This window comes from Thermobia domestica, chromosome 2 (assembly GCF_964235325.1).
Source record: "Thermobia domestica chromosome 2, izTheDome1.hap1.1, whole genome shotgun sequence".
Lineage (NCBI taxonomy): Eukaryota > Metazoa > Arthropoda > Insecta > Zygentoma > Lepismatidae > Thermobia > Thermobia domestica.
In genome coordinates, this window is record NC_137455.1 from 98,273,521 (window position 1) to 98,334,468 (window position 60,948).

At 35.7% G+C, this 60,948-nt stretch overlaps 1 protein-coding gene across 2 annotated transcripts; it reads left to right on the top strand.

Moving 5' to 3' along the window:
- The first annotated feature begins 19,099 nt into the window (after positions 1 to 19,099).
- Positions 19,100 to 58,567, top strand: LOC145674302 (uncharacterized). 2 transcript variants are annotated; one of them, XM_081744164.1, is made up of 4 exons: positions 19,100 to 19,254; positions 27,388 to 27,509; positions 34,951 to 35,404; positions 51,649 to 58,567. In XM_081744164.1, exons 1-4 carry the CDS (start codon positions 19,101 to 19,103, stop codon positions 51,819 to 51,821), a joined length of 903 nt encoding a protein of 300 aa, XP_081600290.1. In that variant the 5' UTR covers position 19,100; the 3' UTR covers positions 51,822 to 58,567. The 2 variants fall into 2 exon arrangements, with proteins under 2 accessions (XP_081600290.1, XP_081600298.1); XM_081744172.1 differs by lacking the exon at positions 19,100 to 19,254 and adding an exon at positions 19,340 to 19,457.
- Positions 58,568 to 60,948: the final 2,381 nt, after the last annotated feature.

Sequence of the window (60,948 nt, forward strand, 5' to 3'; positions counted from 1 at the left end):
ACAAAGTATCCGTTTGATCCGTTACTGAACAATGTAACCGAATGGTTACGTAGTATATTTTTATCGTAAATAGTAATCAATTTTTGACATTATGCCGTTTTCATACCTGCACATTGTTGGGCAATGACTTACAAACAAGAACATATCGAGAAAAATAAAAACATAAACTGCTTACCTTCAGTATTTAATATTTTCTGTCTGCTTCCATCACTGCTTGCAAAACAACAACATATCCACACACTACTTCCCGCATAAAATTCACCAGAGTTGTCACAAAGGGGCAATAGCTGCTCTCCCATCGCAGAAAGTATGTACACAAATAACTACAACGAACAATACCGAAATATAACACTCTTCAACCCAATAGGCAAAATAAAAAAATGTGTAACCAAATGGTTACGAAAACTCGTTAAGGGTTAAGCTCCCCTACTATTTCATGGTTTTTAAATTCTAATGGAACTGTATGACATCAGTGTGCCGCGACTCACCGGTTGGGAATCACTGATATAGCATATACCACTCTCGTATATGCTCGTTCTTTCGTAAATTTAAAATAAGTGTACGCTGGAGGATATAAAATATTAGATAGGTATATGGATATACTCCCACATATGCCTCGTTACAACCCTAGGTTTGATACTAGTTCATTTACATTTTTCAGAAAGAAAGAAAAAAAACCTTGCTTACGAAAGAACGCAACTCCAGTTAGTCGGACAAACGTGCAAAGTCGCGCCATCTCTTGAAGAACTTGAGAACTATTGCCGCTTCTGCATTCATCGTACGCTGTGAAGCCGAAGCAAGTGGTTTGTCTTCCTTGTTGAGGCGTAGGATGATGAATTATCTGCAAGTTTCGTAACCTAAAGACAAAATCAAGTACATATTGAATATATACCGGGACTACGTTGCAACATGGAACCCAGGATTACGTTTACAATAAGCACAGAAATTAGCCATTTAGCCATGAAAAAACCGTAGCTTTTATACGTTATTATCAGTGGCGGTGATAGCCCCAGAGATCCCATGGTGCGGGAGGGTCCCCTCAAGTTATGAAACTCGATTCGGAAGGGCGCTTTTTTAAGTACTGAGGGGTAAAGCGCCTTAGACGGCTTCGCTTCCACTAGTAAATTATTATAGCTAATGGTATGGCATACACACAACGCGTTCTCAGAAACTACGAGAAATGCGGATATATTTTCCCATACATTTTCTCCCTGCAAACCCGACTTCCCGAGCTGAAAATAGAAAATAGGGTTTAGCACAGAATTAGATTTGGTGAAGATCTATCTGTGTACTAAATTTGGTGGTTCTAGGTCACTCCTTTCTATGTGAAAACCTGATGACATACATCCATATACACTCTGTAAAGAAAAAATAGCGACACTTTCTCGGATATGGTTTTCGCAACATACTTTAATCAATATGATTTTTTACATGAATTCTTGATAATATTACAATGCATATTCTTAATGAGCAGTTCATTCTTAATACTTGCGCCAGAGGTTCAGGCTTTTGACACGAATTTAATGAATTTACATACATATATAAATAGCTATGTGTGTTTTGAGCAAAATCGTTTATAGGAAGAGTTATACATAAAACTGAAAAAGATCAGCAACAATAGCAGAAAACAAGAAATTGAATTTCTTTAGGGTAAGACATATTATCTGCAAACATCGGGAAGTACCATACACCAAACTAGTATTTTGTATGTGCGCCATGGGCTTTCTGCAGTGCAGCGAATCATCGGAGCCCTTTGGTAACAAGGTTATTGCAAAATGCAACCTTGATTTCACGGAATAACACCCGGATTATCTGTTCCTTGAATTCCATTCTGTTTGAGATAGTTGTCTATTGAATCTTCTACTCATATTGATCCACAAATTTTCAACTGGATTCATGTCAGGTGAGTTTGTAGGCCACATGAGTCTCTAAATAGTCATATTCTTGAACCACGTATTAACGATTTTCGCTCGGTAACATGAAGTATTATCGTCCTGGAAAAGAAGTAGTCCAAATTTTCTTCAGAAAAGTCGTCTTTAGCTGTTGTAAGAACTTTACGTACCAGAATTAGAAGATATTTTAGTGCATCAAACGATCCTTTACATATATCCGTTGGTCTGATGTCTTTAACGGTGAACCAAGCCCATACCATCACTCAGTAACTGAATATTTGTATCTCTTAAACAAAATCCGAGTCAAGTTCCTTGCTTGTTCGTATCCACAACTTCACACCACCATCGTTTCCTCTATTCTAAACTTCTTTTCAAAAAAGAAAACGACGTGCTTCCAGTTGTCATAAGTCCAAGTTGCATATCAACTCACAAAACTACAATTTGAAGTCCTCCGTGTTTTGTCAGTTTCGACTTTCTACGCGGTTTCTTCTTTGTAATATCCTCTTCATACAGTCAAGACAATACAGTTGTACGAGCAACTGCTGTTCCAAGATCATATCAAACTACAGAATCGATTTTTGGGGGAAATCACTCCTGAAATCGGCAGTGCTATTGATTTCATTTAGCAATCTGCTCTGGGTGATGCTTTCTTTCTTCTTGCACACTGTTGACGAAGGGACTATTTGTTATGCTGTTTCCACTTGTGGATTACTCTTCCTGCCGTAGAATAATGGATTTTCAGTATTCCATCTATTCCCTTAGAAATTTGCCTTAGCTGCGCAAAGCAATAATTATGTCTTGTTCCCATGGCAACAAGTCACATTTCTCACTCATCTTATTTGTTTACAGTCCACATGTAGCAACAATATCACACACAAACGACGCTGCACAACAAATTTGCCACTTGACACTGTTCAAACAATGAGAAAGCAAAGAACAATCATAAAATGCTATTTACCTCAGCCTATACATCACAAATGCAATGCAAAATTCTCACTATAATAATTTACGAGACTCACTCAGTGCCATCTAGCGAAAATATTACTGATACGCAAACAATTGGCAAGCGATGTCGTACACCACAGGTGTCACAGATAACGCAAATGAACTATCCCACTCTTCATTTCCTTCTATTCCTCTTCTAACGGGCTGCAACTATGGTTTTCTGTGTAAGTTAGCTTGAGAATTGAGGTGTCGCTATTTTTTCTTTACAGATTGTATTAGTTTATCTAAGGATGGCCAATTCTGGATTTCGGAAAAATTCCGATGTCGGAAAAATTACGGAAGTCGGAAAAATTCGGAATTTAAAAAAAAATTCGATTTCGGAAAAAATCCGGAATTCGAAAGAACCCGGAATTTAAAAATTCCAATAAATTCCTGAATTTTCCGAAATCCGGAAAGTGAAGTTTCCGATTCCGGAAAATTTTGACTATTCCTAGTTTAAACATAAGTATAGATATTCTTTGGTTTTTTAATTGAAAACAGATCGAAAACATGATCTATTACAGAAATGGGTCTCTTATCAACTTGAATAGTGATAAGACCAAGACCAAGGATTACCTCCCAGATGCGTACATGTCAAAATCCTTCCCAGATGCATAAAAGTGCCATGGGCGATGGCATGACATATTTTGATATTGATAAGAGTTTCCCCACTTCCGTACATGTTAGACATCCTGCAACGGCATGGTGTAACATATAAACTGGAAAGAGGGCAGTATGTATGTAGAATATGGATAACGTATGCTCCATACTGATTTCTGTAGTAAACATAAGGATCCCATACATTTGTACAATATACCGCTGCCCGGATAATGTTTTTTTCTCAGTGTACCTAAGGAGGCTGAAAGTTATATTGATAAACAATTATTCAACGTATTAGCACCCGACCATAAAATCAAACTTGGCGTCACATGCACTAAGTTTTTGTCAATGTCATGATAATGTTATTTCTATATTTTATGAGCACACATTAAAAATTACCAACGGATGCTTGTGCCTCGGAGCCAAGGCCATTCTCATGTAGTCAGCACCTATGGTGTACGGAACTACCGATGTTCAATAGCACACTTCTCTTTAGTTTTGGAAGAAGAACACCACTAATATGTTTTGAAATGAAATGAAATATCTAGTTTAACGTCCCATGATTATGCACCGAGGCTAAGGGAAATGGTGATGATGAGAAATGAATGAAATGGTGGAATGAAGAAAGTGAGGAAACGGGAAATCCCCGAGAAAACCCACGCACACGGTGTTTGTCCACACTGAGAAAAATCTTATATTGTACAAATATACGGAATCCTCTTGCTTAACTACAGAAATCAGTATGGAGCATACGTTATCCATATGCTACATACGCACTGCCCTTAGATGTTAAATCACGCCGTTGCAGTATGTCTGACATCTAACAGTTTTCCGCGTATCACATGCATATACTTACGTTACATTCCTCAGATGTATGTTATATACGTCCATTTGTATGAGAGATCCTGGCCGCCTATATCGTTTCATACGGAAAGTAAGTATAGATGGAATACTTATACGGAAAGTATTATAAAACATGCGTTTTCAGTTATACTTCTGCTGTATGTTGTCCAAAAACTACAGGAATTACAGGTAACCTACCATTTTAAGTACGCCACCTACATTTTTTTCTCAGTGCACCAAAAAAGCTTACACGCATGGGCGGCGATTAGGGGGGGCAAAGGGGGGAAGTTGCCCCCCCACTTTTTTAAAATGACCCATTACTGTACGTATATAATATCATTTGGAAATATAAAGTTTTTGCATGTATTAATGGTTAATAAAATAAAAATGGTGCCATAAAATATTTGCCATTCCGTGAGTACGTATTGGTTGTCTTCCCGTACAGTGAAGAAAGCTACATGAATTGCGTTTTAATTGCCACGAAAAATGGCCCAAAAATTAACCTATTGGAGTGCCACAATTCAAGTGTACTTTCATTTCTTCTTGCAATTGATCGATATGTTAGTCAGTCGCTTTAGAACTTATTGAGATAACATTTCGCAAAAAAAAAATCTTCACAAGCAGTGTTTCTTTCAGAAACAATGTTCCGGGACGCACACTTAGTATTCCTGGGGGAGCACTGCAGGTACTATTCTATTTATTTTTATATTATAGACGTATTATTTTGGTCTCCTTCGGGGGGTGGGATACTCTCAGAGCTTTGGGGGTCAGTGCCTCCCAAAAGCATGTCTGGAAGAAACACTGTTCACAAATTATTTTTTAATTCCACAAAAATCGACAGTTCCTAAAATATCTTTTCTCCTTTCTAATGGTAAGGAATATTTTGATTTGATTTTTTTTAGTTTAACATCCCGTTCAGCAGTGAGGATATATGAGACATGGACCTACTGATTAATGTGGAATACAAACCACATGAGTTTCCGCCAGGAATCGAACACGGGTCTCCCACGTCAAAGGCACGGCATTGTTTTGCAGTGTAATATATGAATTTAGGGGTATACATACTGTATACAATTTTGTATATACAATTAAATTTAGCGAATTCAACATAATTCTAGGTTTTAGGATTATTTTGCATAACTGGAGTGTGGAGTGATTCTAAGTATTGTTGAGTTTTGATGTATTCCAAGAAAGTGAAAACTGTACCTAATAGCAACGGGTAGGGATGCGTTCGAGTCGAGTCGAGACAGAATTTTCCTGACAAAAGTCGAGTCGAGATACAGCTCTTCCAATAGAAAAATATATATTTTTCGAGTCGAGACATCACTTTTACAGCACATTTTCGAGTCGAGACAGTCTCAAATCTTGTCTCGTGCGCATCTCTAGCAACGGGCATTTTTCGGGAAGCTGCAAAAGTATTTCTTTAAATGTCGCAGCATATGCTTGTAGTATTTACTGTTTTTCTAAGAATAATATGTAATAACATGCATGGAGTTAAAAATATAAGTTGTTCATTAATTCCCAGTTTCAATATAACTTTTGCGAAACAAGCCTCATTTCTCATTACTATTCGATTAATATTATCCTTTCTGTTTGTTTTGCGAATTTGTTATCAAATAAGCCCCTAATCTGACCACACAATTTTCCAGACAGAATTTTAAGATGTTCATGAACAATGAATCAGATCTCTTCTTACACCTTCGTTGTTTAAGAGTACAAAGGGCTAGTATCTACTTGCGTTGCTCTTGTCAATTTACTTATTGTTAGTAATATATGCAACACGATATACGGTATTTTAACTGGAAAATACAGTATCCTAATAGTTATACAACCTTTCGTCAAACAAAATATTAGAAGCAACCAAAAAACTAACAATGATATACAAATATTGAGATCATGTCTTGCCCCCCCACTTTTGACGTCCAACCGCCGCCACTGCTTACACGGCACAAGCTGGGATCGAATCAGGGACACACGCACCAGAAGTGAACGCTCTACCACTGAACCGGTACTGGTGCAAGACTCTTGAGCTCATCACTAACTTGAACGACACTAAATCCTATAATTAATGGCTTCTGCCCCGAATAGGTCTATTATTTATTGTGTGATGAATAGACTCGTATTGAAACAACCAAAATATTCTGTCTTTCGCCTGTATCAGCGATTTTGAGGGATTGTTAATGGGAAATTGTAAATATTCCTTTAGACCTAATATACATTAAACTTTATTGGCTAATACCAACTATTACAAAAAAAAAAAAAAAAAAAAAAGACAATCGACTGTGTATGTAATCCAGTAGCTACATTCTGTTGGAGATTTTTATTTTCTCTATGAAAAGTAAAACAAAACAATACAGAAATCGGACGTTTTCTTATGTATTGAGGAAAGAGAAATAATGTAGTAGGTAGAGATTATTATTTTCTTTTTTTGAGCTATGGAGAAATCATGGAGGGTGGGTTTGACGTTGCACGCCGTTGCGCACGTGGTCATGGAACGGAAAATCAGTTCATTGGCCCGCAATAACTACATTCTTATCACGTCAATTTTGTGGTGGTATAATGGTTGAGCCTATAATACGTGCTGCTTCAAGAAATACTTTTTTTTTACATATCATTTTTTTTAAATAGTTACAAATAGTAAAAAAAGTATGATATTTTTCGAATATTTTGTCAACGGCACGGAACGTAGAATTATATATATATATATAACCTTTTTCTTAAGCTTATTCCTGAGTTATTATTATTCTAATTGCGGCACAATTCTTATACGTATTTGTAGTAAATATTTTCTTATTCGATCCAGGCTGCTTGTATTTAGGTCCAGGGATAAAAATGAGGGGGAACACTAGGGGACGCCGTCTCCCTACCTCCAGAAAATATGTACGGCGTCCCCTTACGTTCCTAAAAATTACAATGTCTAAAGGTAGGCAGAGGAACGGCATGACGTCATGCCACTACCTACCGTCCCCCTACCTGCTCAGATCCACTTTTACCCCTGGGTGAGACCATCCCCCCAAATTTACCATTCTCTTTCCCCAAAGAACTAACGATTATGCCATTTCTAAGTAAAAAAAAGTGCCCACGTCTGTAGAGATTTCTAAGTGTGCTCTTTATACCAATTTGAGGATTCTGAATCCAATGGAACTAGTTTTAAACTCATCTGTTCATGGGTTCACGACTAAAATGACCTTAAAATTGGGATCTTTGATGTATCGCTTATGCCATAGTAAAAGTACCCAACTCTTCAATACATTTCTAATTGTAAATGAAAATGAAATGAAATCTTCAAGTTTTACGTCCCACGCTATGCCGGTTAGGCTGAAGGAGATTATGATGATGAGAAATGAATGAAATGGTGGAATAAAGAAAGTGGGAGGAAACGGGAGAACCCCGAGAAAACTCACGAGCACGATGTTTGTCCATTTTTATACCAATTTGAGATGCTGAACAAAATTATTTTTTTTTAAAAAAAATTCCGTCCGTGAGTACACGAGAAAAATGACCTCAAAGTTGGGGCACTTAAAGTAACGCTTTTGCCAATTGTAAAGTTTCCCACGCTTCGATACATTCCTAATTGCAGTTTTTTAAAATAAAAAATATGTTTAATAGAATAAGTTTGAAAATGTTGAATAACTTTTTACTAGTTGGATGAGCTAGGGGCACTTTTGCCAGATTTGTTCTAACTTAAATTTATATTACTATTCTGCGCACCAAATTTACCTTTTCGCACTCCAAATTATTCTTCTCCAGTTTGATTGTGACATTTTCAATTAAAACTTATACCCCGACCCCAATAATCTCATGGGCACACTTGCTCCCTAAGACCCGACTATGGGCATCCCTGCTTGTATTAGACAATGTCGTATTCCTGGAATCTTCTGTTTTAACTATACTTGCCTTCTGCTAGCTCGGTGTTTATAATATGTTACCATATTCAAGTACAAGAAATAACCAATGGCATAGCGTGATGTTCCAAAATGGTGATGCCAAAGTCAGTCACTGGTACTACACAATACTGCTGCAACTAGCAAAACAAGGGTATATTGAGGGTAAATACAGGAAATTCTTAATACTGAATAAAATAACAGTTTAAGTCATTTTTAGGCTCCTCTAATAGGGATTTTTGTTTTTCAGACATTTTTCCTCCTCTTCCCAAGTTTTCTGTCTGTGGTCTTGTATGAAAACAAACGTTCAGAAGGTCTGCATTTAATAGTAATTTTACTCCAAGCCATAAATGATTGGTTAATTTGAAGTTTAGCGTCCCATTCATCTTTGAGGCTATAATAGATGTTGACCAACAGCTTAACATGGTGCTCAACCCATATTAGCACCCACTGTAAATCGAACTCGGGCATCTCATTTCGAAACCTCCATATAGCCACGAGAGAGGTACATGTAAGACGTGAAAATGAACTAAAATAAAATTGCGTGTGATTAGTGACTTACACAAGGGGTCACCACGCTTTAACTCCTCCTTTGAAAAGATATGAAAAAAAAATAAACATTAAGAAATGTTTACAAAAATTCTGGAACGATATGAATTTGCGAGCTTGAACTCCCCCTTGATGAAATTCTGCTTTCGCTACTGCATATGATAATGTCTGATGAAAAGAGATTGATGGCCCCGAATTGCTACAATCATTCAGCTTATACATAAACTACTAACTACATTACACAAAATGTTTTTAGAGATTAGGACAACACTTTGAGTTTCAATATGTAATCTTCGTATTAAATCAATTCCAAAGTACGATAAGAAAGAAATGAAATTTTTACTTTAGCGTCCTTCGGTTTAATACTTCAGGCTAGAGACGGGTGGTTAATTAAAGAGAATGATTATGAAGCTGGAGGAATAAGATTGTAGAAGAAAATGGGAGAGCGCCTAGAAAACCTGTTGTGTACAAACTCATGTGGCCTGGAATCGAACCAATGGTGAGTGCTAACTTATAAACCTTTCTTTTATATTATATTCTTTACGCATTAACAAAATACAGTATATGCTCATTTGCCTTTTGAATGAGACATATTAATGTTTCATCAACTTGAATTGATAAAAAACAAGTCTTAAATTTCAGATTTTATATTTTCATATTATTTTGACACGAGAGTGGTTATTATTTCAACTAAATCATTTTTAACATTTGGAGGTGTTCCTTTAAAATACAGAAGGCGTTTCTCTTACATCTGAAAGATTCACTATGTATTTTAGCAAATGTTTCGATCGTTTATGTTTCAAGGCTTTCTTTATGAAATTACAAAAATAAGAAACATTATGCTATATACATACACACACACACATATGTATACATATATATATATATATATATATATATATATATATATATATATATATATATATATATATGTATGTATGTATACAGTGGCGTATTTACGATTTTGTTTTGGGGAGGGCTTTGCTAACTTTCGGGGGGGGGCTTAAGCCCGGAAGACCCCCTAAATACGCCACTGCATATATATATATATATATATATATATATATATATATATATATATATATATATATATATATATATATATATATGCGCCTATAAAAGTTCAGCCTATGGTGGGTGGTCGCCTTTTCCTGTATCCACCAGTAGGCCTACTGACTCCTTTCCTCCAAATTTAATGCAGACGAACGAGAATATTTTCCGCTATGCAGAGTCGTTTTGACATATGATTAGCGTCATACTAAATGCCTGACTACTGCATGAAACATATGTTAATCGAACTCTTTAGTATGGCACTAATCACAAGTCAGAACGACTCTGCATAAGGCCCTTTATTTCTTACAGAACATCCATAAGGCCTAAACTCTAGAAGACAAAGTCTGAAATATTGGCGAGTGATTGCTAATTGCTGTTTTCATAACCATGTCGGTCCGGCGTTCCTCACAAGGGACATAAAATATGACGACAGTATTATTGCTTTACAACTTTAAAATCCGACTGGCAACATTGAAAACTGTTTACAAGGGATGATCCATCTATGATTATCCTCTGTAAATAGTTTTCAATGTTGCCAGTCTGATTTTAAAGTTGTAAAGCAATAATAATGTTGTCATATTTTATGTCCCCTGTGGGGGATACCGGGACCGACATGGATAAAAAGGTTTGGTTTGGTCGTCTCCCATTCAGAATGTAGAGTTACTCTTAAGTAAATCAATATACGTAGATTGTTAATAAAAAGTCCATAATGTTGTGTGTAGTGCTATCATTTCCTAAACTATTTAGAAAATATATAGAAATAAGATTATGATACACTATGTGATCAGAAGTATCCGAACACCCCCCAAAACATACGTTTTTCATATTAGGAGCATTGTGCTGCCACCTACTGCCAGGTATTCATTATCAGCGACCTCAGTAGTCATTAGACATCGTGACAAAGCAAAATGGGGCGCTCCGCGGAACTCACGGACTTCGAACGTGGTCAGGTCAGGTGAGTGGGTGTCACTTGTGTCAGAAGTCTGTACGCGAGATTTCCACACTCCTAAACATCCCTAGGTCCACTGTGTCTGATGTGATAGTTAAATGGAAACGTGAAGGGACACGTACAGCACAAAAGCGTACAGGCCGACCTCGTCTGTTGACTGACAGAGATCGCCGATAGTTGAAGAGGGTCGTAAAGTGTAATAGGCAGACATCTATCCAGACCATCACACAGGAATTCCAAACTGCATCAGGATCCACTCCAAGTACTATGACAGTTAGGCGTGAGGTGAGAAAACTCGGATTTCATGGTCGAGCGGCTGCTCATAAGCCATACATCACGCAGGTAAATGCCAAACGACTGGGGATGCGCACGAGACGAGTCGAGACAGGATTTTCCTGACAAAATTCGAGTCGAGACATGGCTCTTTCAATAGAGAAATATACATTTTTCGAGTAGAGACATCACTTTTAAAGCACATTTTCGAGACGAGACAGCCACAAATCTTGTCTCGTTCGCATCCCTACAAACGACGCCTCGCTTGGTGTAAGGAGCGTATATATTGGACGATTGAACATTGGAAAAGCGTTGTGTGGAGTGACGAATCACGGTACACAATGTGGCGATCCGATGGCAGGGTGTGGATATGGTGAATGCCCCGTGAACGTCATCTGTCAGCGTGTGTAGTGCCAACAGTAAAATTCGGAGGTGGTGGTGTTATGGTGTTGTCGTGTTTTTCTTTCAGGGGGCTTGCACCCCTTGTTATTTTGCGTGACACTCTCACAGCGCAAGCCTATAATGATGTTTTAAACATCTTCTTGCTTTCCACTGTTGAAGAGCAATTCCGGGATTGCGTTTGCATCTTTCATCGCGATCGAGCACCTGCTCATACTGCACAGAGTCTTGACTTGAATCCTATAGAACACCTTTGGGATGTTTTGGAACGCCGACTTCGTGCCAGGCGTCACCGACCTACATCGATACCTCTCCTCAGGTCAGCACTCCGTGAAGAATGTGCTGCCATTCCCCAAGAAACCTTCCAGCACCTGATTGAAAGTATGCCTGCGAGAGAGAAAGCTGTCATCAAGGCTAAGGGTGGGCTAACACCATATTGAATTCCAGTAGTAGCGTTGGAGGGCGCCGCCACGAACTTGTAAGTCATTTTCAGCCAGGTGTCCGGATACTTTTGATCACATAGTGTATCTTTTTGAAGCCGAATACTTTCCAGAACGTGACTTGTGAGTATTTTACTTATAAATGTACATTTTCTTCACACTACAGGAAAATAATAAAATAACAATTGACTTCACATGTAAAACGCAACACAAATACAAAACATACAGACTTTGACACTGTATAATCATGTATCCGTATATGTCCTATTGAATTATTTAACTTAATTTTAAACACCTTACTCAGCACAAAGAATTCAAGCTATTTAAGAAGTGGAAAATAATTAGTTGCCAACACTGCTCAACAGTGGCGTATTTAGGATTTTTTTTCGGGAGTGGATGTATATATGCTGGGTCAATGTACGTATACAGTTATTATATATACTATATGTAAATTTATCTCTTTCGGGGTTGGGGCTTGAGCCCGGTAGCCACCCCCTAAATACGCCACTGCTACTCAAACTATTTATTCAAAATGAATTAATTTTTTTTCCAAAAACTTATTTCGTTACGTAGTCATTAACATATATAATTATTAATAGTGCAATTGGAAACGGATCTAAAAGACTAAGTAATGATGAAAAGTTAATTAGTTTCATTTCTCGTACATTTATTAATATTAATTAACTTGTAAGCTATTAAACATGATCATGGGCGGCGATTAGGGGGGGGCAAGAGGGGGCAGTTGCCCCCCCACTTTTTTGAAGTGACCACTTAACTTTTTTAAATTATATCATCTATTTTTCGGTGATAGGCAAGAATCTTCATTATTCGATTTTAAAAAGTACAAAGCTTTTTACTTCTTTTTTTCTCAAGCCTGGAGGCATTATAGAACACGTCACATATGCTTTCACGCCTTTCTGCGTTGAGACGTAGAGTGTGATGACGTCATAACTAAAAATAATATTTTTTGTTATGACTTTTTTATTACTTTTTGCAGGGCTTAATTTTGTACCTAGAAGATCGAAATTTTGCACACACATTCAGTACACCCCTTAATATTTTCCAGATTCTTTTCAGATTTCTGCGATAAAGTAGAGGGAGGGGGGTCCAGAGGAGCAAAAAGGTAAAATATATATATATATCTTTTTAACAAAGATCCCTTTTTTCGCGATTTTCCCTCCTCAGATACATGATGGGGACATATGAATGGTACCGTTTGAAAGGCGGTTTTGTTCTAAAAAGAATGATGTGCGAACAATGGTCATAGGATAAATAGGGATGTTTCAGGAAAATTTTATATTACATCCGGGTCATCTGGGGCATTGTGAGAATATTCTTAGCTCATTGGTAAACATTTTCCCGCACTTACTTTTCAAGATAGAAGCTTGAAATTTTTTATACACATTTAGTACACCCCTTCGTATTTTTCAGCTGATTTTGCGATCTGTGCGTTAACAAAGGGGGTCCAGAGGGGATCAAAGTTTGAAAAAAATCCAGATTTCCCTCAAAATTTCCCCTTCTTAGGGACACGATAGGAAAACGTAAATGGAAAGGTTTGAAAGTTGTTCTATTCTGATGAAAATGAGGTACTAACCATGATCCTAAGATAAAAAGGGATGATGCTATAGCTGATTGACTGAAATTCAACTATTTACCTTTAAAAAGCCATAATTTAAAAGATTAATGTATATAGTTTCATTTGGAAATGTAAAGTTTTTGCATATATTACAGGTTCATAGAAAAAAATGGTACCATATAATATTTGTCGTTGCGTAAGTCTTATTGTATTGGTTATTTGTCTTCCCGTGGAGCTAAGACAGCTGCAGGAATTGCGATTTAATTGCAATTCAAAGGAATTAATATTACAATTGCGTCGTAGCATATGCTTGTAGTATTTACTGCCTTTCATTTTCTAAGAGTAATAACATACATTTAATAGCAAGTATTCAATTAAAAATGTGAGTTGTTCATTAATCCCCAGTTTCAATATAACTTCTAAAAAAACAAGCCTCATTATTCATTAGTATGATTAATAATATCCTTTCTATTTATTTGTTTTACAAATATGTTACTAAACAATTTGATCACACAATTTTCCTGACAATTTTAAGATGTTCATGAGCAAGGAATCAAGGGTTAGTACCTAAGTGCGTTGCTCTTGTCAGTTTACGTAATTAAATATGAAACACGATATACGGTATTTTAACTGAAAAAGATAGTATCCTATTAGTTATACAACCTTTCGTCAAGCGAAATGTTAGAAACAACCAGGAACAGTAACATTGATATACACATATTCACATCATATCATGCCCCCTCACTTTTAACGCCCAATCGCCGCCACTGAACATGATAATGTTTAATAATATTATCATAATATTTACATGGTGCATTGAAATCCAACTATTAGTTTGATTTTAGTCGTTTGTAAAGGAAATAAAAATTCCTTCGACCATTCAGTTTCAGCACCAAGACGTAGATCTACAGTTTTACGTAGACCCTGGTATCCCATGTGGAGAACGTGTTTTCCAATTATGTACCCATAAAAGAAACCTCCAAAACGAGTGACATTAGTAAAATTACTCAAGTCTAGCGGGAACCGACTTTACTGAACCTGCCGTGACTGTTCTCTGCCTAAAACATACTTAACACACACGACAATTGGCTGTTATTTATTGCTATCTTATAATAATCATTTATTATAGCCTAACCCTGACATATATTTTTCTGTGGCTTCACATGCTTGCTTTCACAATAACACTTCAGAGGTAAATCAATTTAAAATGCAGTTCAAGAATATTAATTCGTTCTTCAAAATCCTTGAAAAAGACACATGTAATTACATTTCGAAATCCCCATTACACAAAGAAAGTATTTTGTTTTCTCTTCATAATAATTTATATATAAGTGTTCTCGTAAAAAAAAATCGTGGAAAACCTATTGCAAAACTATGTCGCCCATGAAACGATATGAGTTGTTCTTTCTTCCGCGACTAGCAAATCTTTTCTCATACACCTACTTTCATCGTGTGGTGTGTTCAAAATCAGGGATTCTTCAAAAGGCTCCATCCTACATCATCTTCCCTGTCACCTGCCTATTCTCTTCGTTCGCTAGTCGCACGAAGGTAGGTAGAAAGTACGCTTTCTTCGTCATGTTAAAAGTGTTTGTGCAGGCTAACGTGGAAAAGGCAAGCCAAAACACTTGAACAAAGGATAACATCAAACACTATTACTTACTTTACGTTGCCAAATCTCTCATGGACATAAATCAGGTTTTTAGACTATAATTAAATAACTAAAAAAGAAGTTGGCCGGTTCCGCTCCTTATTCCCATACATGATTCCCTTATTCCCAATAAATCCTTGTGATTATTTTTTATTAACTATTATTTTTTCTATTAATTAGTAAGGCACATAACTTTATGACTACATTTAAAAGCCGTCCCTGATGCCATTTAACGTTTATATCACATTCTACTATGCAATAATATACTAAATTTACAACATCACACAATGGTTCTACCCGCTGAGATGTAAACCTTAGATAGTAATAGTATCCTATATTTAGTCGAGAATAAATAAGTAAAATAAAAATGATAAGTTTTTCTATTAGTGATTGTCCTGTATTAATTAAACTCCAGGAAGAACTAGGGGAACTAGAACTGTTATCCCGTTTTATGTTGTAAAATCGATGGAAGGAACGTTTTATTTGATTTCAGTGTTGGGCAAATTTCAATCCAATTAACAATTAACATTTAATCTATAAATTGAATTGTTAGTTGCGATTAACAGTTGAAATAAATAGTGATCAATTGTTAACTACAATTGACCATTAATCAACGAGAATCAATTGCAATTAACCAATCAATTGATGCAATTAAATCCATCATTCAATTGCAATTGAATGTAATTTACAATTGATTCAAGTGCAATTACTGATTAATTAATTGCGATTGATTTTACTTGATTAATGACCAACATTAATTGGGTATATATTATGTTGTACAGCTGTTTTCAAATACACCTGGTATATATAAATGAAATGTAAAATTGTTTGACTGTTAATTCCTTCTACACCGCTAAACCGATTTTGTTTATTTTTGATATATGAGTGAATCATGGCGAAAAGCATTTATGCCAAAACTACAGCATCTTGCAAGCCCTTCAAGTTAAGATTAAACGTAGTATATATCCTCTCATTAGAAATAAGGGAAGCATGTTCCAGCAATCACTTCCAGTTTCGATGTAGTATTGCGAGTTTTGAAGATAAGATACGATTAAGACCTTGTATCGGTTGCGAAAACGATTTTTGTCGATATTTATTACCATTTTTGATCTGTTATGATAAATTGTGAAACTGGAAATGATTTATTTATTTATTTATTTATTTATTTTTAACACACACCTATTACAGAGTCAATTGCTCCAATTACAACAGGTGAATACAAATTCAATATACAATTGTGAAATTGCTAAATAATCTATTAGATTAAAATAAATATAAGAAAAACAGAAAAAAGAAAAAAGTCTAAAATAGCAACATTCATGCAGGCTAGTTTTTTCTTTTTTGAATGCAATAACATAATTATTACATTACATAAGCAGGGTTCAAAAACAATTGAATCAATTTTATATACTTTTCCAAAGACATCGTAAAATCCACGATTATTCCAGATTTTATAATATCATTATGTTTCTTACAGTCTCACAAGTGGTGAATTTTTATGGGAGGTTGTTTTAGATTTAGGTATAACAAATGGTAATCGTACTCTTAAAGATCTACTAGTGCTAAATTTTAACATTTCCAGAAAATCATGATTAACTATAATACCATTAATAATTTTAAATAGAAAAACATGATGCATTATTTCCCTCCTTTTTACCAGAGACGTAGAATTAAATTCCCTTAAGATAACACTATAGTTAACTTTCATATCATACGCAGAGATTTTGAATCTCTTATACCATAAATACCTTAAAAATCTTTTTTGTATTGATTCGATTTTCCTTATTTGCTTATCATAACAGGGGGACCATACTAATGAAGCGTACTCTAATTTACTTCTAACTAATGAATTAAATAATTAAACTAACACTTCTGCGTTATTTAATTCCTTTGAATTTCTAATTACGAATCCTAAAGCTTTATAGGATTCATTAACAATTCTATCAATATGTAGATTAAATTTTAATTTTGTATCTAATGTAACACCCAAATCCTTAATTTGTGTTGATCTTTGTAATATTTCATTGTAAATTTTATAATTATATTGAGCTGGTTCATTCTGTCGTGAAAAAGTAATAACAAAATTTTTTAACGTTAAATTGTAATTTATTATCAATACTCCATTTGTAACAACTGTCAAGATCCTTTTGTAATTTCTTTGCGTCTTCCATATTATTTATTGCCCGAAATATTTTTAAGTCATCCGCGTACAACAGACGTTTGGAATATTTTATAACGCCAGGCAAATCATTAATAAACAAAAGGAAAAAGAGAGGACCCAGTTTAGACCCTTGAGGTATTCCTGAATGAATCAAGTATCTATCTGAACATAGCCCATTATAAGTAACAAACTGTACACGTTCTCTTAAATAGGATTTAATTAGAGTTAATAACGCTTCTGATAAGCTCAAATTTGCTAATTTGTTAAGCAATATGTTGTGATCTAATTTGTCAAATGCCTTCGCAAAGTCGGTATATATTACATCAATAGAAAAACTGTTTCCAGGTGTCCAAAATAAACTGCGTAAGGTTAGTTAGATTCGTAGTAGTGGATCTCCCCGGTAAGAAACCATGTTGACACTCTACTATGTATTATTTTACATGATTAAATATTAGGTCGGCAGTCGCTATTTACTTGGCCGTTGTTTTAGCAGTTGATATTTTGTCTGTAAATTGTGTACATGAAAGGCATATAGAGACCTCCCGAGGATAGAAACATAAACATAATATCAAAAAACTACCTTTCCATCTTCTTTCTCAGGGGTGATGAGAAGACCGTTATATAGCATTTCATATAAGTACCTTATTTCAAATATATGATATAATAACGACAAGTGAACAACGCAATATACACATTTTTTTTTCTTATTTTTTACTTTTAATTGCTGACTTGGATTGCAATTAACAAGTGCATGTTTCAATTTGTCCATTGCATTTCACAATTAAACGTTTTAATTCATCTTTATGATTAACAATTAACGATTACAAGTTTTAATTCCCTGGTAACCAATTAACAATTAACAATTTCTTATATTTAATTACCAATTTCATGATTGAATTCAATTACAATTGATGTTAATGGCAAAAGATAAATTGAAATTAATTGCCATTGAAATAAATTGCAATTAATTTTCAGAGCAATTACTATCAATTGATTGATCAATTGTTATTGATTTTAATTGGTTAATGCCCAACATTGCATGATTTCCCAATAAATATATCGGATTGAATATATAAGTAATCAAAATATATCGGATCTTACCTCTCCCATGTATAATAAAGTAGAAATATTTGGTACAAAATTTAATTTTTACCACCCAAATAGTACTTCATAAGGAAGCATGATGAAGTGAAGTATTATGTGAAGGTAGCGTCCAAAGTGATCACAAAAATGTCGCAAAGGTGTGCCACAAGTAAAGCGTGTGATTTATGCCATATAAAGTGTTTTCCCCGTTACTCTCCCTTATATGTATTCCTTCCGTTCTTATGAATTTACTCCCTACAAACCCACCCCCACGTTACTGCACAGCTTTCTGCTGCGCTCCTGCCCTGACTCGGTATGGCGTTATTTAGTGGGCGACAAGCACAAATTGGTTTGTGTGTTTTTTTAAAGTTGATTCTTGTATTATGCACTGTACTTTTGATACCATATATCCACACGCTTTAGTTATACTTGACTCTCTTACAGTCACTCTGCATCAAATAAAGCAACTCCTTCCTTAAGAAACACTTTCAAAGGCAGTAAAGAGTGCATTTCTTGCTAAGAGAAGTTCATATATATATATATATATATATATATATATATATATATATATATATATATATATATATATATATATATATATATGAATATAACTATGCTCCTATAAAAAGGGATAGTATGAGGAATAGTTATTTCGTTTTAAAATGGTCAAGGAACTGAAAATAGCATCATTATTTGAAAATATTGTCCTGAACTAAGTATTATAGATAAGAATTTACATCGCTGTCTGTTACTCTTTTTCTACTTAATGTTTAAAACAGCTGACTGCAAAAATACGCTTCTAAAGTTTACCATCATGGCGGTGAAGGATAAAGGAAACAATAATGTGACAGAAGAAATCGAATGGAATGTCGACACAGAGGTTCAATTATTTTATGCCATGAATGGGCATAAACCAGTAGGTAAGTGTGTTATATAAATAAGCTATTAACACGGTAGTTCTTTAGTATTCCAATCGCAATATCTGTATGATATGTACGCAGTAAGATTTAAATGTCCGCGTACGTTGTTCGGTAACTTGTGCATTGAGGCCCAACTACCGGTCTTGTAAATTTATGTTGATAGAAAAGAAATACTGCTTGTTAATTAATAATATGCGTAACGTGTAAGTAAGATAAAGTGTTTCTGGCAACGTTATTGTATAGTATCATAGAAGATAATATAAAAATAGTACAATTAGGCCTAGGCGTTGAATTTATTTTAACGACGCTGCTGTAATAGCGTAAGGGACTGAAACAAGGGAAGAAAACACCCGTCTTGTATTTTATTTGTTTTTTTTTTTTTTTAAATCAAATGGTTATGATTATAGAAGGAATGAAGAGAAATTTGTCTTGCATTAAATTTATAGGTAAATTAACCTTTTTAATAATTTTATTTGTGTTCAGGCGTGCTCTTAAACGATTGCTTGAAATGAAATGTACATCCATATTAGAAATGTCGAAAACGAAACATAGCACTATTATTTCTTTTTATGCACATATGTGGAAGTACATTTTTAGTGTTCTAGTTAAATTTTAGCACAGTTATTGTTGCCAGTGGTTAAAGAAAAAGAGCCTAATGTTGCCACGTCATTAAAACTTCATTTGATTGAGTTAGCTGAGATTCACATCGTTAAAATAAGAAAATTTATGTTGCTCAGAGTGCATTAGGATATTTAGTTTTCCTCCAAATTCACACATAAAAAAAAATAAGTGTATTATGCCATGTTTTGCGCCATCCTCGTTTCTGCGTATACCGATCGTCGTTGACGCGCCTGCTCCCTATGGACGCACGCCTCGCTTCAGTTTGGGGTCCCCCTTCTGCGGTCCTGTTCTGACTCGGTTGGGTAGCATTCATGTTTTTTTTTTTTTTTTTTAGCCACCTAACACAAGTTGGTTAGTGTCTTTTTCACAATAGTTCATATTACGTACGTACACTAAATTCCTCTAAAGTGATTCTGCACAGAAGAATGCAAGTTCACGTCCTCATCAATGCCTCTGGAGCCAGTGCTTGAGCCAGTCACTACCAAGTGATTTGGGGGGGGAAACTAAATAATACTTTTTTTTTCGATTTCCTGGAAAAGTTTACACGCCCCTGTTTTGAAGGTTTAACATATCTAATCTAATAGGCCTATAACCTCATTTAGTATGTTTCTTAGCTAATTTAGTATATTTTGGAGCATTTTTCGTGTGGTCTGGCGATAAACTACTGTTGCCAGACCCGGTAACTCCCATTTTACGTATGCCACTGATCATACATATCTGACACACATTTAAAAATATTAAAAGAAATGAAGTTGATTAAATCTACGAAAATATACATCACAAAATGCAAGTGCATGTAAATGTCACGCTGAACGTGATGTCTACAAGAATGTTCCACAGTAGACATTCAAAACTAACCGTAAATATGTCTACACCCTTTAATAGCAAATCATTTTCTAAATTTAACGACATATTTTAAAACTACGCGATTTGCTCAAAGCAGACATAATCTCTGACTGTCTTCCTTTAAAACTATTTCTCTTAACCCTTAAATGAAGGATGTAAGGGCTTTATAAAGATGAAAAATGACATAACACCCCTCTTTTTAATATTGTAACTATGTCAAGGTATAAGTCTGTAAGTTGGTGAAAATTGCAAATAACTATTTTAAGGTTAGAAAAAGACGATAGAAGTTATAATTGGGCGCTAGTTCCAAATTCCACAGAAAGACCCGTACATCCTAACCATACATTCCATCACGGATATTTTCAATAACGTGCTTACGATTTGTGATATTTATATAATATGCTATTCTTTTATAACACACCAGAGTTAGATAGATTTAAAGTTTGGCTTTGTATTACTATAGTTTTGCACAGTTCACAGTATATATGGGCTCACGAATCAATATAAATATTAATTAGTTAGCACGTACTGATGACGATGACAAGCAGTAGTCGAAACATCTACGAACAAATTAATAATAGGGTACTTAAGTGGAGTTCAAAAAATGAAATCTTTACGTTTTACGTCCCGCGGATGTGCCGGCAAGGCTAATGGAAACAATGATGATGAGAAATGAATGAAATGGTGGAATGAAGAAAGTGGAAGGAAACGGGAGAACCCCTAAATAAGCACGCATACGGTGTTTGTCTACCACAAAGGTCTCTTGGCGCAAGGTGGGATCGAATCAAAGACCCCATGGTGCAGAGATAAACGCTCTAGCACTGAGCTACCGCGGCCTCTAAGTGGAGTTCAAGGTTAGTATTTCATTAATAGATATGATTCCTGTCAGTTCATTCAGTAATTACAATCATTTTAAGTTTGCCAAAACATTTATTGAAAAGCATAAGTGTAATACAAAAGTACAAGTTTTACATAGTGTAAAAAAAGGTAAAAGAATATTTTTTTAAATTTTCATATTTTTACAAAGTAAAGAAGAAAATTCATAAATATTGGAACAGCATTATAATAAGATACAAACAAGATCTTAAGACAGTACAACATTTTTTTCTTTAGGAATAATCACAAGAAATAGTCCTGTTTTGAGAAAAAAAAAATCAACAACCAAAATTTATTTATGAAATAACACAGGAGCTTCAACATAGTCGTGCAGCATTATTATGCGGTTGCGGGAATGAAATTTTAGAAGAGAAAGTGATTAAACAAATAAATAAATAAAAATAAAATTACATTATACTTTAACAGAGATAAAATGTGGCACATTCTGTTAAGAATGACAGCTATTAACCTTTATATGTATTCGGGGAACTCTAATCTGATAATTAATTTCTTTGTATGGTTTCGTTAACCAGTCCTGTTCCCAGTTATCACGCACACACATTAGCTCAAAACTTGACGGTACCAATTATACATAAATAAAAACAACATCGGACGGACGCATTTATTTACGCTTTGGTATTTGAAATTTGAAATACTTCACTTGTATTGTAAACAGTATTTGAAATAATAGCTTGTAAGATTATTTTTATCCATATCTATACAAATATATAGAAGAGTAAATCCATTGACACACTAATTCAGTCATTAACAGATCTCCGAAACTACTGTGGATAGAACCTTGAGATTTTGTATTAATATTTCCCTTTAATCCTAGCCAGTAGATAACATGGGGTTTTGTGAAATACGACCTCGAAGTGGGTCTGGGAGGGGATGATATTCTTCCGTTGTCCATATCTCTGAAATGCCAGGCGCAGAAACTTGGAATTTTTCGTAAATATTCTCCTTGCATCTAGGCTGCAGATAAGACAATGTTTGGCAAAATACGACTTCTGAGGGGGATAGTGGGGGCGAGGGTCTCGATTTTTTTCCCTTCGTCATATCTCTGAAACTGTCAAAGTGTAGAACCTTGACATTTTATATAGCTAAATGTTCTCGTTACTTACATTCTAGACTCTAGATTATATAGGATTTTGCGAAATGTGAATCCTAAGAAGGGAAGGGTTTTTAATTTTTTCACCAGATCTTTAAAACTATTGTTCGCATGTCCGTAGTAACACGCGGGGCAGTACTAGTTTATGTATAATTAGTACTGCTGAGTTTTGAGCTAATATGCGTAGGTATCATATGATCATAATCACGAATATATATATATGGGTGATTCCACGAAAAAGGGAAATTTTCTGTCACGGGCATTTCTTCAAACTACTACTAGAAAGAATCACCTCATTTTTATTTTGTTTGGTAGTAACCGTTACAAAGTAGGTATGCCATGTATAACAGTATGCAAATATAACACGAAACATACGTAAAAAATTAATTATTACCCAATTTCTCAACACCGTGGGCTGTCAGACTACAGTTGACTGATTTTAATCAATAAATTACAACTGAAGTCGCAAACCAAACATCATTTAATGGTAATTAAATGGAAGAGAACACTTCAATGTTTCGGTTTTGTGGAAGGTAAACCTTTATAACGATTATTTTCGAAAGCTTGACTATGCTTCGTTTTTGTCACCTCTATTTCGTCTCAACTCCATGGCAATAGAAAAAATTATCATTGCTCTCAACAGATAGCATGGTCGTCCACATTGGCAACACCCACAAGAAGACAAGGCAGACATGTTTGACTGAAGAACAGAAAAAGTTGTGTGCATGTGTTAAAAGCTATAGGAAAAATATTTTTGTGTGTGGAAAGCAGGTGCGTATATTAATTGATACTCAACACCATGGTATTTATTACTGAATGTATTTGTATGGTATATACCTTCTTTCCCTTGAGGAACCTACGCCTTAACGTAGAAAATTCGTACACAATTACTCACATGTACTGGTTAAAAAGGGGGCCGGTAAAGATAAATTATATTCGATTTTCTCAACTCCATGTCCATCTGAAAACTAAGGAATCCACGGTGTTGAGACAAGTTCACGGAGTTGATAATCCTATAGTGTTTGTTATGCTCATGCTCTTCCAAATATTTGTTCTTTCAATATATTGATAGAAATAAAGCTCGTTTATGGTCTAGTGACTAGTACGCTAGCCTTTCGTGCGTGGTTCTGGGTTTGTTTCCCGGTGGAAGCTCAAAAATTAATGGTGTTTACTTCGCACACTGAGGCAATTGAAAAACTCATTTCTGTAGAGATGTACTGAAACCTGATCGCGCAGACCATCGCAACGGTCGTAGGAGCCGACACGCTGATCGGGAGAAGTTTCTCCTGGCCTACTAAACCTGACGTTTAAAAGCGTTGGCAGTTCTCATTCTGTGTAGACTAGAACAGCCCTTCCCTGTTTCCTCAAGACATTTCCTTCATTGGAGTGGAAAATGAGGGCTACTTAACAGAACATCGAATTATCCAAAGAAAACAGAAATGATGAGTGACTTACACTGTCATTTAGTGTGCATTATACAGGGCGTTTCAAAACAATACCGACAACGTTTGGGAGATGATTCCTAACATCAAGATAAGATAAAAGTATAGACCAATCTGGGTGCACAAATGCTTCCTTTCGCAGTTATAGGCTGCCGAAAACATGAAAAAATAAACTTTAAAGGTCCATAGCATAAAACTATGGGACCTACCGTAGTCGGGTCAGACTTCACTTAGGAATTAGTATGTGAGCTATCCAAATATCCATGTTTCAGAATCTTGCGGTACTTCCACAACTTTTATAGAAGTAGTTGGTGAGTACTTCAGATTATAGGCCCGTAGCCCAACTCCCTCTATAAAAATTGCTTCGTGAGTACATCAGGATTCTGAAACATATTTTTGGATAGTGCACATATTAGTTCCTAAGTGAAGTCGTGACCCGACTACGGCAGGTCTCATAGTTTTGGAGCTATGGACCTTTAAAGTTCATTTTTTTCATGTTTTCGGCAGTCTATAACTCCGAAAGGAAGCACTTGTGCACCCAGTTGTCTATACGTTTCGTCTTACCTTGGTTCTCAGGAATCAGCTCCCAAACGATGTGTGTATTGTTTTGAAACACCTTGTATATATACCAAATATACAAATACACTTACCAAATGTTGAGAAAGTGTTGCACTTTCGACGTGTTGACTTGATCACACAGAGAAGACAGACGGTTTACATAAGCTCAGAAATCAAATGAAGTAGACAATAGACAGGTTTAGTGACTACTTCGTCTGTTTCGTAAGCTTATGTAAAAAGTTTGTCCTCTTCATATGATAGTCAACATATTGAAAGCGCAATAATTTTTCAATATTCGATAAGTGTGTGTATTTCTTTTTTTCTTATTTACGTCACATATTCATATATATATATGTACTCAATTTTGGAACCTTCATTAGATATATTTTCATATGTTTGCAGTATTTTCTGGAGTATTTTTGTATAACAAATTACGTGTCATCTAGTTTGTTAGAATTTTATTCAACATAAGGAGAATAATTCTAACTTACAAAAACTATTGGAAAATTATTTCAATTTTTATGTAAATTATAAGCTTAATCACTTATAAACCAAAACTTATCACCCAGATGTATCACGTTTCTCAACTCCACAGCAATTTTCAACTCCGTGTTAACTAATCTCAACTCCGTGACCTATGGTCTCAACTCCGTGGGTGCTGAAAAGTTTATTATTTTTTATTTACTACACCAATAAGATTCAGCTCTGCTGAACACCTAATTAACATGTACTTAGTAGTAGTAAGTGCATGTGATATTTTTATCGAAATAGGCGACCATCAACGGAACAAAAATTTTCCAAATGAAAATTTCCCTTTTTCGTGGAATTACCCATATATATATATATATATATATATATATATATATGTACAAGAGGACGCAAAGTTCTTTATTTTATGTCTGTCAGTCGATGCCAGTAAAATTCGTTGCCAAAATCATTCCGGGAAATTAATCATCAGATTGGGATTCGCAAGACATACAAGAATTAGTGATTGAAATTTCATCACTGTTATTTAGGCCAATTTATCTATTTATCTTAATTAAAAGGGACCTCCGAAGAGCAACCCACTTCCTTTATACTTTCAAAAAACGGGGGGGGGGGGGGGGCGGTGGCTCTGTGGTAGTGTTCACCTCTGGTGCATGGGGTCCCGGGTTCAATCCCAGCTGCAGCTCCCGCCAAGAGAACTTTGTGGTTTACAGACACTGTGTGCATGGATTTCCTCGGGGGGTTCTCCGTTTCCTTCCACTTTCTTCATTCCATCAGTTCATTCATTTCTCATCATCACCGTCTCCTTTAGCCTAGCCGGCATAATTGTGGGACGTAAAACTGAAAGATTTCATTTCGTTTCATGTTTTTCAAAAAATGTGACTGAATGAAGCACAATTCAATACATTATTCTTAACTTATTGTGCCCATATATTTATTTCAGTGAAGTAATTTCAAGAATCGTTCCTTCTCTGTTTTATCAGTCACTCTGTACTATCTTATTTAGTTGGGCATGTGGTATGATGCATGTGCGTTTAAGTATATAAGTTATTGGTGTTCATTGTACACTGAGCTACTAACGAAGAATGCAGGAACAGCTCTTAAAATTATTTCACTTGGATAGGCGTAATAAAGATACGTATTTGATTAAATGAACGTAGTTCATCATCCCATACCAGAACATGCCGCGATCTGCGATGTAATGCAGAAAATTTGCCGCACCTGTGCAGAAAAATTGCCAGAGGAAGAAGAAAGCCAACAGAAAAGTATAAAAACATGCCTGCTATGTGCAGATGTCTTAAATGCACAGATGACTCGCATAAATATAGTTTAAACTGATTTTTACGTCGCGTAAAGCGTATTCTTAACAATGACAGGTGTTTATTCTGCAGAAAATTTTTGACTTACAAAAGCTCATCGCAGAAAGACAAAGGAAGTTCTACCATCGAGGTTCGTCGAATATGTTTATTAGTTAGAAAAGCTCCTGACAGTGAGGTGAACGGATAGTTTTCGATTTTTATATATAGTTCGATACTGGCCATGTAGTTCATTGGATGATTGGTTTTGGAACTAGTCGTTCCTTTGTATATTACGTAAAAAGCGAGATTCGCATGTTTCGAATACAAGTTTGAAAACAAAGAAAACTTTTTATTTCATTATTTATTTATTTTTAAGGTAGATTAGGATCCTATTCTTCATGGAAGTGCATGTTCGGATTCCATGTTCTAAGTTATGAAACGAGCTTATTAAGGTTCTATGTTTAATTATAGGATTATAAAGTGTTGCTGTTATTACAGTCAAAATAAAGGATGAAATTAGTAATGTGTAAGACTAATATAGTTGCTTAATATTCCGTCTAATTATTGTTGTTTATACAATTCCTGGAAATTTATTAGGTATTATATTATAATTATTAATTATAATTTTAATAGGGTAGGAGTTTAGAAACTTAGTGAGTTAATTACATGAAGCAGAATTCTTGTCCAAAATATCGTTACACTAACTGAATCGTGTGTCAAACGTAAAGTATAGTAATATTTATGCTGGAAGACTGATTGAGTAGTTTCTCATTTAGAACTTATCAGTGCAAATAAGTGATTTTAATCTGTCACAGAAGTAATTGATTTGTGTAGTATTAACTGATAGTGTTAATTATGTTGATTTTTTTTTTTTTTTTTTTTTTTTTTTTTTTAGGTGTAAACAAGTACTTTCAAATGGCGTGCATATTGGAAAAATTTAGAAGTTCTATTAACAAAGATGTTTCGTCGAAAGCCATATGGGACCACTTGGATACCATGTATGACATGCAAGCTTTGGTAAGTTTATAGTTTACGGATTTATTATTATTTGAATTATACTTTGACATGAGAAAAAGTTGCTCCTACCTTGCATTGAGAACATAAAAATGTTAACACGATATTGTTTCAGCTCTGCTCCCGTTTTCAATGTGGGGCTGCGGTGGCTCAGTGGTAGAGCGTTCACCTCTGGTGCTTGGGGTTCCGGGTTCAAACCTTGCTTTCGCCAAGTGAACTTTGCGGTGGACAAACACCGTGTGCGTGGGTTTTCTCAGGGTTTTCCCGTTTCCTCCCACTTTCTTCATTCCACCATTTCATTCATCTCTCATCCTCACTGTCTCCTTTAGCCTAACCGGCATAATCGTGGGACGTAAAACTCAAAAGTTTCATTTCATTTTTCTTTTTCAATGCATCTTATAATTGTGCAAATGTGCATCCAATATCTTTCATAAATATATATATTTTAATATAGTCATTACTATAGCATGAATCGTGCATATAACTTCATCCCGTTTTGATGAAGGCAAGAGGCAAAAAATATTATTATTAGATTTTGACACTCAGAAAGATAGATTTTTCCAAATGGAAAGGGAACTATTTTTTAAATTATTATTTATTATTGTTATTGTTTTAATATCGGCGACTCAAAATTGAGACGCTTCTTCGTATAGAAAGTCTTTTTTTTCTTTCTTTCTTCGAGCGTCCCAAGTTCGATTTCTGGTGGGGACACTCAGTCAAGAAGGTGTGATAGGTTTTTCAGGTCAGCCTTTTGAGTGAGGTTTTTCTGGGCTTTCCTCATTCACCAGGCAAATGCGGGATAGAACATACAGCTCCCAGCCCACTTCCTTTCTTTCTTCCTTTCCCGGATGGTGTGCTCGCCGAGGGACGTCATATATTATACGTGACGGGCTTAAGGCCATAGAAGCCAGTAATGCCTAGAATGTAGGGTCAGGTGGAGCTATTGTGAGACCCCCTAAAATGAATGGCGACTTTTGAAAATTACTAAATGCTAGCCCATTGAGTGATCTATTATACCTATATATGAAATACATTCTCGAGCATTGACTAACGATAAAAGAAAAATTCCCTCCCAAAACCCTCCATTTTGATTAAAAAAAAAAAAAAAAATGTTTTCTATCAGGAAACTTTCAATACAACCCTTAAACTATACATTGTAATCCAAAAGTCAAAATATTAGCAGTTAGTAGGCATTAAGGAGAACGAGAATCACCAAAAATTTTTGTGCCAAGCAGCCTGTGGGGAAGTAGGAGCTGTCAAAGTCATGGGACTATTTTGAGAGAGCTCCCGGGACTATTGTGAGACAGCTGTTATGACCATTGAAATGCACTGCTTTTCTGTTTAAGTACTAATTTTTGTTCTTATTACAAAAGATCAAACAAGTTTAATTATTCAGATAAATAACATAATATAAACAATTAATTTATGTCCCATCAATAATATTTAGCCTGTTCTTCAAAGTTTTGTGTGTTTATCACATTAATTTTCAATTTTAAAGGGAGAAACTTGACGGAAACAAAGAAAACAACAAATAAATTCTTACCGGAGCAGATCATATTTTTTAAAAATTACAAAAACTGCATGCAGTTAAATTTTCCGTCATTTTCTGGACTGTCATAGTACTAATTTTGAATAATGACAGACCACGTGGGAGTAATAAGCATGTCTCATAATAGCTCCAAGTGCGGGGCTATTACGATACGTTGTTTTTGTTTTAAATGCAGAATCCCTTTCGAAATACGAGGATCATACAGAAAATAAATACCGTTTAGTTAGACGTAATGAAAAACAATATTTATAAACAGATACGACAAAAGTTTAATTGGAGCTCGTGACCAGATACGTGAAGCTTCCCTCACTTCTCTACAAAACCACTACCTTCATTTAAACATTTGGGGCTCCTGTTCACGAGCTGAAGAATTCCTATGTTAAACTCTTCTGCCGCCATTCATTAAGCCAGGTGGCCACTTCATTCAAACAAAAGACTGCTCGCTCATTTCCGCCGCGCAGCTCACTCCTCTTTCTCTTTTCAGTTCAACTGGCTTTCGTAACAGCTGTGTTTATAACGCTGTGATTGGAGGTTGTAAGAAGTTGCCCTTATGTAGTTAGGGTGGTCAAAATGAACGGGTGATTGAAAATCCCGCTGACTGTGAAGTGAGGGTTGTTATTCAGTCTCTGAACGCTCATAAGGTGAAACCGGTAGAAGTTGACCGGCAACTGAAATCAGTGTATGGTGATAATATAATAAACGAAAGAAATGAGAAAATGGTGTGAAATGTTCAATAATGGACGAACAAATGTGCTCGATGAAACTCGACCTGAACGCCATCTGTCATCACAGAAGACTTGAAGCGAATAAAAGAACTTATGAGGCAGGAGCGTAACTCTGGACGAATTGCACACTATGTTTCCAGATATTTCTTGCTCTTTTCTTAGTAAAATTGTGTCGCAACATCTCGGCTACAAGAAAATTTGTGCACTATGGGTTCCGTGGTAACTGAGTGACCAACACAAAACTCAGAGAATAGGCTCATTGACATTCTTGACACGCTATCACACAGATGGAGACGCCTTTCTTGATCGAATTATGACTGGTGATGAGATCTGGATGTATCACCTCACCCCAGAGAGCAAGCGTCAATCACTTGAGTGACATCATCCCTCATTACCCAAAAAACCGAGAAAATGCAAACAGATTCTTTCAACACGAAGCTCCTAGGAACAGTCTTTTGGATCGTAGAGGTGTTCTTCGGTGAATTTCATGCCAAAAGGCACTACGATCAATGCGTATCGTTATTTTTAAGTTTTTTCTTACGTCCCACGCTTATGCTGGCTAGGCTAAAGGAGGCGGTTATGGTGAGACATGAATGGTATGGTGGAATGAAGAAAATAAGAGGAAACGGGAGAATCTCGAGAAAACCCACGCGTACGGTGTTTGTCCACCATAAAGTTCACTTGGTGCAAGCGGGGCTCGAACTAAGGACCTCATGCACCAGAGGTGAACGCTCTACCACTGAGCCATCACGGCCCTCGTATCGTTATTGTGAGACTAAGAAAACTACGACGAGCCATCCAATGCTTTCTGGAGGAATTGTGCGTCTTCACCACAATGCCCTAGCAATTTCACCTTTTCCTAAGCTGAAAGAGTTTCTGGGTGGTAAACATTTAAGAAATGCTGAAGAGCTGGAGAATGCAGTGACCACCTGGCTTAATGAACAGGGGCCAAAAGAGTATAACATGGGAGTTCTGATAATCGTTAACAGATACGACAAGTGTTTAAATGAAGGTAGAGATTATGTAGGGTAGTGAGGGAAGCTTCAAATAGTAACAGAATTATTTTTCCAATAAATATTACGTTTTTCATTTTGTATAACTAAACGGTCTTTATTTTCTAGAACCTTCGTATGACATTTAGATGATGAAATATAATACAAATCTCAAGTCACTGTATTCTGATTTTTTTTGTCTTTCTATCTTAAAATAGTCCCACTTGACTATAAATAAATAAATAAATAAAATTATTGTTTTGGCCTCCACTTCCCCCTGCGTTCTTCTCGACTTGTTTATGGGGGCACTCGGTCGAAAAAGTGTAAAAGAACTTTTTCAGGCTAGCAATCCTGAATGAGGTTTCCTTGACTTTTCCTCATTGACACAGGGCAAATGCCGGTTTGTTACCTAACTTATAGGTCCCAGGCCGCTTCCTTCCATACCCAATCCTTTCTTCCTTTCCTTTTACCGGATAGTGTGCTCACCGAGGGACGTCATTCCTCATACGTGACGGGCTAAATGGCCATAGATCCCGAAAGCCCAGAAATCTAAATCCTAAATCGACTTATTCATGGCAGACGCAACTTCTGCTGTTGTTTTCTTAAACATCTCTCTCTTCTTTTTGGCTTTAAAAGACATCAGTAGGTGAAGTGAGGCTGGTGTTTTTAGCATGACATTAAATATTTGAGTCATGCCCTGTTTCTTTTATTTATTATTTGAGGCGCCTAGTATCAAAAGCCGCGATTTTTTTTTTTTTTTTTAATACGGAAATTGAGTTATATATCGCTTGTTATGTTTGATCTAAAGGAATTCCATGGAAACAGAATTTTGTTTAAAAGCTTAATATTTCATACTAATAAAACTAGTTCAAATATGGAACTTTGTATGCGGGTATATGGAGCTTCACTGCACGTTTTGCGAGATTTTTCGAAACTAATCGAAATGGATGTGGCGGATTTTGATACTAGGCTCCTCATTTGTTTGCTTATTTGTGTATTTATACATTTTACAAAGTATACGAAGAGGCAGAACCTGAAAAGAGAAAAATTAATAAAGGAGTAAAACAGTTTTTCTCGTTTTTGTTCTTCGCATATTGTTTCTTTTTAAGTGTATATATTTTCTTTGTTACATTTCCTGTGCAGGATTTATTTTCTCTTGTGATTATCGTCGGCACCGAAAACATAAGGAATACTTCTTCTGAATATACTTGAAAATCGGTTCTCTAAATTTCCTACAATTATTTTTTCAAAAATTTAGTGTTTAATTTGATTTACATCTCATTATTGTAGGCATTTTGGTTTCTTTATCTTTACATCACGACACAAATCTCTAAAATATAAAAGTACACTATTTAATTAACACTAAACTTTATTCTGAATCTCGCGGATTTCCTCGGACCGTATTTTGTTTTCTTATCAGATTTCACTCTTATATATTTTGGTTATAATTGTAAAATTAGTCATTGTTTGTTTCTTCTTTCTTCTTCTTTCTCCTTTCATAAATTTCTTGATATATATATCTAACTATTATTGTAATTTTTTCTAATTTTTTATTGTTCTCTAATATGTTTTTTATGTTTCCGGTCCTTAGATCGTTTCACATTTCCGTTATTTTATTGCTTGTAATATAATTATCACAATTTCAAAAGATATGTTCAGGTGTCTGTTGATTGTCACACCTATATGTGTTGAAGTTGATTGTACTCTATCTTGTCAAATGTGACTTAAGTGGTCCATGTTGCGATACATATTCCGTAACTTCTTCGTTTAATCTTCCTATTTTTTCTATGCCTTTTATGTTGTGTAAGATGTTTCTTGTTCTTTCTCCTTTCGTGAATTTATCCATTCATTCTCCCATTTTGTTTTTACAATTATGTCTATGTCGTTATTAGTATGTAAAATTTCTTGTTATTTCCATAATTTTATTTCTTTCGTTATTTTTGCTCCATATTATAACGCATTTTCTTAAAATTTAGAGATGGTTTGGTTCTTCATTTATTAAAATTTGAACAGTTTATTAAAATTAATCTTTGCACCCTTGTTAGTCTTTCTTGTAGTTACACGTTCGTAAAAGTCACGTTTTCCCAAATCTCCTTTTAATTCTGTTATTATTGTGCGTTACTATAGATAGGAAAGAATAATAATAAAAAAAAATATTTAAAATATCACAAACAATAATGAAAAGCAACACACAAATAAATAAATAAATAATGTCAGTCGTACTTTTTAATGCTAAGTTTGTTCTATAAATTGTTTAAGCTGATAACTGGCTTTGAATGCGTCCAGGAGCCGCGGTGGCTCAATGGCAGAGCGTTCACTTCTGGTACATGGGGTCCTGGATTCAAGCCCTGCTCCCGCCAAGTGAACTTTGTGTTGGAGAAACACCGTGTGCTTGGGTTTCCTCGGGGTTCTCCCGTTTCCTTCCACTTTCTTCATTCCACCATTTCATTAATTTCTAATCAATCACCGTCTCCTTTAGCCTAGCCGGCATAACTGCGGGACGTAATTTCACTTCATTTCATATTTTGAACTTGTCCATGTCGAGTTTTGCTGAATCCGTAATGCTGTCCCGAAGTAGAGGATTGGAATGATGCAGTATAGGAAGTGAAGCTGACTTTTGCATGTCTAGATTGGTAGGTTCACTTTACTTGCGTCCAGTGTATATATAAATGTGAATTTAACAAACAAACAAACAAAAAAAAAAAAAAAAAAACTACTCCTTTGCTGATACGCAATAGATCTTGTAGTTTCTTGATCACCAGATAGCTCTGTACCTCTAAATTACCAACAACGTAATCCGTTTCCTCTTATGTTATTTTCTAGATATGACACGTTTTTTTTTTTTTCTTTTTTAGTGAGTATTTTTCTGCAGAAACGTTAATTCATAAACACTTTGATTTGAAGTTTGTACGTACTTCTCGTTTCAGCAGCAAAATTCTCATTCAAAATATCTTCAATTTATAGAAATAATTAACAAAAGCAATTTGATTACATAAGTCGGCAAGAGGAGAATGGATCGTAGAAGCCATGTTTTAGTTTTTCACCAGTTTAGTTATTAATATTTTTTCTGACTTGAAACAGATTTTCGAAAATATTTTATTATATAGAAAACAAAGAAATACACAGTGAGGCACTTAGTAAACGAGACTTTTTTGCTGTAAAGTTGGTTTTGGCACGGAATTTTTTCATAGTGATAAATCTTAACGTGTGTGTTGGGAACACATGCAGAAATTTTGAGCTCGGCCGGTCGTCAATGTGACGCATGACGTGGCGAAGTGCAAACTAGTGTTTTGATACTTCATCAGCGTTTTAAGAAGGAACAAAAGGTGAATATAAAAAATTCTGTGCATGCTTAGGGAAAGAAAAAAAAAATCGGAATGTTCTAAAAGACTTAAGGGGACAATTGCTATTCTCGTTGCCTTGCTTTTGAATGGCACATATGGCTCAGTGGTGGCAGAAACTGGAAAGATTGTATCATTGGCAGTAACTGATGGCTGCTACTGAAAGGAAGCCAAATTTCCTTCAAAACGTTATTGCAGAGAACGAAACGATCCGGAAACCAAGTGGAAAAGTGCTGTCTTAAATGGAAGAGTCATGATTCAACCCAACCCATAAGAATTCGCCAAACAAAAGTAATAAATAAATGAATAAATAAATAAAAGTACGACACTTCTGATTGTTTTCTAGACAGCAAAGGAATTATTTCCCAGCAATTTGTATCCATCGGCCGAACATCACTGGGGCCTTCTATGTAGAAGTTCTGAAAATTACAACTAAGTGATAGTTCATAAGTTTTTGACCTAAAGAACGTATTTGTGTGTTACCACACCCTGCATACTAACCAGACCTATGCTTCCGTGTAATTTCTTTTTCCCAAATTGAAAGTACCACTGAAGGGTTGCTTTTCTGACGATGTTTTCCCCATCCAAAAAGCAGTGACATATACCGTGAATATCATTATAGTCCAGGTAGATAAGGGTCATTCCATAACTTACTGGATCGTCTAAATCTGTGTGTAAACAAGAGGGGTCCTACTTTGAAAAAACTGAGGAAAGTTGATTCCACGTGTTGTTCATTTATCTTTTACGAATCCAATCTCGCTTCCTAATTGCCACACTGTGTAAAACAGTAGAAAATTGTTTCTCATCTGAGTGTTTCTGTTTTGTTTCTGGTTGAAGGACGATAGTGAAATCTTGCCATTTCCGAATGACGAGAAGGAATTTTGTCTTCCTGAATCAGAGTTTGCTGACATAATGAAGGAGAAGATGAAGCAGAGCGTGAAGGAGGAGAAAGATGTAAAAGAAAACAAAGAGACAAAGGAGTCGAAGAAGGAGAGCAAGGAGACGAAACGAGAGACCAAGGAGACGAAAGAGAACAAGAGAGAAACTAAAGAGGTGAAAGAAGTGAAGAAGGAGAGCAAAGAAGTGAAGAAAGAAAGCAAAGAAGTGAAAGAATCGAAAGAAGGGAAGACAAAGGAAGTGAAAGACGTGAAGAAGGAATCAAAAGACGTGAAAGAACCAAAGAAGGAGAACAGAGATACCAAAGAGTCCAAGAAAGAGAATAAAGCAGAAAATAAAAGTTCCAAAACGAAAGGAAAAGACAGAGAAAAAGATGACACAGACAAAGAAGAAGGTAACGTGGATTTTTTTTTCTTTCTTTGTTAGGCGTATTGACATCAAGGCAATTATAAACAACGACAGACACGTGGTATCAGAAGTGTACCTTAAATCTCATACACCGCAACAACATATTTTCGAGTGGTATAATGGCTCAGTAGTAGAGCGCCCATCTCTGGCGCATGAGGTCCCTGGTTCGATCCCAGCTCGCGCCAAGTGAACTTTGCGGTCGGTTAAAAACCGTATGTTTGGTTTTTCTCAAGATTCTCTCGTTTCCTCCCACTTCCTTCATTCCATTACTTTGTTCTTTATCATCATCCCCGTTTCCGTTAGCCTATGAGCGTAGTCGTAGGACATTAAAAAGAAACTGAGTACATTCTGTTTCTCTTCAATATATACCTCATGAAACGTTTGCTGACCGCTTTTATATAATGTCTTGCTATACCTAGCAGGTCAGGGGAAGTGAACGTTTAACGATATTGTTTCATACTCGCGAGGTCCCAAGTTCTATTTCATTGTAAAGTGGGTTTCGTAAGTACTACTAGACTAATACCATGATGATCCTTCCAAAGTGTATGTCGTGGTTCACTTCAAAAGATCCTTACTTTCAGTTTACAGTGACTTTTTGACCGTATTTAAAAATTTTGTAAATAAGTAAATAAATAGATTGGGACGATATTAGATTGAACTACACTATTTAGTATCAGTCATAACTTGAATCTTCTTTTTTATCACTCTATGATGAAGCATACGACCAACTGTAAATATACTTCTGGTTACACATGTGGTTTGATCCGTATTGCATTATTGCATGCTTCAAAGTTGTTCGTAGTTGCGTCGATGTCAAATCTCCTTCCTTTAAATTTAGTACTCTTTAAGTATGCTATGTGTATTATGTATTTTCATACGCTATGTGCAGTAATGTATCTTCATGCAATTTCACTTATAACAACCTTTTGAGTGTTCCAGGAGAAAATGCGAATACTTCAGGAGTAATTATATATGAGTAGTACATCAAAAAATGTAACATGAACACACAACGGAGAGACCTAGTTTTCGAGCAAAAAGTACAGACATGTGAGGTATCTATGCTTAGCCTACATTTCAGGACATGAGGGAAGATAGCAAATGCTTAAAAAATCCTTAATTTATCCAGAGATATACGTAGATACTTCTGCACGTTGACGAAAAGACTGTACGTATGTGAACAGATATCACATTGTCTTTCGCGCGTCTTGGATCATCACCGATCTGTTATGAATTGTTCTGCTGTATCTGTCTCGCCATGTACACGTCATCTTTCATCGATTCCCTGATGTTATATCTGGTCACTAGTGTGGGCATTCAGCGGGGATTCAGAAATGAAGTCATTTCTGTGTTGAGGGGTTAGAGCTCCGTGCATATTTTCCTGTAGGTCTTTCAGCGCAGTTGGTAACGTCTCAAGCAAGGCAAAGAAGTTGTCTTCATTGAGTTTTTTTCTAAGTTGGTGAGCACAGTTGGTGTGTCCTTAACAACGGACACCAGACATTCATTGAAATTCTCGCTGGTGATAATTGCATGCCGATTTTCTGCTCTTAATTTTGCCAATTTTGGGAAATGTTGAGTTTGTTCCTAGTAAGTGTAACCTCGTCAGGGCGGAATTAAATGTTGATTCCTAACCATCCATGTGCAGAATTTCATTTGCTTCTCTTTGTGGTCCTCTTGATGGCTTTGAAGTCTTGGAAATCATAAGGATGTAGCTCCTCATCTACTAAAACTCTCCACATAGCCATGTGGAACCCGACTCTTGATATGAGGTACAATGTGACTGGTACTTGATGTTAAGCTGTGTTCCACAGAATTACGTGTTTGATATCGTGTCTGAGATGGGATTCTACTCTTTCTCCGAAGCAATTTCAGTACTAGACATTCTGCCCGGAATCAGTATGAAATGATTTGTACTTTTCTCTGAACATACGGATGTTTAGAGTTCTACGAAGATGCTTGTAGTCCTCTGTGGCTATTTCCACTGCAGTAATCATGAACAACCTTAATGCCAGCACATTTTTCATTTGTGAAAACGGCTGGCATGATTCAACACTTTAACATAAACCAAAACAGCAACACGTCACTGACCTGTCTGCTCCATACCAATCGCCAACCAAACACTGCTTCTCAATTATTCCCCACAGTGGCATGCGTTTTCGCGACTGTAATGAAAAGCTAAGAAATGTGGCTATGGCGTAAGGTCTAGATTCCTCAGATATATGTTCATACGACATATAAATGTCACATGTTTGATGTACTATTCATGTAAAATCACTCCCGAAATATTTGAATTTCCTTCTGATACACTCTCTTAGTTAAAAAGTACAATAACAATAGAGTTTAATAAAGTAAATTGTGTATTCGCATATCATTTCATCAGATAGAGCGGATAAGAAGTAATGAGAAAATAAATGTAGGAAAGAGCATATTCTATGAATCACGCGCGCAACCATTATGATGGCTCTTTTCAAATATAATGTAGCCAGTTAGAAATTAAGAAAGTTTAGTAATGGAAGATAAAATTTATGAGACAAGTTAGTGGACAAGGATATAAAGATAATAAGGAAGAAATAATTAGTCAGGAAATAAAATTTTATGCAGATGGCTACCAAATACTGAAAACAGCTTAAGAAAATCCAACTTAACCTTATTAATACGTTGTTGGACTACCTTTAACCTAAGGTACAGCGTGCATTTGTTGCGGAATTGCTACATATGGCTGGTGAATCGTTTTCAGAGATATAGTGGACCATTCTTCTTGCAATGCACCGCCCTGTTGCATCAGCAATAATAGACGAGGGTATCAGCACTACTCTAAAATTGACCTCAGATATTCAGTAATTGTTCTTGTTGGAGAATTAAGCTGGGCAAAGAAGGTACTTAAGTTCATCCTGATGCTCCTCAAACCATATCTGAACATATGTGTCCCTCTTGTACTATGAAAATAATTACTGTATATCGTACATATTAATGAAGTTTGCACTCATCAAGCACCCGAACTTTAAATTTAGTAATCTAGATTGCACATGTTCCAGCGATAATTGTCGCTTTCTTCACTACGAATCCTGAAGAGACGGGTGTTGTATATAAGCACACACTCAATCGTTCTGTTGAGGATGGGTGTATTGTGTAAACATAACATCTGGACTGAGAGAATGGTTGTGGTTTATAAATCTTACTCGTACTTAATTTGTCAAATAGGTCATTCAGTATCCAATCATAGGCTTGAATAGTTTTTAGGGTGTCCATCTTTTTTTCACGTCTCTGAAAAAAAAAAAAAAAAGACTGATATCCGTTCCTAAAGACTTATGGAATTTTACGTTGTTTGTAGAGTCACACTATTAAGTACATTCCTGCACTGTACTGAGCGATGTTCGTATTCAGTATAAATGTACGGTATTTCTTTATTTTAGAAAATACAAAGAAAGGTTAATGAATTGTTGTTCTGAGTTAACTTTGTTCTATTATGTGTTGCTTTCCCTTTACCTATGTTCCAACTCGGGGATGAGAAACCGACGAATTTCTCATCTACACGCCCCACAATATACTGAACACCACAATAGCACATTTCACCACACCTTTCACCTAAATATTCTCAAATTCCTTAGTCTCTATTCCATGTCTCTCAGTAAGAGATTGGAAGGTTACTGTCCTATTCGTTCTCGTGTTTCTAACGTCTATAACAACTCACCTCATTGCATTTATTCGTTTCACATACACCTATTATTTTTTCTTCATCAAAATTTGTTTGTTTACTTTTACTGCTATTTTTCCTACACACTTTTAAACCTTTTTTATTGTTTCTTCTCCATCCTGCACTCTCATTATTACCATCAATTTATCTTATTAGTTTTATCTTTCCCCAATAAAATCTCTCTGCTTTCAGTTTGACGACGTTTCTAATATGGTACCTAAGAGAACACTTAAGAGCTTCTTTTTTTTCTTCCTACTTGTACTGTACCCTATCTGATGAGTGTTTAGCGAGAGAGCTTGTAATGTGTGGTAATGTTGTTCACTAGTTGTGGTGAGTAATAGTAATTCATTCGTCTTGTACAGTCGGGGGGCGCGGTGGCTCAGTGGTAGAGCGTTCACCTCTGGTGCTTGGGGTCTCGGGCTCAAACTCTGCTCCCGCCAAGTGAACTTTGTGGTGGACAAACACCGTGCTCGTGGGTTTTCTCGGGGTTCTCCCGTTTCCTCCCACTTTCTTCATTCCACCATTTCACTCATCTCTCATCATCACCGTCTCCTTTAGCCTAACCGGCATAACCGTGGGACGTAAAACTTAAAGATTTCATTTCATGTCGTCTTGTACAGCAGTCGTCTGTTTAACAAACTTCAGTTTGCATAAGGTTTTTATAAATTTTCTTGAGCCTTTCGACGGTAAAGAATACTTTTACCATTTCCATAAAATAACAACTGTATGAAATTCTACTTAGGCTACAGCTCTATTCATCATTCCGTTTTACATGATTGTGGCACTTTTTCTGTCAGAAAAAAGAAGTAAGAAAATGTGATCATGGGCACATCGGTTTGTGCTACCCAGTTTTTCATGTGTTTGTGTAGCGATTTGCGATGTGTGCCGCTTATACATATAGGACTGCTTTTTTAATTCTCAAACTGTGATTTGAAATACGTTGATCATCTTAATATATAGGTTGTGGAAGTGTCCCGCATACTCACACTAGGTGCTGGTGCTTCACTTCAGCAAACTGTTCTACGAGTTGGCACATTTATTTGAACGTACACAAGGGACATGATAGACATGGAGCTGTAAAAGAGAGAAGTTCCAGATATTTATCAATTAAAGAAATCATCTACGGAAACACGGAACGTGTACTCTAAATTTATATCGTCATCATTATTACTATTGGCAGGCCACTTTTTCACAAACGGAGAACCTTCCATGAACCCGGTCTTCAGTTAATCTCTTCGTCTTTACGTAGAAATTTTGTTTTAATACCATCCATAAATTATAGTGTCCTTCATTCCCTGTCTTAGGTCCTTCGTGGCTTATATGGTTAGCGTATGGGTTTTTGGCATGGGAGATCTAGGTTCAGTTTTCGGTGGGAGCTCATGTGGTTCTAATCAGAGACGCTAAACTCTAATTAACCAACCATTCCCTGCTTCTTTTTCCTTTTCCCATACCCTGTAGCTCATCACTCATGATACAGTTCTATCTCAGCTAACGTTCCACCAGTTTCTCTTCCTTTTTTAAAATTATATCAACAATTGTTATTTTTCCCTTACTATTTTTAACACTTCCTCATTCATTTTCCTATCAATCCACCTAATTCTCTCAGTTCTCCACACTCTCTAAAAGTACAGTTACCAGAAATTATCGAGAGACCGTGTGTTTGAATGACAAATAAAGTTTCTCGAGGGCAAATTTCCAGCGAAAGAGGTCCACGTCGGTTGAAGTATCTATATTCAAGTCTACAATGTGTTTTTGTTCAAAACTTTCAAATGTGTGTGTTTTATTTCGATATGCATGCAACCTTGCTGGAGTTCATTTTGTTCTAGCTACATATATCAGATAGTGTTTTGTTCCCACGTATAAACTTTGGGTCATAGATTTTTAAAAAAAATTAAAATTATTATTATTATTATTATTATTATTATTTTAAGGAATTCTAGAAACCCCGTTTACTCCTTTAAATCTTTCCCTGCTAGTCTTCGCGACACGCGCGTGAGATATATGATCCCTTCTGGCTAAAAAAAAAACAATGTTCCTTCGATTTCTTTACTTCTTTTCTTTATCCTAATGGATTTTTTTTTTTTTTTTAATTTTTGTTGTTGTTAAATGAAAATAGAAAGGAAGGCTTTTTCCGTATTTCTGCCGGGCTTTAACTACACAAGTGGATCAGAGGTACGGTAACACTGAGAACAATGACAGCTTACATGCTTGCGAGGACTAACCAAGGGTTGGGGCCGTGAAAAGGATCAGTGGTTGGGGAAAAAGTCCTTTAAGCCAGTCCCGATCTATACTATATGTTTCTGTGTTTGTTGGTCTATTACTTTATTATCTGTGAACATTAGTCCCCTTCCGTAAATTCGTTGCAGAATAGATCCACCATTTTTTCCCCATCCTGCTCCTTACTTTTTAAGGTAAACGTACTTCTTCTGTGAATATTCCGGACTTGTAGGTTTAATTCTTTAGTTATCCTCCTTTTTCCGTTCAGTCGATATTTATTTTTTTCGCTCTCTATTTATGTCCTGCTTTGAAATCTTAAACAATAATTTCTCCATATATATCTATGGGTGTGTATACTAAAGTAACTCAGTGAGTTTCTGAATTTATTTTTGTGAATATTTAAAGAGTTAGTTGGGATAGTCTTTGGTCCAAATGTATCAGCTTTGAGCTTATTTTTTAGTTATGTATATATTTATTTGTTAAAGCCTGAATTCAGTGCAGCACTTGGAGCTGGTATTCCTGTACTATCATAGTTACTGCTTTGACAGTACTGAACTAGAGTAGAACTACCTTGTGGTACCCTGTTTCGATTCCTAGTGGAAGCTAGCGTGCGTGTTTACAATAGATTGTCAAATTACACACACACACACACACACACACATATATATATATATATATATATATATATATATACAGTGGCGGATCCAGGATATGATCAAGGGAGGGGCTAAGCCATATTTTGCCGTTTTATGCAGTGTAAAGCAGGATTGAAGTCCATTTTATCCAGTGTAAACCTGAGCGTCAAGGGGGGGCTATAGCCCCTTAGCCCCCCCTTGGATCCGCCCTTGTATATATATATATATATATATCACTTTTATGGTTTTATATTGTTATCTAAGACATTGTGGACTCTTATTTTCCTCGTGCATGGTCAAAGAGTTACATACATATGTGTGCAAACGCATGTACCGTGTGAAATGTACCATGAAAACGATTATTCATGAAAAAAAGCATCAGCGTGTACTAGGATAGAATAGAATAGAGTAAAGCATGTTAGATTAGAAGAGTAGAGAAGGTAGGTTAAGCTCTGCATTCACATATTCGACTTGGTCGCATGACTAATCCACTCTCTACAGTTGCAGCTAAATCAAATCGACTACGTGGAATCCGTTTTTGTTCAATTATTTTAATCAAAATTGAATGCTCTGTGTTGACTATCTCCTCTGGTCATTTCAAATTGACCAGCAATTTCAAATATATCCAAATGGAAATCTATTACAACAGTATGTCATATCATAGCAAAATAATTACAAGAGAAAATTTAAAAAGTAGTAACAAGGGAAAGGAAAAGAAAACGGTGTTGGATAAGGTAAAGGATTTTCAGATGGAGATGCAGTATTTAGAGTTATCGTATCCTTTAATGAATGAAATTTATTTCAGTAGAGGATCACCAATACTCAAAACAATATGGACAAACACCGTGTGCGTGGGTTTTCTCGGGGTTCTCCCGTTTCCTCTCACTTTCTTCATTCCACCATTTCATTCATTACTCATCATCACCGTCTCCTTTAGCCTAACTGGCATATCCGTGGGACGTAAAACTCAAAGATTTCATTTCATTTTTCAAAACAATATGAAATACGCCAACCAATTATTAACGAACCTCTATTCCATACTATCACTTGCACCCGTTCTTGTACTTTTGTCCTCCTATCCTTATCTGCTGTGCTTGCTGTACTGTACTTCTTTTTAACTATTAATACTCCCCAGTTGGTATGACACCTCTCGTGGAATTGCTGTATCATAGGGTTCAAACTGAGAACAGCCTAGTATTAAATTTTAAAAAAAATTACGGATAAAATCTGTTGCTTCACGAGGAAAAGGAACCCAATTATGCAACAGCAAATTTATAACTATGGTACAGATGAATTATGTGCAGATGGGGAAAATGAAAGTCACTTGTTACGTAGGTTTTTGTGTGTAAATAATATCCGAGTTCTTTGTGGATTTTTTTTTTTTTTTTTTTTGTACATGCCGTTAGTTGTGCAAAAACTATACACCAACCTATGTTAAATGGCCAATAGAAAGTATATTTACATCTATTTCGATTCAGGATAGGGCAAAACTTGTGGCTGTGTACGACAGCGCAGGGGTGTGTCCGTTGGAGGCAGGCACGTGATGTTACTTATGAAGACGGCAATAATGTAACGATTGTATCAACGTAGGTAGAGCCAGTATGTTGTATGTAAACAAGGCATTGAATTAGTACGCAACACTAATAAGGATGCCATATAAGGCTTCCAGAGTAATTGTTGCATACATTATATATAATCTACACCTAATATGCACTTATCTATGATATTTTATGGCCTAGTGACCTGAAATGGAGTCTACCTTGAAGGAGAATCCACTTCCTTTGCCGTCAGTGCCGTAATACTCTTGTTATTATGTACAATAGGATGTTATCAATCTGCATATTATATCTGATAACAATTTATAGGAATAGTGGGTGTAGGGTTATCGAAAAAACTTTCGTTTTCGAAATTATATTACTCTTAGTGACCATTTTTGACCAAATAGAATTAATATAACATCCAAAAATTTCAAATCGATACTTCAGATTTTTGAGATATCGCCATTGGCATGAAATTCGAAAAGAAATTGATAAATTAGTACATTTTTAAAAAAGTAAAATATTTTTTACTTTATGCCGTGTTACCCTTAGTTATAATTGTTCTCCAAATAGTTCAAATACAATGTAGAAAAATTTCGGATCGATACTGTAACTTTTGAGGATCCATCATTGGGTTGAAATCGTAAAAAAATGATAAAATCATATTTTAAAAAATAGCAACTGAAATACCGTACTTATTTCGGTACTTTACATGGGTTACTCTTAGCAATAGTTGTTCTCAAAATGCATAGGTTGGATAAAAAGTAGTGGCAACACAATTTTCATGTAAGAGGTCTCTGTGTCTCAGCACTATAAGAGTTCCGTAGCTGATAAGAAAATGTGAGGCGGTGAAGTGTGGCGAGTGGTAGCAATTGTGTGTTATTCAGTCAAAAGCAGCAGTGCCGTAAAATAGAGGAGGAAAGTCGAAGCGTAATAACTAATAACAATTGTGTTTCGGAAAGACGAGCAACGTGCGTGGATCGAGATTGAAGTGGCATGTGGGTGCAGTTCACAACAATTTGTTTCAGGAATTCGTGACGACGTTTTCGCCAAAATGAAGCACTACGACACAAGAGAAGCCATCATCCGTGTCACATGGCGATCCCTGTGAGACATCGACAAAGATTGACATGCTGATGGTGTAAGAAGCCTTCCACACGTGTGGCAGAAGGTGATAGAGAAATGGGAGGCGATTACATTGAAGAAGTATAACAGGTGTTCTTCTGTTCTCCACTTGGATTTATAATCACGGGAACGGATACCACAGTTCACAAAGTAATTAGAATACACATTTAAAAAAAAGGATAACTAAACGTAAACACTAAACAGTATTTCAGAATCAGTTATCTACCAATACAAAATTGCATATGAGTGTAGGAGTGGAAAAGAGGGCGCAACGCGAGCTGTATCCTGGGGGCATAATGGGTCAGTGGTAGAGCGCTTACTTATGGTGCGTCGGGTGGCTGGTTCGATCCCTGGCTGAGTAAGATTGTGGTGGACAACATTGTGTCCGTAAGTTTTCTTGAGGTACTCTCGTTTCTCCCACTTTTCATTCCACCAGTTCTTCTATCATCATTCACTTGCTTTAATTATCGTCTCTCTTAGCCGAAAGGGCTTAATCGTGGACGTTAAACTGGAATATTTCATTTCATTTTGCGAACTGTATCCATCTTCTCGGGTGAGTTTTATGTTATTTCCAATCTAATAAATTTACTTGGAAATACCCAAAGGGATGGAGAAACTACAATGTTGAATCTCAGTCAATTTTCTGCATCTTTTAAGATATTTTACGCTCTTGAAGTGTATAAAAACTCTAATACGTTTATTTTTATGTACATTTTACTCCGTTGTGTTTGATAGCTAACAATATATATATCGTAAATATATATATATATCGTAACAATATATATATATATATATATATATAATATTCGTTGACACATTTAAATATTTTTCCGGAATCTTCACAAATCCGGAGTTTTATCTTTCCTTTCCCCCACAGTTCAAAGGGATAGCGATACCTGAAAAACTTGAGGTATTCTGAATTTTTTCTACATTTCATTTGGACTACTTCTAGAGCAATTATTTCACTTTTAAAATAATATGTACGATTTTCTCATTTTTTTTTCGTATTCCAAGTCAATGGCAGTACCTCAAAAAGTTGAGATATCAATTTGAAAGTTTTCTACGTTATATTTGAGCTATTTGGAGAACAATTATATTACTAATGATAGCTCGATGTGAAGTAATAGGTGTTTCACGTACGTTTCTTAAACAATCTACGATGTTATAAATTTTTTCGAATGTCAAGCCAATGGCGGCATATAATTTTTATCCTACATATTATTTGGACTATTTAGTGAACAGTTATAACTAAGGGTAACACGGTATAAAGTAATAAGTAATTCATTTATTTTTTAAAAGATCTACGATGTAATCAATTTTATTGGATTTCAAGCCAATGTCGGCACCTCAAGAAATCAAGGGATCGGTTTGAAATTTTTTTGTATGTTATATTAATTCTATATGGTCAAAAATGGTCACTAATGATCATATGATTTCAAAGAAAAAGTTCTTTCGATAGATCTAGTGTATAAATAAAGGCAAGTCATACATATTTTAATGCAATATAGAAATGATTGAAAATATAACATAATTCTACTAATCTGTACACATGTATGCCAACCATTATAACGTCGAGCATAACCATTAGTCATCTAACACAATTACATTATACAATAGAAACCGTTCCTTAGCATATAATGTAGCTTAAAAAAATTAACGATAGGTCATCAACTGCACGAATTGTCTTAATATTTATAAAGATTTACCTCCCCAGTGTATGATGGGACGTAGAAAGCGATAAGCTTGATGAAACCAAACTATTTTTTTTTCTCGATATATGTTCATCGCACCTGCACCAGACTCTTTTCAAGCTTTTTTTTTTTCCAACTTCACGACTATAACACTGTTCTAATATCTTTTTAAATTTTAGTCTGTAGTTCGGCAGTTGCCATTCATAAATTCATTTGCTTTATAATTTCTTCTACTGCTGCTTCTCTAGCGCATTTTTATGTTCACAACACTCATTTTTTTTTTCTAAAAAAAACTTTATTCTACAGGACGGTCTGAAAGTGGTCGTACCCGCCTTTATTTTCAGTAGTTTAGTGTTAGTTATGGTAGAATATCTGTACACAGTTACCTTGAAGTCTTAAGAGTCATAAACATCAGTATGATCACCATCCACGTCGTAACACAGCTGAATTCTGCGCCAAGTTCTCGCAGATGTTTTGCGGATATACTCCGGGGTCACGAGGGTGAAGGCGTGCTCACATCTGCTCGTAATTCCTGCGTTGTGTGATATCGAGTGTTTCTTACTTGTTGCTTTATGAAACCCCAGAGAGCATTGTCTGGTGTCGTCAGATTCTTGGAGGCCAGGCAAAGGGAGCTGGTGAAGATGCAGAACCTCTTCCAATCCAGCGGCCAGGAAACGTCTGATCCAGGTAATTGCGCACGTGAATCGCGAAGTGCGCTGTTGCTCCATCCTGCTGTATCACAACAGTCTCTTTGATACCATTTTCTTCCAGATGCCAAGCAGTGTTACCAAACAAATGTGGGTACAAGCTAAAACCGTCAGAAAACACCAATTAGGGGTACGCCCACTTCCGGACCACCCTGTATAAGTAATATAATATCTTTAGTTCCAAAATTGACCATTTCCAAAACATTCACCCGGGTTCGATTCCCAGTGGGGTAGCGGAAAAAGAAATCAAATCTTTCACTTCCGTTAATCATCCGCCTCGTTTAGCCTAAGGGCGTAAAAGTGCCTAAGAGCGTAAGGACGTTAAAAAAAAAAAAAAAAATCGAGCTCGACTTTCCTTTCCACTCGGCAACAGGTGTTTCCACTAAGGCAATATAGTCGATTTCGCCGATCGATCAGATTGAGTCGACACCAGAAATAGAACTTTTGTAAGTTCATTTACCAGTCGATTAGTCACTTTCGACCATCAGGCGATTCAGTCGAAATTCCGTTTACACAGTCGCCTGAGTCTAAGTGACGTCAGTTCAGCTGAGTCACACCTTAAGTCGACCAAGTGAAAATGCCCCTTTAGATTAGGTTATTTAAGTAGGATAGGTTAGACTAGGCTATGTTAGATTAGTGTTTATGTGTTGTATTTACAAATATCTTAATGTAGTTTTCGCAGTGATTCAAGTTCCTATAGCATTTGTAACCTTAGTAACCCTACATTTGTAAACATAAAATACAGCTTCTCTACACAATGCAAAAGTATTTCGCCGTGGTAATTAATATCTAATAAGAGTCCTCTCTCGTATGCAGTCATTCATTTTAACCATGAATTTACTGTTTTTTTGACAAGCTATTGTAAATATGCACTGCAGCTAGTCTAGTTTGGATCCTGCGCCTCGTATAGCCCCAATACTGAACTGGACGTTAAGCCCCAAACTAGTCAATTAGTACTGAACCATCAAGTGCAATATCAGTTTTGTCTTAATAAGTGGTGTACAGCATCAATTTTTAGGTTTACAAAAAATAGATTTTTTTTTTCTAGAAAATTGTGCATGAGGATTTACACTGGTTTTGCATTTTGATCAGCTCAATGAAATAAATCAGTTGGTAATGAGGATTGTTTTGTTTAAAACAAATGATTAAAACTTGTTTTAAACAATTGATTTTATTTAAAACAAATTTTATATACGTTTTAAACATTTTGTTTTAAACACGTGTATTTTTAAGCCTTGTTTTAAACATACGTTTATTTTTATTTTATTTAATTTTTGTAAAAAAAAAAAAAAAAAAAAAAAACTGCCAGAGAAAGAAAATTACAAAAATGTCATCCCGTTCAGAAGGCTATTTTCTTCCCGTACAGTGTTGTCACACTTGGTACAATTACCAAATTCGACTCTTTTTGTCATTCATCGGCCCATTGGTACCACGCTGGCATTTTCAGCCCCTTTTGTGAAAAAGTTGGTACAATTCTTCCAAATCCAGTACCATTTAACAAATACATGTTACATTTTCAAAAGTGTCAATAAGACTTTTCGTACATCTCATGATTGATTGATTTTTTCCTCGTTTTATATATTTTTCTCATATATGGCCATAATACCGTTTTGGTCTATTAGTCATTTTGAAATAGAGGCGCGTTTGATTTCCTTACCATACATACCGAAGATGATAACTGTTTTCCCTTTTAATTTGCAGCCTCTATTATACTTCCTACGTACGAGAAAAGTTTCACTTACTTCCACAATTGTTCGGGGTCTTCCTATTTGGATGTTTTTAAAAAGAGCAATTTCTTGATTTGGACTCTTGGAGAAAGGGGGCGGAGTGTTCTAGAGCTTTACTTCTTTTAGTTTCGTGTTATAGAGCCATGTAATTATTACGCTGTAATAAAATAATGAATTCAGCCCTTTTTGTTTTAATTTGGTACTGTTTTTCAGCCCATTCCAGAGCTAGGACTGTGGCAACACTGTTCCCGTGTGCATGTTTTGATTTCTCGTGGCTACAGCAGGTCGATATGGTAATCCACAATTTATTTTGTCTCTTTCCCTCCCCCCCTTTTTTTTAAAAAAAATCCTCTATTGTATTATTTAAATGCTTATCAGTTAACTTGCGAGAAAGTGTTGTAGTCGAAGGTTGGACTACTTGTAGAAATGATATTAAACAATAAATAAAAGAATTATCATTGAAACAAGTTTTTGCGTTCTATTCAGAAAACAAAGGGCTCTTTACTAAATTGTGGTTCTGAAATTAAAATATTGCAGGCAGTCGTTAATACATACAGTACATGTTGGTTCTCAGTCTTCGTACAACTTGGAATCGTTTAACATGAGTTGTACAGGAAGAAAAAAGGACACCATTTCGAGTAAACCGAAGAAACTGATTTTATACGTTTCGAACAAGCTTGGGTTGCAGGATAAATTTGGTTCCAACTTAGAGTTTTTTAAAAATATTTTTAGATATGGGTCGTTCAGAGCACAAGGATCCGAGTCCATTTTCAGAAAGGTTCATTTTTGCTCAGCTAACACAGTATCTTCGTTGCGAAGAGTCCGAAATAAATTAACCTAAAACCACGTGAAAAGGTGTAGTGTGGGCTAGAGTTTCATAGGACAATCGCTAGACAAGGGCGTTTCTAGAACGGGGGAACAGGAGGGCTAATTTCACCCTTCCTGCTCATAAATTTAAGATATTGTGTACGCTGCAACGTGAGAAAGATTAATAAGTCAAGCTCCAAATGTCATAGTCAATGATGCATAATTACATTAAATAAATGCAGGGTGTGTCAAAAACAATACACTGACGGAAAACGTCATATATTCGCAACCACTAATCCGAAAAGAAAGAAAGAAAACTACGTGACAAGGTGCAATCTAGAGCTTTTATATGATTACCTCTAGAAAGGGGCATCCGTTGAGAGGTCATCCGCCCTCCTACCACCTACCCTGAATTTCAAATTTTGGGACACTAGTGCAGATTTAGAAACCTTTTGCTGAGCAAAGTCCAACAGAACAAAATTGAAGTCCTTACACCGAATAAATACGGAGTTTGATCAGTTAAAATCCATTTCTATTGGCCACAAGGAGCTATAGGCTTATATTGCTCTTTTGTGTTTTTTTTTTTTTTTTTTTTTTTCTTTCTTCTTTTTGACCCAAGGATTCCAAAGGTGGCTCGACTTTCGAGTTTCGGGCCTGCTTAAAATTCTGGAAATTATGCCTAAGCAACTTTCTAGTTTTGGTCATCTATATTTCCTCCGTATTTATTCGGTGTAAGGACTTCAAATTTGTTCTGTTGAACTTTGCTTATCAAAAAGTTTCTAAATCTGCCTTACTGCCACCAAAATCTGAAATTGAGAGTGGGGGTGGGCGTGGCTGCCCTCCTGCCCCCACTGACACCCCTATCTAGCGGCCGTCATATGAAATTAGCCCACGCCCTTTCACGTGGTTTTAGTTTCATTTATTTCGTACTCTTGACTGCTAAGATATTACGTTTCAAAATAGTGTTCATTTGCTGAGCAAAACTGAACATTATTGAAAATAGACTTGGATCCATTGTGCTCTAAATGTCCCAAATATTGTTTCTCTTCAATACAATTATTGATTTAAACAACAACCAATATACAGGCTTGCAGAAAATATTCTAAAGTTGAAAACTGCTTGAAACATCACTTTTCGAAAATTTACTATTTTAAAATAATTTTATTAGCATCAGTATTCCGAAATAGCAATCAAATTTTTGCAACTAAAATTTCACCCAGCTCCAGGTGATCAATTGAGTAAAAATTATGTACATGTGTGCAAAATTCCAATAATAATACAATTATTTGAGCCAAATACAGTAAAAAATATATTAAATCCAATGGTCATTCGAAAGTCACTTTGCAAACCACTGGTATTACACATTAAATTAGGTAAAAAAAAAAAAAAAGTGCGTTATCAGTGACAGCTTACGGAAATACAAAATCGGCACTTTGAATCCGATACGGACACTCAAAAGTCATTTCCAAAACCGCTGGTGCTACAAAAACGAAATTTGATATATTAAGGTGCATTATCGCCAGTGTACTACGAAAATATTTAATCTTTTTTCGAAAATCATCTTGAACAGCAAGTGGCCAGTAAAAATTAATTTAAAACACTATATAAAACTATATATATAACATTTTTAGTCAAACGATTTTATTTCTGTTATCAATGTTGCACTAATCAGTATATACATGATGAATCTGTAATACTGGTTGCAAGTAAAGAGTAAAAAATCTTAACAAATAAGTTGTTACACGATTTTGAAATATGTTTTAAACTGTTCAAAGTGTTTAAAACGTTTTTTTTCGTTCGTGTTTTGAAACTTGTTTAAAACATTTTCAACATGTTTTTCATGTTTCAAACGCATGTTTTGTTCTTTTTTTTTAAAAAAAAAAAAATCCAACCCTGGTTGGTATATGTCTTAGGTTTGAACATTTTTTCTTTTGTTATATTCTAAAAACCTAGTAGTATTTCTGTACTGTTCAACCGTCTGATTGTTTCTCGTAAGTTTAGCTAAGACATATTTGTTTCTCGTAAGTTTAACTAAGACATATTGATTTGGGTTTTGTGATTTCTTGTATAATTTTCATTTTCGATTTTGCAGTTGTAGTGAACACGAGAAAAGATCGCACGAAAGAAGTAAAAGAAGCTGATAAAAACGAAGACTCACCGAAAAGAGGGTCCAAGCGGACGACAAGATGCTCTATCAAAGATGGCTCGGGGTCAAAGTCATCGAGTCCTGTCACGACACCCCCAGCGAAACGACGAAGAACATGACACTTTATCGATGATACTGCTAATATTGCGATTGTGATTGGTAGCGTCGCGTTGTCTATGTGTCTGAATACTTTCCTGTTGTACGTCTCATCGTGCCATAATGTGGTTGAGAAAAACAAAATTGTATACACCCGTTTTCTGCGTATTTTTCATAACCTTCGCAAGGTCTCGGGATTTTCTTAAGGAAATATTAGGAGGGCGTCATTTTTAAGGAGACGATTAATACTTCTGTTGTGATTTATGAAGAAGAAATCGAATATACTTTGTATGTATATTTCAGAGTGTGTTCTGTAAAGAGTCAGAATTTATATTCCATGACCATACCGTAAAAAGTATTAATATTTTGATATATTTATATTGTTTCTTCTTTCTATAAATCTAGTGATTTTCTTTGCTTTTTCCTGAGCGATGTTTTTACATTTTTTTCTAAAAAGAAGTTAAAATGGGAATAAGATTTTTACTCTTAAGTATCTTTAAATTTTTGTTACTGAACTATTGTTCTTAATATAAGTGGAAAATTTATTAATTATATTTCATTATTGGTTATTAACCAATCTTACCATCTATTTCATGAATAAAAAATCGCATGTCATGTGAGCATGGCAAAATTTTGTTACCGATTTCATGAGCTAGAAATTTAATGTGGATGAGACATTGTTTAAGTCGAAGTCAATGTCGAAAGAGTTGGTAGGAAAATAAGTGCTTAGTGATGAAAATCTCATAAAATATGAAAAGCTTAAAGAAATGAAGGCTCGAAATAGAAGTTCCGTATATTTTTAAAGTAAGCGGATTTTCGTTAAGAAATACTGGAACTTGAAACGGGGAAGAAACTAAGAGAGAGTATATTTTAAAATAATTATTTGTCTTATTTTTGACAATAAATACGAATATACTATGAAAGAAAAATATTGTTATCGTCGGAACATGGCTTCTGATCATGAAGCGTATTATTTAAAATTCCATTTTCAAATTCGATCATTGAGTAGTCTGAGCTTGCCATATCCTCTTTCGTTTCTTACAGTGACACGTGAATATGCAAAGCATTGCACACAGAATCTTGACGTCATCAAGTTAGACTGAATGAAGTATTTCGTATTACTTAATGAAGTATTTTGTTTCAGTTATACTTTCAACATTTGCCCACGGACTATTTGTATCTTCTTATATGAGTTGAAGTTTGAATGAATTCTTTACAGTTTGTAGGGCGCTTTAATGAAAATCATGTACGTCACCTCTCCCGAAACGCGTGAACTCCTTACAAAACACAACATAGAACAGTATACGGATGGAGGCTGAAAATGGGCGATCTCTTAGTAAAGTGACGTGTAAAGAACGTGGATTGCTTATAGAAGTTTCGCCTTTCCCTAGAGTAAAATGTAGCTTTGGTACGTTGTTACTGGGAATGTAGAAAAGAGGAATTTAAAGATGTGGTAGGGTATTTGACATAAGCAGATCTTGCACTGAAAATGATATAGGCAAATATACGTACTACCTTACGAATTCTACTGTTGCAGATTAGCCGTAACTTCTGCCAATCGGAATTGGTTTTACCGTAAAGAAATGTGACTTGTGTTTTCGTGAAAACGCAACTTTTTATAAGGAAGAAAATATAACAGTAGATGTTTTCGAATACGGTGTATTAAAAGACAAGAACTATATTACTCCGTTAGGATAGTTTTATACCTAACATTAGTGCTTCACTGAAAAGTTCGGGGCCGGATATCTACGTATATCTGGGAAAGGAAATAAAAGGAAAGCGAATTAATAGTATAATTAGTAGTCAAATAAAATTGAACCTGAAAAATATTCGTTAGCACAAGACTTGGTATGAGTACAATGCTTTCTCTCCAAATTATACCAAGAACTGTAGTATCAGATCACAAACAGATTAGATATTCGTTACTCGAAGAAAGAAAGAAAAAAAAATGAACTGATAGTTGAGAATAAGTGAATTTCGAGCTAGAAAAAGAAGACTTCTAGTATATGAAAAGGTTAGATGGGAGAATTAGACGAATATATGCTGCAATGCTGTTTGCAATTAGTGTTGTGACTTGGGAATAAATAAAACATCAAGAGTTAAAGCTTATGCTTTCTCTGACGTATTGCTAATGTATAAAATCAATGTTAGCTATTTAAACGTAACTTATGAGCAAAGACAAATATCTTTTATGTAAAGTGTACGGACTTTTTTTTCTTTCTTTGAAAATGCAGCTAATATTTATTCATTAATCTATGACAGTTTGTTTCATATTGTAATTAGATAGGTAATTTAAGATTTACTTGTGCAATACATAAAATTAAATATTGTACTGTAAACTAATTGCTTTTAGCAGGATTTCTAAAATAACGTTTCTTCTGTATACAAGACTGCTTATGTACACAAAATTTTCTCGTGAAAATTAGTGTCAAGATTAGATTTAATTTTAAGCAGCATTATGCTATAAATACATGTATTTTTCGTAGTTACAGTGTACAGTTGTAAGATTGTATGTGTAAGTTCATACTATTGTAAGTTAAATTGCCCATGATAATTATAAGAAGTTAAGCGCAAAAGCGTATTTTTGTACAGTATGGAGATTGTAATACAATCTAAAAATAAGTACGAGAGTTTCTCATGGAGCGTGATGGTAAAGAGAATATGGTGGAGAATTGACAAATGTCAAAGATATTTGGTAAATATGTCATTCGATGTATTTTATGTCCCTTACATGTACCTACGTAGAAGAAAATATTTTTTTTCCCTGAAAGATAGAATTAATGGAAGAAAATTACTGGTGTTAACAATCATTGTAACGCGCATGATGTAAAGTAAATTAAAAACCCAGCAGTGCTTATTTTTTGTATGTTAACTGTAGTTTCGTAATAATAGATCTAAGGAAAAAAAAAAAAAAAAAAGGCTACATTAATTTATTGTGCATAATACTCACTTTTCTCTTATATCTTTATTGAGACCATGGGGAAGCATCGTAGAAGTATAGTGAAAGGAACGTAATGTTTCTTTTACAGATAGTTTTACGTCACATGTTGTAAAGCAAATATTAAAACCATTGGATTAACACACAGAAGATAGGACAGATCTAATTCAAACGTAACTTTTTTTCATTAGTAAGCATAACAGGTATTTCGTTATCCACTGTTTTTTAAATGCTTCGTTATTTCAGTCATATAGAATATTCAGATTTTGAATTAATTCATTAAAATACAGCATAGTTTAGAAGTTATCGGATCGGAGTTAGGTACAGGGCGTGATGTGCGTGTGTACCTAGGTATATGTAGTAATGTAACTCGTACGAGAGTTCAATTTTCAGAATGCACCTTTAAAGGAGAAATTTAAAAGAAAATACAGAGTTATTACAAAACCGAATTCATGAATTTGCTGTATCTATAATATTTGACATATTGTCACGAAAGTTCACCATATAAAGAAACTCTATTTTTTTTTCCCTACGTTACAAGTGGTTAATATGTCTCCCATTACTGATCCTCCATATATCGAGTCTATAATCAAATTTCTCCCACACTCGATATAACATGCTTTTGCAAGAGCATTCTTGATGCGAGCTTACATTTCTGTGAGGTCTGCTGGTAATGGAGACTCAAACTGGAATCACTCTTTCACAATCCTCCCTCCCGCCATCCACACAGAATTCGGGGTTTAAGTCGAGTGACGGTAGAGGCCAGGACAGAAATGTCTGATCATCCTCACTACGACTGATTCATCTGTTTTCCAAGCGCGCGTTTAAGAATACATAAACATCGCGACAGAAGTGTGGAAGAGTGCTATCCTGTTGGTAGATAAAGTCCACCCTGTCGATCTTCAGCATGTTTCGATGCACGTTTATTGTAGGCCTAATGGTCTATTCACTGAAAAAAAAAAAAAAAAAAAAGTGAGGAGGGCGAAACCGCACAGAACACATTAACTTCTGGTGAGTCACGCATATGCTGCACGGTAGTCTGAGGTTTTTCCATACCAGATCTCCAAATGGTGTCTGCTTACTGTGCAACTTAAAAAAAGAAAGTTTATTATAAAATCATCAAATATTGCATTTGTATTAGCAAACTCTAGGTGACACACTTCGTCATTGGGCCTGACGGCAAGGAATAAGAATCTATTCCGAAGAATCTTCCAAACGGTTGGTTGTGGAATGTTCAAATCTTTACTTGTTCTATTTGTCAGCTTTTGTGGAGTGCGTGTAAGTTGAATACACGCACACAAAAAAGTTTTTTCACCCAGTGCAGATCGATCCGTTGATTTTCCCTTACAAGGCATCTTGTAAAAACTAGGTATACCATCGCCAAATGGAGTTGGCATTCGATATATCTTTGTTAAAATGTATTCTAAAATGTTTTTGCACTCATTTGACATACTGATGTGCATGAAAGTTCAATATAGAGTAATATGCCTTCTGAGTGAATGTCACCATGTTTACTTACTGCTCAGTGTCGTTCTCTTGGCAGAAATCCGAATCATGCCTGCAAGAAAAGAAATCTTTTTTGAGTTTCTCTATATTATTGCAATGTTTCGTGACAATATGTCAGATGTTATGGCTATAGCAAAATCATTAAATCACTCCAATCATCTGTCATAACCTGCTATAATACGTACACTGATCACCAGTTGAAATAGACACACCTACCTAATACCGTGTAACACCACCTTTCACTTTGACAACGGCAGCTACCTGCTGTGGCATGGACTCCATGAAGCGCCTGAAGTGTTGGTGTGGCATCTCAATCCACATATACAGTCTCCCACAGAACCCGCAGGTTGATAGGAAGAGGGTCCACTGCCCGAAGGCGTCGTTCCATGATGTCCCAGATGTGTTCGATGGGATTGAAGTCTTGTTGACCGTGACAGCCAGAGAAGTATTGCCAGATCAGAGAAGTGCTCATCAAACCAATCTACTGTACCCCAAGGCGAGTAGGTGGTTGTGGATTGTGTGGCTACTAACACGGCGTTGTTACCTGCAATTAACCTCTTAGCGATTTGACGTACTGTGGTCCGTCTGTCGGCTGTTAACGATGCGGACAAGTCAACCTCTACACCTGTCGTCGACACGCCCTTGACCGCGGCAGTTTGCCTGTGCGGGTGCTGTTTTACCGGAAGCCTGGTATTCACGATACACCCTTGACATAATTGCCTTTAAAAATCCGAGTGCCACAACCACTTCTGAAATCGAGCCACCCTGCCATCTGGCCCCTACGATTTCACCACAGTCAAATGCGCTCAGGTCCTTCGTCTTGTCCATCACAGACTGCACTGATACAGATACCGAGAGAGGAAATACACGGCAGCAGTACACGCGCGATGCGTTTCATTCACATGCACTGATGGAGCCTCTGCAGGGCGGTTTTTGCAACTGTCCTGCCGTCTCTAATTCAACTGGTTATCAGTGTGTATATAAGCGACTCGGGCGAACATAAAGGTATGTCAGAATTCCTAATTTTCAAGCAAACTGGAAAAAAAGAAGGTTGATCATTCCGATTCATTTTAGTGCAATGATACATAATGAACAACCTTTCCCTGTCATCTACAGGTACATTTCCGAAATTAAACTACCTACATACTCTTATGTGGTTCGATCGCAATCCATTCCATCTAATAACTCAATTTCACTGAAAATGGTGCTTAGCATTATGTTCGCCCGAACCTCTCAAATGTATAAGACCTGCTTATTTATTATATCTGTAATACAAGCGTCAACAGGTAACATTCTTAGAACTCATTTCCCGGATCACCTCGCAATATCCTTGATATATTGAATTGGATCTTATTGCTGATTTTTATTTAGGCGTCTCTAACTGCCATTGTAATAAACATACAATAACACCTTGTTTTATTCACAATGAAACAGTACGAATAAAATAAAACGCAGTACTTCGGTATGATGTTTTCTGTCGGAAATAACAGAGGAACTTTTAGTAGCGAAATTTCATTTACATTTTCAGGAAATCTACAGACTTTACACCTTGCACAAATAATATAATAGTTTTTTAATGTCAAAAATGATACAGAAGTAATCTGATATATGTAACAATACGTGCACATTTCGTGACAATTTCTGTCATGTTACTTGTAACGAAAAAAAAAAAATCAGTATTTATTGTCAGTGAGCAAATAAAGTGCTTAAGTTGGATACTTCTTGACTTATTCGAGGCACATATTTTACACCGTTTCGTTTGCTTTTTTTTTTTTTTTTTTTTTTTTTTTTTTTTTTTTTTTTTTTTTTTATGAAGATGGTATTGAACCGATGTTTGCAAGAAAAAGGGTTCTGTGGAAAAATCATCCCTTAAAAAATTTCTGAAATTTTCATAAGGACACTCCTCCAGCTCAAACAAGTGACTCATGTGTAGTCTCGTAAGATTCCTTGGAAATATTAAACAACGTCTCCGGTGAGTCGAAACTAAACTCGTAAGATATTTGGAGGTATACTGAACAACGTATTTGAGTATCATTCCATTGGGCAGTTACAAGACGAGAAAAATTACATAATTTTCCAGTTATTTCTGTGTTGCATATATCAGTAATAATAATAATGTTTTTCTGTATAACATGTATTACACGAAGCATATGTATTTTATTTTGTTTGTAGTAAAACATATGTTCATGTATTGATTTACTGAGCCGGCAAGAGAAGGGACACTAGAGAAATGAACTATTAAAATTCCATTGTTTTTCCTGTATGCAGATTTCTGCAAAAAATAAAAAGCAAAATCGTTTCAGTAATAAAAGAATGTAGCATGAACACCGAAGGACCTTTTGTCAACAATAACGAAAAATGTCATTTCAAAAGAAACATATTTTTTTAGTAAGTTAAAGTACGTATTGTACTAAGCACATAATAAATTTAAAAAATAGGTATACTTAGAAATCTGCGTGTAGATTTTTCCTTGCGGTAATAATTTGAATCACTTGGCAGGGGCTTCAGAAGATTGGGTCCAAGAGAGACAGTTAAATGGATTGAACATCTTCACTGGTGGATAGAAAGATCTACTGTATTAAAATAAGATTGCATATTATAAATTAAGGATAGCTGCTTTCAAAGAAGAGGGGACACGCTGGCTTAGGTAGATTTCTTACCTCTGGTGCGTGGTATCCCTGCTTCGATCTCCGGCCAAGTAAGTTTGTGGTGGACAGCATCATGTTCGTGGGTTTTCCCATTTCCTCCCATTTTCTCATTCCACCAATTCTTCCATCACCATTCACTTACTTTAATCATCGTCTCTCTCAGCCTAAAGAGTATAAGCATGGGACGTTAAATTGAAAGATTTCATTTTTTTTTTTTTCAAAGAATATGAAGGGTAAGTTTGAAAAGTAACTTGTATCTAAGGAAATTTTGCTAAAGTTGTTGTAAAAAGAATAAATAAAATAAAAAAAATAATGCACGTAGGTTTGTAAGTATACATATGCTCTGTTTTATGAAAAAAATGGTAACAAAGAAGCGGGAGGGGAAACTTGTAGCAAAACATACTCAAGGCTTATCAACAAAGAGTAAATATGAATTAGACCATTCTCCTCCTTGCTTTGTTCAACAATATAAATTACAGCTCAATGTTGGCATTATCTTTAAAGAAAATGAAGAGCGGAAACAAATTCTGTTTTTACAGCTTGTATAACCCCTATCCATTATATCTTGAGTGCTACATGCATTGTGTGTTGACACAATCCCTTAGACGCCAGAGAAGTTATTTTCTGCTACGATAGCTCATACAATTTTTTGTCTCACGTAGCACTCGAAACCACGTATTGTTAAATAGCTCCTTTGGAGAGACACTCTTCAAGTTATACCATCATCAACGCATACAATATTGTATGCTGGTTAAAATGGTTCGTTAGTCAATACGAAACGCATTAATTGTCTGTTTTATGTCAATGGCGAGACAGTGGATGCAAGAGGATTAAGCCATTTTTTAATTCGGCAAAGAGAAAAAAAAATTCGAATCGCCATAATCAGGTAAATATGGCGGACAAATCTTTTTTAGTTGCTTTTCTTATCTATAATTCACGAATACTGAGCACACCAGGTAATAATTTTTCTTAGGTAACAAAATGAGCACTTACGACATGCTTCGTTGCTCCGCATGCTACAACTCAAAATAATTACTTAAGTAAGAGTTGAAACATATTAAGACTGACTTGACCTCAAATTTAGTCAAGTTGCCCACACTTGTTTCAGGTTACAGCCACTCCGAATATTAGAAATAACCGCACCTCATATGTACTCGTTTGACTGATTTAGTAGCATGTAGTGAAGGTGTGAGATGAATCAGAAAATGATGTGAAGTCATAGATAATGAAATAAAATCATGAAAATGCCATGATTTTTATGCGTTCCTTGTACGAGGCCTGTTGGAAAAGTATCCGACCATGGTTCCTGAAATAAAGTCGCCTGACGTTTTCTTCGTCCTAATCCCCTTCAGGTTAGTTCCCTCCTACTTCCATGCACCGAGTTTGGTAGCCTTTCTACTGCTGGAAGCAAGCCTGGAATCTCTCATCAGGAAGTGCTACGAGAGCAACCGTCACGTTGCACTATATCTTCTCTCGGGTACGAAAGCGAGTTTTTTTCTGGTACCTTTTGATTTTTGGGAAGAGACAAAAGTTTCATGAGGCTATATCCGGGGAATGGAGAGTTTGACGAAACATTGAAATCTTGTGCTGTGCTGAAACGGACAACGACATGAGCTGCCAGGATGAGCATTATCCTGGTACAGTCTTTGGGGCTTGCCATAGATCTGGTCATTTCGGACAAAGACTGTTACGTAGACGGCAGGAAATGTCTGAAGATAAGTCCTTTGTACGTCCTTCCTGTACGTACACGTCGATTGCCTGGGCAATCGAAGAATACAATCAACATTGGTTTGATATTGCTGCGCACCTGGCGATCTTCTATGGGTCTTCGCGAGCTTTGTGAGGTCTCGGCGAGATCGGATATAATTTTTGGAGTCAGTTGTGACTTCGCTCTCGCGTCCTATCCATACATCCATGTCTCTGCCATTTTAGCCGCGCCGAGACCATAGAAGAGCACCCAACATAACCGCTCCTCTACAGCAGAAGATGTAAACAAAAATAGCCTTATCTCCAGGTTAAAGACAGCATGGACCACTCTTCCTTGACGTAAAATTGGGC

Bases quoted from the DNA above. Each gene is read 5' to 3' on its own strand.
- LOC145674302 (XM_081744164.1), top strand. From the start codon at position 19,101: ATGTTTAAAACAGCTGACTGCAAAAATACGCTTCTAAAGTTTACCATC. The intron at 27,510-34,950 runs GTAAGTTTATAG...TTCTGGTTGAAG, and splicing joins TGTATGACATGCAAGCTTTG to GACGATAGTGAAATCTTGCC. The intron at 35,405-51,648 runs GTAACGTGGATT...TCGATTTTGCAG, and splicing joins TGACACAGACAAAGAAGAAG to TTGTAGTGAACACGAGAAAA.